This window comes from Amblyomma maculatum, chromosome 3, assembly GCF_055883805.1.
Source record: "Amblyomma maculatum isolate TAMU_Amacu chromosome 3, ASM5588380v1, whole genome shotgun sequence".
NCBI classification, from domain to species: domain Eukaryota; kingdom Metazoa; phylum Arthropoda; class Arachnida; order Ixodida; family Ixodidae; genus Amblyomma; species Amblyomma maculatum.
Window position 1 is genome coordinate 121,519,395 of NC_139346.1, and position 60,948 is coordinate 121,580,342.

Here is a 60,948-nt window from a genome sequence, read left to right on the forward strand (position 1 = left end):
TGGAGGCCCAGAAGAACCGCTCGAGCACTTCCTGCTCGATTCAGCAATGACGAACATGGCGGTAGCGACACAGGTATGGGCAAATTGCAGCATTGTAAAAACAAATCAATATAAAAAAGGCTCTCGCAACTCGAGCACGCCCACAAGCGGAAGTCGGTAGAGCTCCAGAATAGGAACCGCTCTCACGGATACCTTCAATAAATGCCGAATAAAGTTTTTTTATCTATATATTGCAGAGATACATCTTTACAACCAGGATCCCCTGGGCGATGCCACATTGCTCACTGGACTATTGTGTTCACTAGAGCTAGCACGGCGGACGTGAAAGCGTAACCACCGCGCCTAATGCAAAGCTCTAGAGGGGATGGTCGAAAAGTATCGGTGATGCAGGTCACCAGGCAACTAGCAATGTGTAGGTAATCCAGCTCCTTGAAGACATTATTTGTGTGCAGGTGTTCGGGTATAACAAGCAGACGTGTGAGGCCATGTGACTTAAGGTTGTTGTGGAATAAAATGTCATCTTGCAGCAAAGCCGGCCCATCTAAAGGTGAAGTGGAGCGCAGTTAAAAGGAGGTTGAAGCTCACGTTTAAAGCCGTGTTTAATAAATTTCATCTTCTGAATTCCATTATCGCATTGAACTCGCTCATAAATAGCACTAATGTGTAATAAACGAAAGGAAAGCAGAACAATATAATATGCGTTGTTACAAAGCTGCTGTTTCGGAGTTTGATACGCTTACCATTCCGGAGCGCAAGCTGCGCTTAAGATAGCAGCCCCCCGGATTCACACTCACGTATGAACTGTGCGCGATATGAATCGAATTCGAATTGAGCTTATTTAATTCATTTGGTTCAAATTCGGCTCTACTTCGAAGAGAACTCGCTGCGACTATAGTCATTTGCGGGCTACCTTAAGGCTAAGCTGTGACGTGACGCAGATCTCTCTGCCATTTCTATTTCGGGTTTAAAGAGCAACTAAAGCTCTTCTAGAATTAGCCAGGTTAAAGGCATTGATTTTGGAAAGGCTAAGGTTAAAGCATTACAAGGCGTTTTGCGCTAGCATTTTAATTCGCGACGTTATCGCTGAATACGGCCATTTCGGCAGGTAGGCTTCTCCTCAGCCTACGCTGACGAATAGGGACACCAGTGATGGGTCTTCTGTAGAGTTGATGCATTTCCAACGCAGAAACATTTGCTGTGGGGAGGAAGACCAACGCCAACAAAGGTAAATGCGGCGAGACGTTGTTCGGTGCCCTCGGGTGAGTCACAGAAAGAATTGAGCGAAAGCTGTTGAAATTTTAAACGTCCCACATAATGAGTTTCACCGCCCAGCTGCAGTGCTTTGAAGAGACGTCTGAAGATTATCGTGGTTTCAATAGTTGATTACGTCATAACTTTACACGCTAAAAGACTTCGTGAGCTTAGTCTGCGAGTTTCATAAATTCTAATGTGTTTATTACGTGAAGTTGACAAAAAGCTTTTCAGCTTCCCTTTAAAGCTGCAATTTCGAAAACCATACCTTTGCGTTGCGAAAAAAAAACGTAATTTAGACAATATTTACGACTCCAATTTGCTATTCAATAAATGGGATGAAACAATAGTGTCTCGAATGTGATGCGTATCTACCTTTAGAGTGAAGATAACGATATTTCTAAGATCACTTCCCACAGTCGGATAGGAAGTCGGGCGATTGGTAGGAATTAGTTTTACGCAGAAAACAACGCAAAAGTACGCAGAACACTGGAAAGAGGAAACAGCGCAATGAGCGCTGTATTTTGTAGACCGTGGTTTGAGGATGCTCGGTTCCATATATCATCTCCAGGTTCTCGCGTTTTTTTTTCCCTATTCACCTGTACCCAATGATATCGGAAGGGTTTTACGTTACGAGCCAGTGTTTTTCAGGGAAACACGTCAGAAAACAGTGTAACCACGTAACCACCTAATCACTATATTAATAGCAGGTATTCGTTATAGATCACACTGCGAATCAATAGTACGAGAGCTGTTGAATTTTAGAAACGTTAGCTCTGACTACCCGTACGGCTGCTGCCACAAACGCCGACTGCCTCCTTCGACCATGAATTTTATACAGGTTTCGATGCCCTAGAAACTTCCCTGTTCCTTCACATGCTCAGCGGCCAGCTTTGACGATGATGATGACGTACCCAGTCGTAATGGCATTCCAATTTCCACGGGTACATTGCAAATACAAACACAGTCATGGTCAAGGAGGAACGTATTTGTGTAGTTTTGTGTCTTAGACTAGTCATTGAACAAAAAAAATGAAAATAATATTGTCGTACACAATGCGTATCGGATGTCTTATCGGAAAACTTTGGTTGGTTCATAAGCTTTTCCACAGCACTATCTATCAAACACTTTACATTACATTACACATTACTCATTACTACGTATCCTATACCAAAATATATAATTAAGTCATTCAATCAGGCTAATGTCAGGTTGTATCAAATACTAAATAGTTATTAAAATCAGTCAATTAATGTGACGTAGAGGATGTGACGATACGCAACCGGAAGTAGAGACGAAAAAGTGCATAGGAAGAGATTGGTGCGCGAATTGAAAGTACCAAAGACGAAAATGGGTAACCAAGAAGTGAAATAATGTGACGTAAGGGATGTGACGTCACGCAACCGAAAGTAGAGCCAAAAAAGGGCATAGGAAGGGATTGGCGCACAATTTGAAAGTACCGAGGACTAAAATGGGTAAACAAGAAGAAAATTTAGCAACTAGAAGCAACCAGAAGCAACCAGAAGCAACCAGAAGCAACCAACAGCAGTATCCTTGCTTTCGCATTACTCCAATGCAGATTTTGCACTGCCCTTAAATTTTTTATTTACGCTTGATTCCGTATGCTGTTCAAATCAATTCTACGTGCAAACTATGCACGCTCAGGCAGCCGAAAATGTGAACAAGCGTTTACAACCTTCGCGCGTTCCTTCAGCAGCAAGGAAATTAATACGCCTATTGGGGAGAGGTACAACGGTGATTGCGTAGTGCACTTACTCAGCGAACCGCTACACCAGTCGGTTTCCTTCGCTCTTGCGTAGTAAATTAAAATGGTTGCCACAACAATCTTTACTCCGGCGCAGTGTTCCATTGTTGCAGCCCGATTCCGCAGTCTGCTGGCTTCCTCATACGCTATGGCAGCGCACGTTAGAATTTTCGCTCGTGATATGACGCTGCGAGTTAAGATGGATTAATTACAACCGCCCCGCTCCCAACAGCCCGTGAAAAGCAATTATTAGCATGGAGCCATGTTTCCGTCCTTGTCACGCAACGCATATTTCCCAGAATAACGAAAATTAAAGTACTGCAATCCGGTGTATTATCGCTCATATCCTTGAGACCCGTGCACATAGTTATTCTTTTGGCTATTTTTCTTTCCGGACGTCGGTATTCATATCACCAGTGTAGACCCATATGCATTCCGGAAAGCTAGGCCGAGAATGATCAATCAGCAAGTATTAATGCAGCCGCGTGTGTGTGCACACTTGTCCGCGTGCAAATATCGCCAGCAGCCTGCATTTTTTACCGCCATAGTCTCTGATTGGAAGGTGGATTGAGACATAGTCTTCATTAAATTAGGCAATATCGGCTTCCCATATTTCCTCCGACAAAATCGCGATAAAGTGGACAAATATTTAACGATGCAAAAGAAGATCGCGAAGCCTGCTGCTTTTGCTTTCACGCGCTCATAAACGAGCAAGCATGTATACTTATCTTATCAAAGGGACCAGAGTGAAAGGCTTTTCATTACTTTGTACACTCGTATACGCAAAGTAAAAGTGCGGCCGCCACGGTAGCTGAGTGGTTAGAGTAGTCTGCTACTGATATTAAAGGTGGAATTTCAGCCCGGTCACGGCGGCAGTGTTTACCAGGAAGCAAACGCATGGCGCCCGTGTATTCTGTCATGTTAGTGCGCTTTAAAAACCCAAGGTAGTAAAATTTTACGAAGCTCTCCAATAAGGCGTTCAGCCCAGCCCGAGCCGCTTTGGGACGTTAAACTCGCTTAATCAAACCAAATCAAACCAGCACAGTGGAACAGCCGCCAAGTCTTCGAGCCGCCTATTACCAATTTTCTCTCCTTTGGAGGCATTAAAAGTCATCCGGCAAATTAAACCTGAAGAGAGGGCTCATTAGGCTTCAGCCTTCAATTACTGATAGATAAAGTGTGTGTAATCAATGACTATCAATGAGACACACCTAGGTACCCGCCCCATGACAGGATAAGCGTAAAGAAAACTAGGCAAGAGTCGAAATCGAGGCGCTGAGCTGTTCCTTGTTTTGTTCTACAGTATGGAAGGTAGAATTCCTTGGGATTATTAACACCGCACGAGAATACTTTGTAAGCAGCGTCTTTCAGGCCCAAGTTATAAAGCGAGCCTTGCCGATTTCACGGAGGTTGGCAACCAGGGGCTGAGGAGTGCGGACGCGTTTTGCGTCGGCTCCACACTTTTTGTCTCGATGTGCCAGAAATTTTCACCGGAATTTGGTTTCAGTGGTGCCATTGTGCGTCGGAAGGCGTCGTGATCTTGTGGACACCGAATTTGTGACTGTGAGTGCAGCAGTTTGGTTTTTATTGTCGGTCTTGTGCGGACCACCTGCGAAACGCTAGCGCCCGTTTGGCCTAGCGCGGCTTCGGCCGAGGAGACCGGCCCGGAGGCCCCTTCACCGCTGGTCTACCGCCGCGTTTGTGGACCAAAAATGACGATGCACGTGACCGTAGAAGGTACTGACCTTGATCCAGAAGACTACGACAGCACCTGGATACAAACGCTCAGAAAAAAGGTTGAATCGAAAACCAAGCGGACGCTTCTGAATGATTCCAAGGAGGACAAGGTGGTGCAACACCGCGTTCCAAACGGGGAAGCCGCTCATGGCGCTGCTAAAGCAACTAGAAGAAAATTGGCTGAACGATCAATAGCTATGCATCTTCCGAGGTTCCCGGAAGAAGGTATCAAGGTGATTATTAGGCCTCGTGAAGGTCTAGCCGTCATTAAACGCACGTCGGGCCCGCTGCTTAGTCAGGCCCTCGCCATGGCTGCCGGAATCAGCTGGTCGGAGCTGGACTCATGGTGTGTCAACGGAAAGCAAGGTACGGTGCTCTTTCATTCCTTGGACTTTAGTCGAGGCGTGAAGGTAGCCGCAATCCGTAGCTTTAAACTCGATGACAAGGAGCATGAAGTGGTGGCCAATCTGATCGCACCGGAGGATTGCGGCCGAGGAGTCGTCCATGGGATCTGTGATACATTCACGGAAGAACAGTTGTTCAGAGCATTGAGGAAGGATCCACAGAACCCAGCGGTCGCTGGGGTGCGGCGAATGGGGAAGACTTCCACTATTATTATCACCTTTTTGGAACCTGAAGTCCCAAGATTTGTCACGATTGAAGGCATGCTTATGCCATGTCGATTGTTCAAAAAAAGATATGAAGCTTGCTTCACATGTGGGGAACTTGGTCATCGCTCAGATGTGTGCGATAGTGAAAAACCTAAGTGCAGTGGTTGTGGGGTGGTATCGCCGCCCGAAGATCACCAGTGCACTCCCCAATATCACCTATGTGGAAAGGGCTACCTAACGGGAGACAGGCGCTGCAAAGAACTCTTCTGTACACCCTACGTTATCAAGAAGAGAAAGTGGGAAGCAAAATTAGCCGCCGAGGAGGCAGCCAAACAGAAGCTAGCCGCCGAGGAGGAGGCCAAGAAGCTGCAACAGGTCCGCTTTAGTCGTCGCGATGGGCGTAGTGAGTCCCACAACCGGTCCCAGAGCCGTACAAGAACCCGTTCCTCTTCGTTCCCGCGACTGCAGCCGCCGTCGTCCAAGACGATAATGGAGGGCTCTCGACCAAAGCAACAGCCGCAGCAGCAGCAGCAGAAACCGCCGCAGACACCATCAAAAGGAGTGAGTAGTGACTCTCAGGACTCAGCTGAGGTTCAGGCTCTAAAAAAAACAGAATCAGTTGTTACAGGCGCAAGTTAAGGCACTGCAGGAACAAATCATTGCGATAGGCAAAATTTCACAACCAATGTAGACCGAAATGCCGGTAGCGGAGGCACCGCAGAAGGAACAGGAAAAGACCCCTAGGGACAGTCCTCCTGCAGCAAAAAAGAAAAGAGGTCCCGAGCCGGATCTCGAAACCCGCGTCCAAGGATTGGAAAAACGATTCGCTAAAAAAGAAGACGACGACAAAATTTTCCAACAACAAGTTATGACCGCGTTAGAACGCCTGAACAGTGCTATGGCAGAGATGCGGGTCGAAATGGCTAGGAGAGACGAGAGAATTCAGTTGGTTTACCAAGAGATTCATAACATTAAAAATGGCTCTGCATCACCGTAGAAATACCATTTTGCAGTAGAACTGTAGGGGCTTCAGTCGCAAACGCGCGGTACTGGAAACTTTTTTGACGAACATTGACAAACCCGAAGTAATCACATTGCAGGAGTGCAGTAAGCACGCTAAGCTAGCGAGTTACAAATCATACGCGGGACGAGATGACAACACGCGAGTGGTCACCCTTGTCAAAAGGAATATAACGGTGCTGCAGCATAATACCGGGACAACAAATGTTGACCATGTACTAATCGAGATAATCCCACAAAAAAGAAAATTCAAAAGTCTATTCATCCTCAATGTATATAGCCCGCCTCGACAAAAACGTCAATGCAACTTCAATGAGCTATTCGCCAAAGCGCGAGTGATCGCGAAAGGAGGACCCCTGTTGATAGTAGGGGACTTTAACGCGCATCACACGGCATGGGGGTATAGATACACGCAGGTAAAAGGACGCGAGCTATGGAACAGCATTCAGCAGAATGGCTTATTGCTTCTGACGGATCCCCTGAAACCAACCCGCCAGGGTAACAGCGTTTCGATAGACACATCTCCGGACTTAACTCTAACCGGAGGCTGCATTTACGCCACGTGGTGCAACACAAATGAAAACTTAGGCAGCGACCATAAAATTACAGAAATCGTAGTAGATAACGGCCCACCGGTCGTCCGCACCAAAAAGGCAACGTTGGTGAACTGGGAGGCTTTCCGAAATGGCCGCACAGGTGACGAGGAAGGCATAAGTAACATTGACGATTGGAATAAAAAGGTCATTCAGTCGGTCAACGAAGCAACGGAGGAGGTGGAGGTTGACGAGGACATTGAAGGAGTAGACCGTCACATGGTCAGGCTATGGCGTAAAAAGAAGGATCTAGAAACGAGACTCACACAGAAAAGAGGGAATAGGAACTTGCGCAGAGAATTGGCAGTGCTTAACAAAGAAATTGAAGAATATGCGCTTGTTTTAACGAGGCAAACCTTGGGCAGCATTTGTGAAAAACTGGACAGGAATATCGGGAATGCAAGTACGTGGCACTTCGGCATCTTCTAGATCCCGACAAATCTAAACTGGAGGCCAGGCAGCAAATTCACAGGCTAGTACATACCTTTGATGGGACCGCGGCTACTCTCATAGCCTAAGTCCGAGACCGGTATTTGAACTGTGCAGAGGGTATAGGCCAACAAATGCCTGATTACAAGGGCCAGGAAAACCCGGAGCTAGATAGCCCGATAACGGTTGCCGAAGTCCGGGCAGAAATAAATAGACTGAGAACAAAGACTGCTGCAGGTCCGGACAGAGTCAACAATCGAATGCTAAGAAACTTGGACGACGCGTCGATCCGACACCTCGCAGCATTCATGCAGGAGTGTTGGGAGGCCGGTCGGCTGCCGGCGACATGGAAGGCCGCAAACCTCGTATTCCTCCCGAAGCCGGGAAAGCGGCCGGGTTTCGAACACTTGCGTCCGATCTCGCTCACGTCATGCGTGGGGAAACTACTGGAGCATGTTGTTCAGGCCCGGCTGAACCGGTTTTTGGAGGACAACGATATCTATCCGAACACCATGATAGGATTTAGACCGCATTTGGCCGCATGCGATGTCATGCTGCAGCTAAAAGAACAGATCATACACAATTCGACAGTAGACACCAGGGTGATCGTTGGTCTAGACGTGTCAAAAGCTTTTGACAACGTGAAGCACTCGGCTATTCTGCAGAATCTCAGTGCATTAGATGTTGGAGTTCGCACGTACAACTACATACGCGACTTCCTCAGCGATAGAACGGCAACTATCAGTATGGGGGGACACACAGTAGAAGGTATTCGACTGGGAAACAAAGCCACACCACAGGGATCGGTGTTGTCCCCGACGCTGTTTAATATCGCCATGATTGGTCTCCCCCCAAAACTAGACGAAATCCAAGGGCTACACCATACATTATATCCAGATGACCTGACTCTGTGGATGTGCAGGGGCAGTGACGGTGAAATTGAACAGACACTCCAGCGGACAATCGAAGTTATAGAGATACTTAGAACCGATCGGGCTCAGATGTTCGACCGAGAAATCGGAAGCGCTCGTTCTCACGTCAATGCGATCGCCCCATCGTCGACGTATAAAGCAGGATAACCCAAAAATAACACTCAGGGTCAACGGTAACGTTATACCAACGGTGGAAACCATTAGAGTTCTGGGATTACGAATTCAGGCCAACGGCAGGAACTCGGAAACGATACAGAGGCTAGACGCTAGCACGAGTCAAACCTGTAGACTCCTGAAGCGGATCGCAAACAAACATGCGGGAATGAAAGAAGCTAACCTCCTTAGGCTAGTCCAGTCTTTTATAATCAGTAGGATAGTCTACGTGGCGCCGTATTTACGGCTTCACAAGGCAGAAAAGGAGAAACTTGACGTTCTCATTCGTAAAGGGATAAAAACGGCACTAGGTTTACCACCCAATACATCGACAAACAAGATTATGAGACTAGGGGTCTCCAATACCCTCGAAGAGCTCATTGAAGGTGCAAGGACTTCACAATACAGAGACTGCTGCGCAGTCGTACTGGTCGGAGCATTTTGGAAAAACTGGGGTATGAGCCGCAAGCATGCTCCAGACGTACAGAAAAAGTACCTAAACAGGTTAGAGACAAATTAAAAATACCTCCGGTCCCCAAAAACATGCACCCCGTTTACCATGAGAGCCGGAGGAGTGATAAGCAACAGCTCTGCAAGCCCGTTTTGAGGGAAGACAGGACGTCTTATATACAGATGCCGCACAATGCGCGAACGGTAGGGGACGTGTTTCAGTAGCAACTAGAGAAGACGGGGGCTCGGTAGTATGCTGCAGCACCAGAAATTCGACCACAACGGAGGCGGAAGAGGTGGCCATCGCGCTAGCTCTAACACAACAACAGGTCAAAATTTTAGTTACAGACTCGAAATCAGCGATTAGAAACTTTGACGCGGGCCGCATTTCGGCCATAGCGGCAAGAGTGTTGGCCAGCGGTTCACCACCGGCAGAGCAGGTCGCACTCATTTGGACACCGGCGCACCAGGGGTTGAGGGGGAACGAGAAAGCGCACGTACTGGCCCGAGGATTAGCTACATTCCGGGATCCCAGTGACGACTTATGCGCAACCCCGTACCCCTTGAGTAATGAGGAGCCCCTGCAGTTCGACGATGATCTTAACACCTACCAAGATATCCTAAATCATTACAAATTAGGCAGATCAGTACTACCAAAAGCGTGTAAGCAACTCAACAAAAGCGAGGAGAATATGTGGCGTAAGCTACAGACTGGAGTATTCCCGAATCCCAGCTTTACAGCAAGTGGCACCCGGAAATTTTTAGCCCCAGGTGCAAACGTTGCGATGGCATAGCGGACATGATCCATATGATATGGACGTGTCCTAGATTTGGGGAACCTGACCGAACAGATGAGTCCTGGGAGGCACTACTTCTCAAGCAGGACGAAAAAGGGCAACGAGAAGTCATCCGTCTTGCCTTGGCCGCTGCTAAGATCCAAGGGATCCAGGTCGACGGCTGAGGGGGAGGACATGGTTGGGACAGAGCTTCGTCTCGGATCCTCACCAACCTTTTGACGGGTGCAATAAATGTTATTTCTCTCTCTCTCTCTGCCGATTTCACGGACGCCTTTCAAGCAACACGAGCGGGCTCTCTGCGCTATTTTGTTTTTTCAGAAAAAACTTCCGCGCAAAGTCAGTGAGTGCTGTACTACAATCGCGAAGAATGTGTCGGCTAACGTTGGTGTGGTTAAACTCAGGTTCAAATATTTTACTGGTATTCAGCGGCTTCAAGCTGGAACCACCTGATAGGCAACTGGTTTCCGCAGTGGAACCAGCTGACCTCCAAAAGAAACCATTCGTCTGGAAATGAAATCAGAACAAGTCGATCTTAAAATGAAGCTGGCTCAAACCCGTCAGCCTGAAACAGCTGATCTGAGAATTGAACTAGCTGGATATTTGAACCATTTACTCTGATAATGAAACCAGCTCACCTGGAGCTTACTGGTTGGAAAACAGCACCAGCTACAGCCGAAACTAATACTCGAGCTTATCTTACCAAGTAAGGATTCAATTCCGATTTGATATTCATGCGCGGTGCGAGAGAGTTGATCCTGCAATTTTGGTTTCGTGGGTCCTACTTGGAATCCAATTCTGTTCAGCTGGTCTTGATTGAATGCAGAAGTCGGTAAATCAATTCTATAATACAAATTCCTAATTTTTGAGGCCACCATTCAGTAACAGACTTGGCAGTTGAAATGATAGGCTCACAGTCATAGTCCACGTAGATGTATTTACACTAAGGCCAACAACTTTCAACACTGCATAAGCACTACTTGCTTATTGCAATAGGTTTCACTACTAAGGAAACCTGTTCTATTATCCGGCCCGATATGCACGCTTTCACAATTTCATTGTTTATGCCCTCAAGGCAACACATGATACCATTAAGTTTGCTGATGCTACTCAGCTCCAACTGGCCTAAGCTACTGATATTAGTAACAGAAATCCAGAAGTTCTTACTGCCCATGCGTTGCGGTAAAGTACACAACTGGTGCACATTTACCTTAGTAAAACAATGCTTATAAGCCTGCAATTCTGTTTTTCCATGAAACAAATTAAAGTTTGCAGTGACTGCACATAAAGTTATGAATAGGATTTTACTTGGAGAGTGAGAAGCACAGGAAGTACTTAAATCAATACAGTTTTAATGAATGCATACAAATAACGGGAAGACTAAAGGCCGGCACTGTTGAAATTGGCATCAAGAACAATTCTTTGCAATTATTGTTCTGAGCAAATCGAATGTTATGCTACTTCCGTCTGGGTTAGTGTCTATCCTTCAGCAATCCATGCATTATATAAAAGAATGGAACCTCTTAAACTCAATTGCCATAGCTGATAAAGGGTCGATGATCATCCTTTGGACACGAACTATGGTGCAGCCTATCGCTCTGGGATTCCTGCTATCAAACTGTATTCGTGCATAGTGCTTTGCTTGCAAATAGGTACCTAATTGATGCACTCCCCTTGTTGGGTTTAACTGCTTACCTTCAGTTCAGTTCAGTTCAGTCATTCAGTCGTGTCCGACTCTTCGTGACCCAATGGACCATATCACGCCACGCTTTCCGGTCTCTCACTATCTTCCTAACATCACATAACTTCATCTGCAGCGCCTCGAGGACGCCATCTAACCATCGCGTTCGCTGCCTACCCCTTCTCCGGTGACCCTCAATCTTTCCCAACATCAAATCCTTCTCCAGCGACTCCTCCATTCTCAACAGATGACCAGAGTAGCTGAGCTTTAACTTTAGAATTTGACACACCAATGAGCAGTCAGGGTTTATGGTCGACAATACCGACTGATTTGATCTTCTGGCAGTCCAAGGAACTCTCAAGAGTCTCCACCAGCACCACAATTCAAACGCGTCAATTCTTCGGCGGTCAGCCTTCTTCACATTCCAACTCTCGCATCCATACATCACAACTGGAAAGACCATAGCACGGGTTATACGGATCTTGGTAGGCAGACTAATGTCTCTGCTCTTTACTATGCGGTCAAGGCTAGCCTTGGCTCTCTTTCCCAGAAGCAGGCGCCTCCTAATTCCATGGCTGCAGTCTCCTTCCGAGGTAATCTTGGAGCCCAAGAAGAGAAAATCTGTCACAGCTCCCACTTCTTGTCCTTTGATGCACCAGGACGTCATAGGGCAAGACGCCATGATCTTTGTCTTTTTAATGTTCAGTTTAGGCCAAAACTTTTCACTCTCTTCTTGTACGCGCATCAGGAGTCTCTTGAGTTCCACTTCACTTTCTAAAGTGGTATCATCCGCATATCCAAGGTTTTTGATACGTTTTCCAGCAATCTTCACTCCAGCTGAAGACTCGTCCAGACCGGCCTTCCTCATGATGCATTCTGCATATAGGTTAAATAGGCAGGGCGACAGTATGCAGCCTTGCCTCACTCCTTTCTCGATCGGAAACAAATCAGTAAGACCATGCCCAGTTCTGACTGTGACCTCTTGCCCTTCATACAGGTTCCTGAGGAGACAGATGAGATGAATTGGAACTTCCATCTCTCGGAAAGCTTGCCACAATCTACCGTGATCTACGCAGTCAAACGCTTTCGCATAATCAATAAAGCAGAAGTAAACTTGTTTCTGGAACTCTCTTGCCTTTTCCATGACCACTGAAGGTTGGCAATCTGGTCCCTAGTCCCTCTGTCCTTGCGAAACCTAGCTTGCACGTCCGGAAGCTCCCGATCCACATACTGCTGCAGCCTACCTAGGAGGATTTTCAACATCACCTTGCTAAAATGCGAAATGAGCGCCATCGTGCGGTAGTTGGAACAATCTTTGGTACTGCCTTTCTTTGGAATGGACATGTAAACGGTCCTCCTTCAATCCTGTGGCCACTGTAGGGTTGTTCAAATCTACTCACATAATGTATGCAGAATGTTAACAGCGTCATGGTTGAGGTTTTGAAGCAACTCAGCTGGAATGCCATCAATTCCGCTAGCTTTGTTTTTAGCAAGGCTAGCTAAGGCCCATTCAACTTCACTCTTCAGGATGCCCGGCTCGAAATCAGTAATCACAACCGTCTTATGTTGGGTTTGCACATCCGGGTCCTTCTTGTACAGTTCTTCTGTGTATTCGTGCCACCTCTTCTTAATCTCTGAGGCTTCAGTGAGGTCCCTGCCTCGTTTGTCCTTTATCACGCCCAGCTTAGCACAGAAGCTTCCTTTGATATCTTTGATTGTCTTATACAGAGCTCTTGTATTCCTCAATTGGCTGTTGTCCTGAACTGCTTGGCACTGTATATTCAGGAAGGCATTCTTATCTCTCCTTGCTATTTTCTGAAATTCTGCAAATCTGCATTGAGAACCTTGTGTCTATATCTTTCCCCATAACTTTTGCCATCTTCCTTTCCTCAGCTATTTGCAAAGCCCTCCTCAGATAACCAGTTTGCTTTCTTGCATTTCTTTTGCTTTGGAACTATCTTAGTAGCAACTTCTTGTATTACCTTATGAGAGCTAAAATTAAAATAAAATTATAATTCATACCAATGCACATTTACTACAACTAGTTGTATGTGCGAGCTTTATCGCCTTAAAATAACTTTCGTCAGTTTATTTTCTAGGGAAACGTCCGGATTCTGAAGCGCTTCTAACGTTAGACCGTTCTCTAACCTTCCGCAAGGAGCACTCCTTGCTCCCTAAACCTAAGGCGCCCCCATAAAGCAAATGCGTATTCCAGAAGGGTATTTCCCCTTCCCTGCCAAAAAAAAGCATCTCAGCAAAGGAGGCCGAATCGAAAATAGTGCTGTTTTCGTAATTATAAGCGTCTTACGGCTACATTTCCAAAGCCGACGCGCGTCGCTGTATTTTGTTGATTTTGATCATGTGGTTCGACTCTTGCTTGTGTCTGGTTGTTTGCCTAGCCGGGCAAAGCGTGTTTCACAAAGAAAAGGACTTGCTGACAGTTCGTCACGAAGTACAATGATGTAATTGAGAACAAAAAAGTGACGCTGTTTCGTTGACCGCGAAGGCGAAGGCGTGTGAGCGCCTCTGTGCGGAATGTAACAGCATGCCGCACGTATGAGCATGGAAAGTCAAACATCTCAAAAAGTATGGGACAATCTCAAGCAAAACCTAAAGAAGAAAAAACGCAAAACAAATTCGACCCGTGATGTTACAGGTACATTCTCGTCTTATTTTTTTACCCGACAAATTTTTATTTGATTTTCGTCGAAAAGTTGCAAATATATATTGCAATGTATTGCAGGTGGTGGAACACCACAAACAGGACAATAGGCTCGCCTGAATACAGGCGCTCGTGCCGCATGTGACATTACGCGTGCCAAATCCTTTTGATAGCGACAGGTAGTCGCAGTCGCCAGCGTCGCCAGCCAGTCCGTTGCGGACATTATTGGTAGCATGGCGACGGGAAACGAGCAGCCCGACGACAGCGACGACGGCAAGCGGAACGCGATTTCTACTTCCACCCCCATTGTTTCCCTAGTTCTGCGATCACCGTCGCGTATGTTACTGCTTGCGGTGCAGTAGTTGCTCGATTGCTGCTGACTGCACGCGTCCTCGCCCAAAGGAACTCTGGCCTCATTTCCTGACCTCTCTATTTTCAACCATTTGAGAATTTGTGGCTGGGCAATATATTCGTGTTGTTAATAAATTGGTCATTTTTGTTTCTGCTATCATTGTTGCGCATATTTTCCTTTTTCAGATGAATATTGTCGTAATTAACAAAGAGCAGAATATATAATAAAAATACCCTCTACCTGTAAACTGTAAAGCATTTGGCCACATTCCTCAATCATCCTGCGCACTCTCCCAATGCCGTATTGCTCATTTGCCATGAATGCAGACAACTGCTTGCTCGGTTCATGCAGAACTAGTGTGAAAATGTGGGCAAGCTAAAACCGTACGCCTGTTGTAAATTCATATACTCAAGCTCCCCCTGCAACACAGCTGCAGAAGCTTGCGCGTTCGGAGAACTTTGTAGAGTACAACATACATTTCGTATTTTGTTATGCTGAACATACAGCGGTCGTGCACTGAAATACTTGCTTAGACGTTATGTATGCTCTCCTTGAATGCCATGTGTTTTGTTTCCTATGCTTAATAACTTCTTGCAAACATTGTGATGAATATCAACATCAACGAGCATAAACCGGAATTTCCTGGAACTTCGCCGGCGCCTACCACAAGCAATGGCGAGGGGATGTCAGCAGAACCAAAAACTACGGCTTCCCGCACAGAGGAGGCAACACCGCAGCCACACGACTCGGGAGCTGAGCCGCCGTCGCCAGGGTGGTTGGCTTGCTGCTGTTGATACGGTGCTCTCAACAGAGCTGGAGGCTCGCCTTCGATGCGCTGAAAGATGAGAGCAGCCAAAGGCGCATCAAGCACGAGAGCAGGCTGAAAATGACAGCAAATGAAGGTGCTTTAAAACAAGAAGAGTATGCCGATGAGAGGAAAAACGAAACGTTCAGCACAAAAAAAAAATTCGCGTATTGCGGGGCAAACAGAAAGTGCAGAACCTCAAGGCAGCTATTCTGCTCAACACGTTTGAAGCCCTTGGAGCAAGCGGTATCAATGTAGCTGGCCACATGGCACAATAAAGTCACTTTTGTGCAGACTTTCTTTGTCATTTTAATTTATGCTAATGAATGAGCACTGTTTGCTTTGCTAACAACACTTGGCATTAATTATGCAGCATTAACCTCTGTTTACATCTACACAATGTCCATGTAGCTGACACTAGTGAAGCAACACCGGATTAGGTGCCTGCGATTCTGGGTGCCCAGAAGTGCGTCAGGTTCAGTCATCTCCTTCAATCCTTCAATCTCGTCTGGCAATTACATGTCGATTTCTTCAACATCAGAGCTGCAGAAAGCAATTGCAAGAGAAAATACTGGGAATCAAAAACACTAAAACTTGAAGGAGAAAGAGTAGTTGAAGATGCAAGCTCCTTCCTAGCAGAGATGTTGCGCAGAGCACAGAATATTTAGTGCACTTTCACCTGACATTTACGCCAGAATTAAACAGAAGAGCTATAGTTCTTTCCTTTAAACTCTCAAAGTGACGTTATTTGTGAGCTGGCAGGTAAAACACTGACGTATAATGCAATGCTAATCAGCCTTCTTGTATCGCTTCTCCAAGAGCTAAATATTTTCGCTTTGTTGTTGTACTTCACGTTCTGCTCTAATTTCATCTGTAATTCACTCTACAAAGTATGCTTTCTATGAACGAAATGTAATAAGTCTTAGTAAAAACTTTCATAATGTATAATTGCATAATTTTCAAAATATCGCAATTCTCTACGCAGTCACATAGGAGCTGCCTGGTGTAGGGAATGAAAACTGTGATGTGAGAGGTACAAAACAGCAACTCCTTGTTTGTGCCGTCTGAGCTCTTATTTTTTAAAGAACTCAGATGACACAAACGAGGAGTTGCTGTTTTGTACCTTCTCTTTATACCATACTGCGCCCTAGGAGATGAACACACAGACGAAGCAGCACATGCAACAAAACTTCACATTAATCTCTCTTTGGTGCACGCATAAAATTTGCATGGTAACTGTTGAGTTACAAGCTGCACGAGCAATGTGCTATGCGTCCATGCCTTTCCAACGTAATTTTGATAGTATTTGCCGCTTTCTAGTATGTACTTATTTCATGCTATTCCGTTTTGTTTTTATTTACTTACAAGATTAATAGTTCAACTGTGTTTGGACTGCGTGACTTTCTGTCAAATTTCAGTTCGCCTAACGAACAACACTGTAATACGCCGAATGATATAGTTCTTCAAATAGCTTCAACTTCACTATCCTGGAAATACTTTCCACAGTTGAGACAAACATGAAGCCTCTGGCTATTGTGCAGTAATTATTACACTCTGCCTTAACGTATGGAGTGACCAGGTCACTGAGAGGAAGAGGGAATGCAGGAAGGTTAACAAGAAGGATATTTCTGTGTGTCAACCTGCACTACAGCAGAATGATGTAAAAATAGAGAGGGGATGAGAAAAGCACAATCGCAACCTGCCACGCAGCCATGATGCGCTCGGTTAACAACCTTGAGCATGATACCTGAATAGGGCAGATCCTTGAATAAGCTTTGGTTGATGTGCACATGCCTCACCATTTATCATTTCACATATTTTATATCGATGGAGGCGAAAAGCAAGGTGTCCGTGTGCTGTGCGATGTCAGTGCACGTTAAAGAACCCCAGGTGGTCAAAATGTCCGGGGTCCTCCACTACGGCGTCTCTCATAGCCTGAGTCGCTTTGGGATGTTAAACCCCACAAACCATGTCATATATGAAAGTAGTACCAATTGCTTCATGCCTAAGAAGGAGGCTTAAAGAAAACCACGGAATTACTGAAAGCGACCTGCTGTAAACATCTTTCATTATTGTATTCCAGCAATGTGACTTCATGTTTAGACCCAGCACTACATACTTTTATATTACAGGCACCCCTGCACCAGTTCCTCCCGCCAAAGGACAATGTAGTGCGCCAATTTTGCAACCCTCGTGTAGTAACATTTCATGAACATTTGTCTAAAGTAGGCCACAGAGCCATGACCTAAAAATTCAACCTCATTATTAAATACAAAGAAGTTATCAGACATAACAATAACACTTTTATAAACCAATGTAATCTTAGAAGAACACTAGAAATATTTTACTCAATTAGAAGAAGAGAATTGTGGGTAATTTCCTATTCACATACAAATCATGGCCTACACAGACTACAGTACAACATGCCGAAATACATTATAATCTATTAGAGGAAAGCAGTATCGATATACATAACATCTACAAGAAAAATGGAAAGTCACCTCATATTAGAAAGCACGTAAACCTGACATTTTTTATTTTGTTTTACAGTGAATACCAAACAATCTGCATTTCAATGTCCTGTATTTTTCTTTTTCATTGCTTTTCTTAATCTGATTTTTCTGGCAAGTGCATAATTATGAGATGCTGTGTTTGAGTGTGTGTGATCTGAAAGCATTGTGAATTCTGTTTTGTGCATAAGTCCCTGTTTGTTTTTGTCTTCTATCCATGCCAAGACAGGGGCAGGAACCCCATCAAGCTACTAGTACAGTAGCTTTTTGTTCATGCCCTAGTATTTTTGTACAAAATACTGAATAAAGGAATACGAATACGAAATATAAAACTATCACAAAGTTTACTTCTCGTTTTCCGTACACTTATATCTCTATTAACCTGCCGCTATTGGAGTCTCCACTTTGTAACTTTATAGTGTTATTCTGTGCATTGTTAATGTCAGTCATGCAGAACGTCCTGTTATACTTATGTAGCGTAAAATTTCTGCCACCTGTTGCAACACACGTCATGAAAGCAAGCCTGCGCGTTTCATGACTCACAAGAGGGTAGCTGCATATAAAAGAACACCAGCTTTCGATGAAATCAGGTACTGGGTAAGATTTGCTACTCCACTGTAGCGCATTCCCATCAAGTGACCCATCAATCTGATTTTATCAGAATTAATGCAGGGGTTTAGCTGCGCTTAGTGGATGACTTGACAGGTTGAAGCTATATACGGTGTACTTTTTCAAATAAAAATATGTCGCAAGTCTGCGCTTGTGATGTTCACTTCTCGTCCTTGCTTTTTGTGCGCAGAACCCCCCTTTCATTTTTCTGTATTTATAGGACGGACCAAGTGGGCCTTTATCATGGCATGTTGAAGTGAATGTCATGAACGCAGCTTACATAATCCATGCATGCAACCTAGCATAGGTTGTGTGTTGGCTACAAGAAAATCGTTGGCCATGTTATAATTATTACCTTTTTGGGAATGTACACTTATATTATTGTGACACTTTAGTCCTTTGATTTGCGTACTGTTCTGGTTCACAATTTCACACCTAGCCAATGAATCGGTGGGTGTAGTTTTCATCTCTGAGTGCTTCCAGTAATTAAGTTTTTGGTAGAGCTATCATAGAAACCTGTGCATGTTGCGCATGATTTGCATAGGCCTACCTGTTAGCAGAAAGGTATATTGTATTTTGAAGATGCAAGCCATGTGCAGAATATAGCATTGAACAGGAACCTGCTGTTTTGTCGTTCAAACCAGCCACCTAATTTCATTTACTGCTGTCCTGAGTTATTCCACCAAAGTATGCTTTGAACCTCAGAATACGCAATTTACTAAACTATCCTATAGTTAAATATTCATTTTGGCTCTGATCATCTTGCTCAGTAATTATGAAGTCCCATTACACAAAACATAACTTCCACGGATTTCTCTTCCATCTTTTATTGTAGCTCCACATGTCAAAGGGGGTTGTCGTTTGTGAGGCGAACGGCCTGTAGATAATAAAAACAAACAAGCAATAGGCAACAGAAACTGCGCACGCCATCTGAACGAGTGAAGCTTTGGCAGCACGCAGCGTACCTGGGAATGTTGCCTCAACAAAGAATGGTGGGAGGGAGCCATCAGACACCCCCTCACACCTTGGAAAGTGGGCGTTGTTGCAGGTAAAGACGAGTGCTTATCTAATGGTTTGCTGTTTCGTTTGATTTGGTAATCTTACTTAATGTTTTTTCTCGACTGCCTATGATGCACTACCACAACTGCAATAAGGATATTCACTGTAACTACATTGCTTTGTTTTTTTTCATCATGCCGCAATTTTTTTATCTGCTACTGCTTGTGTTAGTACCTGCTGTAGATACGTAAATTCTTATATTTCCCTAGTTATTATCAAATGCAGATATTTTTTGCTTTGCTCAGTGATAATATGCTACTGGGAATGAAGCAAAAACATCGATGTGTGACAGGCAGCCGCTGCTGTGCCCAAGTTGCTCTATGAGATTTTCGCTTTGCGCAAAGCAATGAAAAGGCAACAGAAAATCAATTGGAATGTAAGTGCCGTACTGACGTATATTACCTTTATTATTCGACATATCCATGTGTTCAATTAAATGGCTTAAACATTTACGTATTGACCTTGCATAAGAAGCTGAAGTTAAAAGCTCCAACTAATGACAGTGAAAATAAGGAATGTCGCCGTACTAACTGGGACCAGAAGCGAGTGATTCCTGCTAAAACCAGATGCCGTTTGGAACCAGATGTCATGGAACCCCTCAGCACATGGTTCCAGTTGGGAATGGCCTCGTAACTCAGTTGAACTTCTTCCTGCTGGAACCAGCTATGACTGGATGCCAATTTTTCCCCTTGGACATGTGAGCGCGCACCTCTAGCCCTTTAGGGCTAGAGGTGCGCGATCTCCGCACCGGTGCAAACAAAAGTTGCAGAGCTAAGTTTAACCTATTAACCGTAAACGAGGGGGCCTTACCAATCGATACTTGTAAAATGGTAGGCCTGTTTTGGCCTTTCATGTAAGCTAATCTGCATACTCGGCATTGTTTTGCTTGAAATTTAAGGTGCGATTGCGCTCCCTGCAGGCGAGGCTATTCGGTCGGAAGCAAGACAAAGCGACATAACCACTGACACATGGATATTTACAGATATCTTATACACGCGACAAATCAACCAGACGCAGAAAATTCCTCGCTGTCGATATATTGAAAGTCAGGGCATCGCACGATGGTGTTCTCGCTTCTCTTCTGCTGCGACTTGTTTCAAGAAATGAACGTCATACTCTGGCGGCCCTGCGAATAATAAGTCCGCAGATGTGCTTGGTAGTTCTCTGCGAGTGTTTTAGCGGCACGTTCAAACGTCGTCCTCATGCTTTCTTTATGAAAATACTGGTGATTTCTACCATATCAACACCACACTGCTTTAAACGTTGTCCTTATAATGTATTTATGAAAATACTGGTGATTTTCGCTCTATTAACACCACGCTGCTGCAAACCCGCGGTCCTATCGACGGTGAACTTACAAGGCAAATTCGCGGTGCATGCTGCCGATACTACGTAGATGTTTCCATAGTCATGTTCTCTCCTCTTTTTCCGTGATTGCTTGTATGACATTTTTAATTATACGAATCTCTTTCTCAATTCTTACACGGCCGGGTTCAGAGGTCAATATCAATGTAATGAATGAAAAATAAAAATAGGACGTTTCAGTTGTTTCAGTTTCAGTACCGCGAACAAATTTGGTATTAAAAAATACGAAGGACAAAATTAATGCCATTTTTGTAAGACATTTGAACTGCGAGGATACAATGGTTTAGCTGGGAGAAGCATTCTGCAGCCCGACGGTAATTGTGTATAAGAAGCACACCCACCGAGACTGTTGAATGCCGAACCAAACAGACGTCTACCAGGTGCGCTACTCCCAGAGCACTCAGGCAAGCTAGGACCTACAGCTTGCTTAAAATTGAACTTAATGTGTACAGCGAGGGGTCATGCGCATGATGTGATAGCTTAAGATTATATGCTACTGTGGTAACAGAAACGCAGACGGAGTGAGCCAGACCAAGCCAATTGCAAAGCGCATGTTCACTTCAAGCTATATAACACGGTCACTGCTTTAAAAGCAACATTGCGCTCGACCCGGCCATGCATTGAAGCTAAATGGCAGGCCATGCGAAGCACCATCTCCGGGTCCCTCTGTGCTTGTATCGCTCTGCTTCGATGTTGACGTTGTTGTTGCGGCTGTAGGAAGCAGGAAAAGAAACTGCACGGGCCTGATACTGGCTCTGTAGCTGAGCCACCTCCGCTGCCTCGTGAGGACAGAGGATAAAATAAAGAAAGAAAAAGCAGAGGGGGAGAGAAAGACGCACGTTGCAACAGCCGTCCTCCACTAACGAAGCGGTGGCGGGTGCAATGACGGCCTACAACGTGGAAGATTCCCAATAAATAATAATAATAATTGGTTCACAGGAAGGGAAAGGCGCAGTATCTGTCACACTTATTTCTGTGGGTACCTGAACCGCGCCGTAGGAAAGGGAGGAAGGTGGAAATGAAAGTGGAAAGAGAGAAAGAAGAGTCGTAGTGGTGGGCTACTGAGTAATTTCTACCGCTCGGGATTCTGGGGTGCGTGTTGCGTGGGAGAGGCTTGATGAGGTCTCGATGGAGGGGGCGAGGTATGGGAAGGAGGGTAGCATTATTTGCTGGGATGTAAATGTCAAAAGCGCGGGCGCGACGCCGCCGGTCTCCGCTCCGTAGGAAAGCTCTGCTTCAAAAGTTATCCAACAGATGGTGCTACCAACTCAGGCCTGGTAAGGCCCGGTCGCTGTGTGGGCGAAGTAACGGTGCAAGAATAGGTGGGCCAAGTAAACAAGAAGCCAAATAAAATAGCATTACTTTACCACCTTCATGTTAGCCCCAGCGTTCGGTTTTATCTGCAGCGAAGGCGAAACAGCAAGTTGGGGGGCTGAGTCCCGTTCATCTGGTCGATGCCAGAGAATGCGTTAGGTAGTTTCTCTGATACCGACTATCGCATGAACAAACGTGTGCAATGTTTGCGCTTACCCCAGTCACCCGTCCTAAGTGGTCAAGCGTACCTACAGTTATACACCCAGTTTATATTCCACCACTCATGAGTGGCCCATTATAGCAATAACGTCGTAAGTTAGTAATAAGCGTGAAAGGAATGAATGAATGAAAACTTTATTGGTTATTTAAGAAGTAGTAGCGGTAGAGGACGGAGTCTTCGTCTTGAAGTCTGTGTCCTCCTTGGCCGTGGGTGGGCCCCTAGTCCAGGGCTCCACTGAGTCTGGCCACCTCGCTTGCGTGTGCTATGAGTGCCCTTTGAGCCTCTAGCTCGCAGCTGGTGAGCCGGCTCTCCATTTGCTCAGCATTTGGTGTTTTGTGTTTGTGAAATGCTTGATTCCTTCCACACTCCCATGTGACATGATATAATGTTGGTTTTGCTCCGCACCACGGACAGTTGGCGCTATACTGTGTTGGGAACATCTTATTTAATATGTATAAGTTTTGGAAGGAGCCTGTTTGCAGTCTTCGCCATCCTGTGGCTTTCTCCTTAGATAAATGTTTATTTGGTGGGGGGTACTGGAATCTTAGCACCTTATATAGGTTTAGTAATTCCAAATAGCTGTCCCCGCAGTTAATCTGGGGTTCCTCCAGGGTTAGTGACGTTCCTGCTCGGCTAGTCATTCCTCGAGCTAGGTTGTCTGCCTCTTCGTTGCCCCCGATCCCTGCGTGACTCGGTATCAAGATTATGTTGTGTATTGGTCGTTCCTGAGGGAGCGGACCTCCATTAAAGATCTTGAGTGCCTTACTGTTAATTCTGCCTCTAATATAATTCCGGCACGCCTCTTGTGAATCCGTTTCGATGTTAAGGGATCTCCCTGTCCTGTATCCTTCTTTCGCTGCAAGAGTGACAGCAATCTCCTCTGCCTCCGTTATGTTAGATGCTTGGCTGTGAGGCTTGTGATGTGTTCTCCGTGGTGGTTTACGACTACTGCTACTGCGCTATTTTTGTGTGTTTGGGGGTATAGGGAGGCATCCGTGTAGACGGTATTGTCCCGATGTCCCATGGTCCTCTCATAATGTTCTGCCCTAGCCTGTCTCCTGTGAGCATGGAGGTTTGGATCCATGTTTCGGGGGATTGGTTGTATGCATATTGTCTTTCTTAGCGGGTCTGGTATTGCGACCCTGCTGTTTTGTGGCTTTTCCATTTCCCGGCATAGCCTTGTCAGTAGCGCCTTTCCAGTCGTTGTGTTGCTAAGTCATCGTATTTGCGCCTTTAGCTGGCATTCTCCTAGTTCGAAAGTGTTGCTGATTCCGAGTTGCATGAGCTTGTCGTTGGATGTATTTCTTTGGAGAATAAGTGCTGTTTTATATGCCTTCCGAAGTATTGCCTCCGCTTAATTGCTCCCTTTCTGCTTTGATAATCACATGGTACGGCAATCAATATGTTACCCGGCTGACCACTAGGCTGTTGACTAGCCTGAGTGTGTCCTCCTCCTTCATACCATACCTCTTGTGCGCTACTCTGCTGATCATCCGGCCTGCTTGCCCTGCCGTTTTGCTTAGCAGGCTGAGTGTGTCACTGCTTTTCCGGCTTCCTTGTAGCCACATGCCGAAGATTCTGATCATCTTTTGTTCCGGGATGTTCTGGTCCTCTAGTTTTACTTCGAGTGGTGTGTCCGTAGGGTGCCTACCCACTCTGAGGAGCTCAGATTTTTCGGTGGAGCATCTGAGTCCTCTTTGTTGTGTGTATCTTTCAATGCAGGTGGCAGCCTCTTGTAGCGCCTCCTGCTTCTCCCCTAGTGAGCCTTCAGTGGTCCAAATGGTGATGTCGTCTGTGCACATTGCATGACGAATCCCCTGAACTTGGCTGAGTTTCTTGGCGAGGTTGATCATCGCTATGTTAAAGAGTATTGGCGAGATTACTGAGCCCTGCGGAGTGCTCTTGCATGGCATCTGAAAGGTGTCACTCTGCAGGTCTCCTAGGCCTACTGTCGCTGTTCTGTCCGTGAGGAAGCTTCGAACGTAGTCATGGATCTTCTTTCCGCAGTTGGTGGTGTTGAGTCCATCCATGATGGCGGCGTGGGATACGTTGTCAAAAGCCCCTTTAATGTCGATGGCCATGACGACGTTCTCCCCGTTCCTTGGCATTGTTTCGAGTGCCTCGTCTTTTAGTTGTAGCAATATGTCTAAACATGGTGTCGGGGTATCACTCTCCGTCTTCTAGATGCGTTTGACTTCATCGGGTAACTATCCTCTCGTACAGTTTGCCTAGGCAGATGTTAGCGAGATTGGTCTGATGTTTTCAATTTGGAGTTTCTTGCCGGGCTTGGGGATCATAACGACTACGGCGTGTTTCCACTCCGCTGGGACCGTCCCCTTTTCCCATTGTTTGTTTAGGTATAGGGTGAGGTGGTTGATTGCATTGTCGCTTAGGTTTAGGATTAACGAATTTTGGATCTTGCCCTCGCCTGCTGCCGTGATTTTCGTTGTTGCCCTTATGGCCTCGACGACCTCTTCTTTTGTGATGGGTCGGTCCGTGGTTGGGTTTTCTTCGCCCTGGTATTAGCCTTGGTGGCCCTCTGGCTGGTCTTTCCCGTAGCATTTCTCTCGTACTGCCTGAAGTAGCTGTTCTTCTGTACCTTCGTACTGATGGATGGATTTGTTGCTTTCCGACTTGCTTTTGCTCGGATCCATGAGTTTTCTGAGTATCTGCCACGTTCTAGCCGTGCCTAGGGTGCCATTCAGCGAGGTACTAAACTGCCATCCCTGTCTTGCCAGCTGTGTTGCATATTCCTCTGCTTGCCCAGTGATTTCGGCAATCTTCTTTAGCTTTCTGTTTAGCTTTTGCCGCTTCCATCGCTTTTTCAGGCCTCGTCTTGCCTCCCAGAGCCTGAGGAGTCGCTTGTCCACTTCTGGTGCTTGCGCTGTTCGAGTCGCTTCATTAGTGTAGAGGTCCGTGATTTGTCTAAGCTGTTGGCTTCAGTCTTCTACTGAAGTTATGTCGTCCTTTAGTTGTTTTCAGTGTGTGCGGAAGGCATCCCAGTCAGTTAGGTTTGCCTTGCCGATCTTCCTTTTGATGCTTTCTGCCTCTATGGTGACCCTGATGATATAGTGTCGCTGCCGAATTTGCTTGCAGGTTCTCCCACTCGACTTGCCATACGCCCCTGACAAAGGCCAGGTCGGGACATGTGTCCGCGCTTACACTATTACCCTGTCTTGTGGGCAGGCTTTCATCTGTGAGTAGCTCGCAGCCTATGTTCTCCGCTGCTGTGCAGATGCCGCGCCCCTTTTTATCGTCTATCTTGCTGCCCCATTGTGGGCTTTTCGTATTGAAATCCCCTGCTATTATTAGGGCGTTCTGCCCTGCAAGCTTTCGCAAAAAGCTAATGAAATCTCCTTTGTTTTTGGGCGGGCTGTACAGATTTACTATGAAAGTACTTTTATCTTTTCTTTTCCTCTTGAGAATTACTTCGGTTACTATGTAATCTAGCTGTGTGTCTTCAAACTCCTTGTGAGCTATGGTTGTGATTTCGTTGCTAATTAGCATATCAGGAGAACGGGAGAAGCGTGAAAGGAAAGAGAATTCAGAGGAAACAGTCGCAACATCCTAGCACAGAAAACGGCTAATAAACTGTGATAACCCTTGAAGCATTATTCTTCTGTGTCTAACAATGTGTCGGCGTTGCATTGGCAACTACAGATTCGGTACTGTTTGTATAATTTTGTATTTCTACCTTACAATGCATACAGTTTATAGTCTTGTTGATGAGAAGAATGCATACATTTGTGTGGATGACAATAAGGCATTGACCTCGTAAATTTCATTTATTCATAAAAGACAGAAACTGGTTTGGTTTGGTTTTTGGGGTTTAAAGTCCCAAAGCAACTCAGGCTATGAGAGACGCCGTAGTGGAGAACTCCGTAAATTTCGACCACCTGGGGTTCTTTAACGTGCACTGACATCGCACAGCACACGGGCGCCTTGCTTGTAGCCTCCATCGAAAAGCTGCCGCCGAGGCCGGGATCCGAAAGAGAGAAACTACATTGGTAAGTGTGACAGTGTGCATCGCACCACACACACACAAAACATAGTTTAAACATATATGCAGTACACAAAAGAACTATATTACACATTGCGCTCGTCTTGGATAAAGGACATCATACAAGTTTAGACGATTTACGCAAGTCTTGGCTTTTCTTTACACGCTTGTTCAACTGTCGGCAATACTGGTGCATTCGCAGGCACATATAATAGTGTAAGAGCTAGCAAGCATTTCTTCTTTATGAACAACACATGGAAATGTGAAGTTGTAGTTTTCTAGCACAGCGTCATTCGTGCGATCATATACATCCCTTTCGCCGGCATGTTTTGCTAAGTGCTCCTCAGCCTCTTTAAAAAGAAGAAACAGGTGCACATTCGGATGCATAGCCCTCCTTTCGTTTTACAATTTACCAAGTCAGCTTCAGGTAACTTTGAAATACCCTTCTGTTCGACCACAGGAGGAGGAGGAGGAAGATGAGGAGGAAAGGCAAGGAGGTTAACCAGTAAAAGCAACCGGTTTGCTACCCTTAACTGGGGGAAGGGGATGAGTAGATATAAAAGTTGTGAGAGAGGGATAGTTGACGTTAGTACAGCCGCATAAAAGACACGCCACATCACATCACGTCACAGTCATGTCATTGCAAAGTCAGTCTTTCGATTAGGCATGTGCTTCTCATAAAGCGAAGCAGTGCCTGGGAGGCCTTCACCGCAGACGATCGCCATGGCCAGGGACCTAAAATCTTAATTTCAGTCAATGGGCGTCCATCTAGATGCTCCAGCGTACGGCACAGACATCGCCTTTCCTCACTGTATATCGGACACTCACAAAGAATGTGGCCTATAGACTCGTCGCATCCACAGTTTGTACATTCAGGGCTGATTGCCATGCCTATCATAAAAGAATACGAGCTTGTGAATGCTACACCAAGTGTCTTCATGTGTCTTCAAGCAAAGTGTCTTCGCGTCGGGGTAGGCCAGGTGGAAGGCGGAGCTTCAGGTCAGGGTCCAGGGATTTTAAGCGGCAGTTCGCAAACTGGCCAGAATGTTCGACCAGAGCCTCCTTACAAACTCTACGGGATGTATGAGTACCAAGCTTTCGTGACACAAATCCTGTGACATAGTACATAAAGGAGTCAATAACTGCAGCAGCATTTGAATAGTCATGCTCAAACACATCATCGCACTCCCAGGTTTCCTCACTGATAAGGCCATCCAGCTTCTGCACGAGGTCATGCATTTTATTAGTATACAGAATCAGTTCAGTTCAGTTCAGTCGTTCAGTCGTGTCCGACTCTTCGTGACCCTATTGACCATGTCACGCCACGCTTTCCGGCCTCTCACTATCTTCCTAACATCACATAACTTCATCTGCAGTGCCTCGAGGATGCCATCTAACCATCGCGTTCGCTGCCTACCCCTTCTCCGGCAACCCTCAACCTTTCCCAACATCAAATCTTTCTCCAGCGACTCCTCTCTTCTCATCAGATGACCAAAGTAGCTGAGCTTTAAGTATACAGAATAGCTCGGATTTAAACACCTCTCTAAAGTCACTGAGCGTGAGAAAAGCAGATAGCTCTTTCTCAGAAGCTACACAGTTGCCGAACTGTGGTGGCCTCGATAATGAATAACGAAAAAGCATGAGGTAAAGCTGTAGGAATGTCGGGAATATGGGATGCTCATTTTGGCCAGCCGCTTGTCTTACAATACCGAAAAAACACTCCAAGGGGTCCTGATTCATTTTCGCTGTCAGGACATGCTTGAAGTCGCACTACTTCAGAAGAAACACTGACAGTTCCTGAACAGACTTAGGGTAACAAGCAAACCTTCGGCCGTAGGTGGTGTTAGAAAAAGATCTTTATGAATATCACCCCTCACAACTTCCTGCTCCCAGCTATCTAGCCACTTAGACGCAGACTCTAAAACATGGAAATCTTTGCATCTAATTGTGAGGCCTTCTGCGGGAAAGCCACGATTGAGGGCGTCAAAAAGGTCATTCATCAAGAGAATAAACTCCTCAGTAGGCTCGACATATTTAAGCCGAGGTGCGCCTCTCTGTGCATAGAAAGATATTCCCTTAGCAACTGAGTGGCTGAAAACTTGCGTGGCTAGCTTCACCCGCATTTTGAGCATATGTGAAGGATTCACATGACAATACGTCAGGTTTTGGCACACCCTAATTTCAGCGGCATTTTCGGTATCTGCCACAAAAAGCACATCGTAGCACGACCATTTAACTAGCCGCCCATTTACTTTCAAAATCTGTTTGTCATAGAGACGATTCCTGATGCATTTAAATAAATGCGGTGTGTCTGCCACGACATAGACTTTCCTTGAGGCATCTAGTGGATGTTCAAAACCATTAACAACATGTCCTAGAGTGCCACTTACTCCGAGCTCCTTCCACGTGGCCCTGTAAGTAGATGCACCACCGCAGACTACACCGTCAACAAATATTCCTGCCTGCTCTAAGTGCACAATGCACTGCAGCAACAGCTGGGTAAGAACTGTCCCCTTTGTTGCTCCTTTCGAACCAAATACTGCTACAGGTTGTACATAACTGTCAGCAAAAGGTGCAAACACTAGACCATGGTCTGCCAGCTAATTGATTTGCCCTCCTTAGTCTCCATAGTCAACAAGTCCAGAATATGTCATGGTCTTCGAGTTTACAGCCATCTCATTCCTGACCTGTATCTCGTCTAAAATCACCATCCCTCTGCGCTGAAAGGGCGTCTTCCTTGCCAGTTTGATACTGAGTGCTTTAAAAAAATTCTCGTCAAAACCACATTTGAGCCGAACCATGTTTATATACTTTCCTATGGTTGATATGCAAGGCATGGGCAGTATGTTATTACTCCGAAAGAATGAGTAAGTGGTGGGGCTCCTGATGTTCAGCAAGAGGCATAGGAGTAGCCAGTCGTCGGTGTAGCGCCTGTTATTCTTTGTTGTGCACTTAGCTGCAGACATACATTCCTGTACAAGGAGCTGTATTGGTGGAATGTTAAAAGCTTGCAGTTTCTTTTCCATGTCTTCCTCTTACAATTTCATTATTTCACGTTTGCTCTCTTCCAGTTGTTTAGTTATGAGTCGGTTGCGCTTCAGTTAGCCGTGCCCGTGACTTTTGCAAGACAGCCCTAGCACGACGCAAGGCGTCAATCCTGTTTTTTGGCAGGTGACAGAGACAGCCTGATGCGCTTCAGTGCTGGCCGCTGTTTTTCTCGAGCGCCTTGCCGGTCGGCATGGATTCTGAGAGTATCCGATAGGCTACTGCATGCACGACATATATCTCCCCCCGGTAACAGCAGTGGACATCGTTTATGCCTCCTTTACGCTGGCAGTCAACAAAAGCACATTCAGGAGCCACAGAAGGAAAGTCCTTTATATTAGGTCCTCCACTGCAAATATATAAGTTGTGAACGGCTTTTAGAACATCCTCAACATCGGATGTAGACACAGCAAAATTATTCATGCCTACAGCACTGCATTGAACCGGCTTGTCGAATATGTACCATTGCAAAGCCATGTAACTTTTCACATGCACAGACTTTCGGGTAAAAAGCACACATGCGCCGTCACGTGTGCGTAGCAGGGAGGCGTCGTGGAACACGAGGTTACGGAACCCTTCTGCGTCGATGCGATGCACCGCCCGGGACGGTGTCGGAAGGCAGAGAGCTGTGCTGAACATTTCTTCCAACGGCGATGAAGTGCAGAGGTCACTTGCCCCGACAACATCGCTGCTCTCGTTGACTTCGCCGTCTGTGCTTTGAGCAGATGGTGTTGCTGACAGGGTTTAAATTCCGGTACCTCCACTGTTGGGCCCGCGCGTACGCGCGGAGAAAAGTGCACGATAAGCCTGCCGCCTTGAATTCTTGCGAGGTCTCTTTACCTTCTTTGACAAGTAGCTCGGCGCTCCCTCGAAAATAGTTGGCAGAGCATCCTTGGCAAGTTCTGCTCTCCTGTTACACGACATCAGAACGCGGCCATCAATAGCAGAGGACCACGTTTTCAATATGAAGTGAGGAGCGAAATGTTTTTCACACACACTATCCGTGCGCTGCCGTACTCAGTCTTTGCGAGGGATCGCCCATCCCCATGCGTCGAGCTTGGCTTGGTCTTGCGGCGGCGTAAAAAGCGATAGCTTCTCTTTACAGGACTTATAACCCGTGTTGCAGTACGGTACAAAGCACTTCCCCATTGCGTAGCATACCAATACATAAAACAACAAAACAGATCGAAGCGCTAACACACGTGCCTGCGAGCACAAGAGCAGGCGCAGAGTGGAGAACCCGCATGAATGCGCGGGCGCTGAGGCTCCTTAGCGGGCACTAGTTTCGCGCGCCACAACTCGAGGGCTCTTCTAACTAAAGCTCAACTCTCTCCCCGGGAGCGTATTGCCAAACCATATCCCGTAGGCGCACTGGAGCAAACGACGCTCTCTGCGAGCTAAACGGATTGTTGCTGAACGGTCTCTCTGAACGCAACGTAAAGGTAACATACACGCACTGTAAATGGCGATTGTTGCTGAAAGATGTCTCTGAACGCAACCTAAAGGTAACATGCACTCAGTGAAGGCAGGAAATAATTACGTTGAAGGTAATTGCTAAGTGTAACTATTTTCATACTGCTTGTTACCGAAATGTGTCAGCGAACGCAACCTAAAGGTTACGTACACTCACTGAAGGCAGGAAATATTTACAGTCAAGGAAACTGAAAGAAAAAAAATTTTGGAAAAATATTACAACACAGAAGTCGAACAGATGTTTCAGTGGCATCAGTCCAGAGGTGGGTGGTGTTAATCCATTGCGCCACAAAAGCTTTTTTTTTCTTTATGGCCTAATTTATTATCAGATATTACACATATAGAACGTCACACACATACACACACAGAGAGATTGAATATTACGCGACAAATACACTACATGGGTTAAAACCACGCGATTTGGGCTGCGTGCTCCATTACAAATCAGTCATTTGCAGCAACACTTCCATTCTCGGAAGCCACTCAGATACTTCGTCTTGTGTCTTGAGAACTTCAACAACACTCGCAACGGCTTCGAGAAAATACTGCCGTATTTTCCTCGCATAAACATCTGCATGCCTGAAAGCCATTCTGGATAGCCAGATACTGTGCAGGCCCAATAACATGATCATGTCCAGCGGTAGCCCATCATCATCTTAAATAAGTAAAAACCGAATTCCGAAAGCATCCACGGGTAGGTCTTTTTTAATTGTTCGTTGTAGAATGTCCCAGAAGAAAAAGGCTTCTTAACAGTCTAAGAAGACGTGTTCGATTTTTTCCGGTTTGCGGCATATGAAGCAGTGATTTCCCCAAGGTACAAAAAAAACTTTCATTTCTAAATAAGTCTTAACTTCTAGTGCATTACTATGGAGTTTGAAAAAGAACGTTTTTGTTCCCCCTGGTACAGCCATATTTTTTACTCGTTTAAGCACTGACTTCCATGGACCTGCACAGTACAACGATCTGTACAATGGGATCGGGAGAAAGACATCGCACAAGTCCTTGTAAAGTTTCTTTCGCATCACAGTTGATAAATATTCAAACAAAAAACGGGCTTGCAATACACGACATGACATGTACACTTCTTTAAGGATTCCGAAAATCCTCCCTTGCATGCTCGCCGAACTTACAACAAAGTTTGGTAGTACTCTGTTCAATCTAACCTGACACACAGTTCGTAAAAATGGGTACTTTGTATCACAAAAGAACATAAAACGGTTAACCACTTGGCGCAAATACAAATGCGCCACACCAACTCCTCCCAAGCGGACGCGATGAAACAAGCTGTTCGGCGGGTGCGCTCCCAAGTACTTCCCCACACAAACATGGCGAACACACGGTGAAATCTCTGCACATTCACACGAGAACAATGCAGTACTTGTAACACGTACCGTATCTTGGTAACAAGAAATAAATTACAAATCGTAGCCCGTCCAAACATAGACCAACCGAATCCTTTTAGTCTGTCGACCTTCTCACGTACTTCTAAAACCTGCTGGTTCCAATATGACTCACTGTATTGGTAGTTTTCCAGTGGCACTCTTAAATAACAACCCCAGTGAAACATTGCGCCACAAAAGCGACGGGAACAGTGGCATTGAAATACGTTATTATTCGTTTAGACAATATATCCACAATTCATCGCCAGGTGGCATTCCTCAGAGGAATCGCGTCGTCTGCTCGAGTGCTCCTACGGGATATGGTTTGGTAATAGGCTCCCCGGGAAGTATCGCCTCCGCGCCGTCCTCTCACCTGTCAAAAGTCTCCAGGATATGGCGGCCAGTGAAGGTCTTGGTCAGACGCAAGTATTCGGCTTGGCGATGGGTCTCCACAAGCTCCCCAACTGTGCTATGGAGCCGCAGCTGTAGAAGGCGCTCTGAGGCAGTGTTTATTGGCAGGTGTAGGGCCGTCTTGAACGCCGTGCGTAACATGATGTCCAAGGCGTCTGTTTCCTGCCTGTTGAGTCGGAGATAAGAGATTGTGTATAAAAACAGCTTAGGACGAAGGCGTGAATGAAATGACATAAGTAGTTCTTCATTCCTTTGTGGTGGCCCGAAACAATGTGGGTGAGGTGCGATATCGCTCCTGTCACCTGCTTTAGTTTCTTGAGGGTTAGTGTTCTTGCCATTGTTCAGGATGTGAAGTCCCAGAACCCGCTGCGTATACACATCCGGTACGGGACAGCCATCGAGTTTAATGACAATGGCCGTGGTGTGGCATCCGCGGGTCATGGGGCGAAGTATAAGGAACTCAGACTTCTCTGGGGAGCGTGAGAGTCCGATGCTATGGCCCGGGCGCGTTCTTGTGTTAGTGCTGCGGCCTTTTATAAGGTACTCTCTATATCGCCCCCCTTCGTGGATCACTGCCTTGTCGTGGCGGAGGGGCTTGCGAAACTCGATGAAGTCGTGAGCTCTGCTGTGTAGGGCCACCCAAGATAGACAGGTCACGGCAGAGAGTTCTGACAAAATGTGATTCACTGGAGAAGGTAATGGCAACCCACTCCAGTATTTCCTGCCAAGAAAACCCTATGGCCAGTCACAATACCATTATCGATATGGCGCCGGAAGATGAGCCCCCCAGGTTGGAAGGCGTCCCACATGTTACTGGGGATGAACAAAGGGCGATTCCTAGTAGCTCCAGGACGAATGAAGCGGCTGGGCTAAAGCCAAAAGGACGCTCAGTTGTGGATGTGTCGAGAAGCGACCGGAAAGTCCGATGTTGCAAGGACATATATCACATAGCAACATGGAATGTAAGATCTATGACGCAAGGTAAACTGGATATCGTCAAGCGAGAAATGGACAGATTGAAGATTGATATCTTGGGTATCAGCGAGCTCAAGTGGACCGGAATGGGAGAATTTAACTCCGGCGACCATTATGTCTTTTATTGTGGGCACGAATCCAAGAGAAGGAATGAGGTCGCTCTCATAGTAAACAGAAGAATGGGCAAAGCAGTGCTAGGGTACAACCCCAAAAACGACCGAATGATTTCACTTCGGATCCAAGGTCACCCTTTCAACATAACAGTTATCCAAGTCTATGCACCGACCACTGCTGCTGAAGAAGCTGACGTTGAGAGATTTTATGCGGACCTACAATGCCTTTTAGACCGCACCCCATCATCAGACGTCGTTTTTCTCATAGGAGACTGGAATGCTAAGGTCGGGAGTGAAGAAATATCCGGAATTACAGGCAAGTTTGGTCTTGGTGAGCCAAATGAAGCTGGGCAGAGGCTAGTAGAGTTCTGTCAAGAAAACAACCTGACCATAGCGAATACTCATTTTCAACAGCACAAGAGGCGCCTGTACACATGGATTTCACCGGACGGTCTGTACAGGAATCAGATCGATTATATTATTTGCCGGCAGAGATGGAGAAGCGCTATACAAGCAGTAAAAACAAGGCCTGGGGCCGATTGTGGCACCGATCATCAGCTTCTTGTTGCCAAAATTAAGCTTCGATTGAGGAAAACGCAGAAAACTAGAAGGCCTTTCAGGTATGACCTGGATCGGATTCCATTAGAATATGCTGAGGAAGTGAGGAATCGATTTCAAGAATTAGATCTAGAAGACAAAGAGCCCGAAGAGATGTGGACTGATGTTCGTGATATAATACAAGAAGTTGCTACTAAGGTAGTTCCAAAGCAAAAGAAATGCAAAAAAGCAAACTGGTTATCTGAAGAGGCTTTGCAAATAGCTGAGGAAAGGAGGATGGCAAAAGGTATGGGGGAAAGAGAAAGATACAAGGTTCTCAATGCGGATTTTCAGAAAATAGCAAGGAGAGATAAGAATGCCTTCCTGAACATACAGTGTCAAGCAGTTGAGGACAACAGCCAATTAAGGAACACAAGAGCTCTGTATAAGACTATCAAAGATATCAAAGGAAGCTTCTGTGCTAAGATGGGCGTGATAAAGGACAAACGAGGCAAGGACCTCACTGAAGCCTCAGAGATAAAGAATAGGTGGCAGGAATACGCAGAAGAACTGTACAAGAAGGACCCGGATGTGCAAACCCAACATAGGACGGTTGTGATTACTGATCTCGAGCCGGGCATCCTGAAGAGTGAAGTTGAATGGGCCTTAGCCAGCCTTGCTAAGAACAAAGCTAGCGGAATTGATGGTATTCCAGCTGAGTTGCTTAAAAACCTCAACCACGACGCTGTTAACACACTGCATACATTATGTCAAAAGATTTGGACAACCCTGCAGTGGCCACAGGATTGGAGGAGGTCAGTTTACATCCCCATTCCAAAGAAAGGCAGTGCCAAAGATTGTTCCAACTACCGCACGATCGCGCTTATTTTGCATGCTAGCAAGGTGATGTTAAAAATCTTGCAAGATAGGCTGCAGCAGTATGTGGATTGGGAGCTTCCGGACGTGCAAGCTGGGTTTCGCAAGGGCAGAGGAACTAGAGACCAAATTGCCAACCTTCGCTGGATCATGGAAAAAGCAAGAGAGTTCCAGAAACCCATTTACTTCTGCTTTATTGATTATGCGAAAGCGTTTGACTGCGTAGATCACAGCAGATTGTGGCAAGCTCTCCAAGAGATGGGAGTTCCAATTCACCTCATCTGTCTCCTCAGGAACCTTTATGAAGGGCAAGAGGCCACAGTCAGAACTGGGCATGGTCTTACTGATTGGTTTCCGATTGAGAAAGGGGTGAGGCAAGGCTGCATACTGTCGCCCTGCCTATTTAACCTATATGCAGAGTGCATCATGAGGAAGGCCGGTCTGGACGAATCTTCAGCTGGAGTGAAGATCGCTGGAAAACGTATCAACAACCTTAGATATGCGGATGATACCACTTTAATGGCAGAAAGTGAAGTGGAACTCAAGAGACTTCTGACGCGCGTACAAGAAGAGAGTGAGAAGTTTGGGCTTAAACTGAACATTAAAAAGACGAAGATCATGGCGTCTTGCCCTATCAAGTCCTAGAGCATCAATGGACAAGAAGTGGAAGCTGTGACAGATTTTCTGTTCTTGGGCGCCAAGATTACCTCGGAAGGAGACTGCAGCCATGAAATTAGGAGACGCCTGCTTCTGGGAAAGAGAGCAATGGTTAGCCTTGACCGCCTAGTAAAGAGCAGAGACATTAGTCTGCCAACCGAGATCCGTATAAACCGTGCTATGGTCTTTCCAGTTGTGATGTATGGATGCGAGAGTTGGTCTGTGAAAAAGGCTGACCGCCGAAGAATTGACGCGTTTGCATTGTGGTGCTGGCGAAGACTCTTAAGAGTTCCTTGGACTGCCAGAAGATCAAATCAGTCGATATTGCCGACCATAAACCCTGACTGCTCATTGGTGTGTCAAATTCTAAAGTTAAGCTCAGCTACTTTGGTCATCTGATGAGAAGAGAGGAGTCGCTGGAGAAAGATTTAATGTTGGGAAAGGTTGAGGGTCGCCGGAGAAGGGGTAGGCAGCGAACGCGATGGTTAGATGGCATTCTCGAGGCATTGCAGATGAAGCTATGTGATGTTAAGAAGATAGTGAGAGACCGGAAAGCGTGGCGTGACATGGTCCCTAGGGTCACGAAGAGTCGGACACGACTGAACGCCTGAACTGAACTCTATATCGCCATCACTACCGTGGCTGCTTCATAGCGTGATGCCGTTCGCATAAAGGGTGTGTCTAAGATGTGGTATAGTAGACAGTTTTCGGGCGAGGGCAATAAAGGTGGTGTTGAATGGGAAAGGAGAGAGGGCGGACCCTTGTGGAGTTCCGGCGCTCCTGAGAGTGTAGGGCGGGGAGGCAAGGGGGCTAAAACGAACCTCATTCGTTCGGTCCATTAAAAAAAAACTGAATGCAAGTGTACATCCATACACCTATGTTCAGGAGAGAGAGGGCAGTCAAGAGGCTGCTACGGAGCGATGTAGGCTGCTACGGCATAGTCGGTGCCTTGGTGATGAATTTTGGTGTTTTGCACCAGCGTAAGTGCATCGGTCTGGTATAGCGTGCTCATTGTGCACGTGTTATGGGTAGGATGAACGCGTAGTGGGTGCGGGTTGGCTTCTGGAGTGAAGTTTCGGCGTTCAAGATCGAGACTCGGAGCTGTCTTAGCGGTATCGAGGTGAGGTGAAGTCCTCCAATAGAGCGGAAAATTACCTTGTAATTTTCAGTCGGTAGTGGCGGCTGCTGTCGTGACCTCTGTGCGGCAGCGCGGTGCGGCGCACAGCTTCTCAGATGCCTGGGCCTGGATAGCGTTCTGAGTCGCAGGTGATGCAGATCCAGCGTCTGTGGTAGGCTTGTTTGCCTCATTGGTCTGCATGGCGGAGCTTTGGTGATTCTGCTGCAGTGGACGCTCCTGGGTGCGGGCGGGAACGCTGAGGATGTGCGTCCAGTCACGCCGGTTGACGACCAGAAGGTCAACAGCTTAGCCCAGCACTTGCACCTTCATGATGATTATGTGTTTGGAGGTCGCATTCAGATTAGGCCTAGCCCCCAGTGGAGCGAAACCTAGCTCGAGCGACGCGGCGGCTCAAGACTAAATGGGCTATGGGTGCCCGTAAAATGGGCAGATCGGGCCAAAAAGTGGTCTGCGCGTGGCGCTCACCTTCATGGGGCTCTTGCTGGTGAAATATAAGCAACCGGTTCTCGCGACTGGCGAATTTCGCCGTCTTCGCACGGATCCGACATAAAGCGCGTCCACACTCCACGGAAGGCGGAACCGGAAGTCCTCTGAATCAGTTATAATTATATTATTATACTTGGTGGTCCTCGCTGTGGTTTTGCCTACCCTGTAAGCGCTTGCCAGTAATATGTTTAGCTGCCCTGTCCGCTACTTCTATTACGCGCTCCATGATAATATTGATAATGATCGGTTTATGAGGTTTAACATTCCAAAACGACTCAGTCTATGATAGACGCCATTATGGCGGGCTCCTGAAATTTAGACCACCTGCGGTTATTTAACGTGCACCGGTATTACAATGCGCACTAGCGCCCTGCTTTTCGCCTCCATCGTAAAGCGGCCGCTGCGGCAGGGATTCGATCCCACGTTTTTGGTGAAGCAATCGAGTGCTCTAACCAATGCACCAACGCCAGTGAGAATCATATTGGTAATATGTGTGCGGTTACCACGCATACCCTAACGACTAAGATCATTGTGCTTCGTTCAGCAGGATATTTTTTTGTGACGAAGAAGTTCGCAGTTCTTGTATTTTCTCTCTTACCGGTAAATCTTCAGTGCGCCATTTTCTTACTAATATTGTCAGTAACGTGATGTTGGGGTCCTTTATAATAAACCAAGCTCATATAAAATGATTGATTAGTTTGGTTTATATGGCTTAACGTCCTAAAGCGAGTGGGGCTAGGAGAGATGCTGCAATTGAGGGCTCCTGAAATTTCAAGCACGTGTCGTTTAAAGTGCACTGACATCGCACAGCACAGGGTGCGTTGCGTTTCACAAAGACAATTTGAGGAAACATGGCATCATAAAGTCGCTGCGTCCTACTATCACACTCAAATCTACAGCCTGCAAGATACGATTATGTGCGTAGAATACGGCGCCTCTTTTTTGTTTTAGCATTACCGTTCGGCCTCCTTCACGATCACTTCTGCCTTTATCCTTCGAGAGGAAAGTATTCACAACGCGTAAACATTTCACTCTGCAAGCTAATTACTATCTCTTGTTATTCCTAGAACCCATGCCAGTCATCTAATGCCCAACCCTCAAAAATCTTTTTGTCTTCACTATGCCATCAATAAAGTACACAAAATAATATACCAATGGCTTCCAGGACACAGCGGCATAGTGGGCGATCTCCGTGCGGAGGAGATCGCGTGAACCGCCCACCAAGACGGTGATTGCCCCTTTTCCCCCTTTTTTCCTAGCAGACGCAATGGGCAGGCTTCGCGCACTTGCGCGGGAGCTCGGCTTATGGAATTCTGGACAGTTTACGAACTCAAGCTTAAAATCCCTGGACTCTGACCTGAAGCTCCGGCTTCATCCTGGCCTACCCCGAAGTGAAGCAACTTTGCTGTGCCGCCTGTGGGTTGGTGTAGCGTTCACAAACTCTTGTTCGTTTGTAATAGGCATGGCTAATAGCCCTGCATGTGCAACCTGCGGGTGCGGCTGGACTATAGCTAGGCCACATTCTTTGTGAGTGCCTCATATACAGTGCGGAAAGACAGTGTCTCTGCCGCGCGCTGGAGCATCTAGATGGACACCTACTGACTATAATCAAAATTTTAGGACACTGGCCGCGGCGATCGTCGGCGCTGAAGGCCTCTCAGGCACTGCTCTGCTTCACAAAAGCCGCGAGCCTGATCGATAGACTGTGATTTTGCTGTGATGTGACGTGATATGACTGTGACGTGATATGGCTGTGATGTGACTATACTGACTTCACCCATCCCTCTCTAACCCACAACTTTAATATCCCATTGCTCCCTTCCCCCAGTGCAGGGTAGCAAACTGATTCATTCTTCCGGTTAAGCTCCCTGCCTTTCCTCTTACTCCTTTCTCCTCTCCTTTTTGTCTATCTCTCGTTCAAGAGGCATCACTTTTAAATACTTGTATTTATTTTACTCATAGCCGATTGCATGTCTTAAGACATTTTTTCGAATGATTTTGCCTTTATATAGTTTTAATGGCCCGAAATTCTTTCATCTAACTAGTTATATCCATATTGGCCAAAAATCCCACACATAGTTCTCTTTTTCCCATCAAAGCACGATAGCATTGCATGTGCTCGCCTCTAAGCCCTACCGTCCTACTTAATCTGCCCTAACATCGCTAAGACTTGCAACAGTGCCATTTCGCAATTGTTAGTTCCCCGAACAACACTGTTAGACTATGATAAATACATAAAATTAAAGCATTAAATGTTACCAGGTCAAGTTTCCAAGGGAAGCCGATCCGGACTCAAATTCTTCATTACATCACAGTATTATTACAACACAACCATGAAGTTTGGTTCACTTACCAAGTCAAAAAATGAAAATGACGTTTCGGGCCCCATACGGGCCCTTGCTCACAACAGGGCTGTCGCGGTAGAAGGGAAAGCTTATATATGATTAAGTATGATATGATATGATATGATATGATATGATATGATATGATATGATATGATATATGATTAAAAGGGGGAAATCAGCTGGAGAGGATCAGATAACTACAAATTTGCTGAAGGACGGGGGGGATATCGTGCTAGAAAAACTGGCCACCCTGTATACGCAGTGCCTGGTGTCATCGACGGTACCGGAACCATGGAAGAACGCAAACATTATCCTCATTCACAAGAAAGGGGACTCTAAGGACCTTAAAAATTACAGACCAATCAGCTTACTGTCCGTTACGTATAAGGTATTTACTAAGGTAATCACTAATAGAATCAGGACAACCTTAGACTGCAATCAAGCAAAGGATCAAGCAGGGTTTCGGAAACGGTACTCTACTATCGATCATATCCATACCATCAATCAGGTGATAGAAAAATGCTCGGAATATAACCAGCCCTTATACATAGCATTCATTTATTACGAAGAGGCATTTGACTCAGTTGAAACCTCGGCGGTGATGCAGGCATTGCGAAATCAGGGGGTAGACGAGCTGTACGGGAAAGTGCTGGAAGATATATATAGTGGCTGCACAGCAACCATAGTTCTGCATAAAGAAAGTAACAAAATTCCCATAAAGAAAGGTGTTAGGCAAGGAGACACAGTCTCCCCAGTACTATTCACAGCTTGTTTAGAGAAAGTATTCAGAGACATGGAATGGGTGCAGTTAGGGATAAGGGTAGATGGAGAACACCTCAGTAATCTGCGATTTGCTGATGACATTGCCTTGCTAAGCAACTCGGGGGATGAACTGCAAATAATGATTGATGACCTAGACAGAAAAAGTAGAAAGGTAGGCTTGAAAATCAATATGCAGAAGACTAAGGTAATGTTCAACAGCCTCGGGAAGGAACAGCAGTTTACATTAGGTAGCGAAATACTGGAAGTAGTAGGCGAATATGTCTACTTAGGACAGGTAGTAACCGCAGATCCGGACCATGAAAAGGAAATAACAAGAAGAATAAGATTGGGATGGAGCGCATTTGGCAAGCACTCGCAGATTATGACTAGGAGCTTACCGGTATCGCTCAAGAGGAAAGTATACAACAGTTGCATCTTGCCTGTACTCACCTATGGGGCTGAAACGTGGAGGCTAACCAAGAGAGTTCTACTTAAGTTGAGGACAACCCAGAGGGCTATGGAACGAAAAATGATAGGGGTAACATTAAGAGATAGAAAGCGTGCAGAGTGGGTCAGAGAAATAACTCAAGTTACCGACATTCTTGTGGAAATTAAGAAGAAATGGACATGGGCAGGACATGTAATGCGAAGAGAGGATAACCGATGGTCGCTGAGGGTAACAAACTGGGTTCCAAGGGAAGGAAAGCGTAGCAGGGGGCGGCAGAAAGTTAGGTGGGCGGATGAGATTAAGAAGTTTGCAGGGGTCAAGTGTATGCAGCTAGCACAAAACCGGATTAAGTGAAGAAATATGGGAGAGGCCTTCGCCCTGCAGTGGGTATAATCAGGCTGATGATAAAAAAGTATGCTCCGTAATCATTTTCCGTAGATATTATGAAGCATGCCCTGATTCTTGTTCAGCGTGTTGGCTGTCGTGTGGATGATTAGGGATTCCAAATGTACTCTTGCCGATGTGCTTTTTCGGTTTCTAAGATTGTCGCTTCACCCCAGCCAATATCGTGGCAGGTGGACAGCACGTGCTCCGCAACTGCATTTTTGCTGCGCGCTTTTTGCTCACATTGGCTTAGTGGTCCTTTATGCGTCGCTGATAGTTTCCAGTTTCCCCAATGTAGACGCAGGGGCAGCCGCTGCATGGTGTTCGGTAATCAACCCCATGGAACTTGGCACGTGGTAGCGGATCCTTCACATTAACAACTTCGGCTTGCAGCTTACTTGGCACATGTGCAATGTGCACTACGTGTTTTCTGAAGATCTGAGAGAGGACTTCGCTTATTTGAGACACGTAAAGAATCGCAGTGCGTTACATTTGGAATCCCTAATCATCAAGACGACAACATCAGGACAAGAACATCAGAACAAGAATCAGGACACGCATCATAATATCCACAGAAAACAATTACGGAGCATACTGAAGCATATATAAGCTTTCCCTTCTTCCGTGACAGCCCTGTTGTGAACAAGGGCCCCGTATGGGACCGGGAACGTCTTCTGTCGAATGTCCCGCAGCCACTGGGGACCGATGGCAGTAGCTTAATTGGTCTGGTCAGGTAATTGAGGTTGGCTGAATTTTTTCCGAAAAAAAAAGGGTTATTTTCGGCTCCGGTCACTAAAAACAGGCCGCGCCTTAGAAATAGTAACACAATTCCATCTACACTCGGATATTTGTGTCCGGTGGAGACCTGGGAGGCCCTAGAATTCCAACCACGGTCGCCTGACATCAAAGGCGGATGCTCCACTTCTACGATATCGCTGTTGTCTGGTTAGCATTCATTTCTCTTGAATTATCTTGCTTTATGCACTGATATGCCGGCAGCTGTACACCGCTAATCATTTGGAAGCATAATAAGAATCGTTGAAAGGTCACAAAGAGTACATACTGATACCGGAAGGACCATCGTTTAGAACACACAGCGCAATAGGACAGGGACGCGACTGCACGGTCAAAGGCAGAGAATCGCGCCAGTTCGAAGCGCCTACGTGGCTAAAATTTTTATCTCTACACGCTAGCTCTGATGGAGAGATAAGACAAATTTTCAGAAACATTCAGCTTCTTCTCGTCAGGTTTACCGTGGTTTGGAATTTTCTTCCCGGAATTGGAGCGGATTGAAACCGTTATGGATAAGCTGCACAGCCAACAGTAATGCACCGGTAAAAACTGCACACGGATTTATTCTTCACAAAAAAAAAAAAGCTTTCTAAATACGCGCCTGATGAATTGAAGCAATGCACAGGTTTTATAAAATCGGCACAAAAACGTCTACCAGTACACCATGACCTGGGAGGTTGTCGGATGCATCCATGATTCTCACTGTGCTCTTAAATACAACTGCGTAAAGGTAACAGCCCGCAATAATGGCGCAGCAGCTGCTGCAAGGCGCAGATATCTCTAGAACCTGAAATCATTTTGCGCCCGGAAATAAACAAAGCGCGCATCACCCGTAATTGATCGCTCAAACTTTGGTGTAACATGGAGGGGTCCACGCTTGTTTAGAGCCATGAAACTGAACACCGCGCTGTGCTCTGGTCTCACTTGGGAGTGGCTTAAAGCTAGAGACACCTTACCTGGCTGGCGTATTTTTGTATTAGCTGGTTTTTCTTCGCTTAAAGAAAAAGGGACCAATCCGGGGGGGGGGGGGGGGGGGGGGCAAATGAATATGTTATAAACCCATAACGAAGGAATCTGCTCATGTGTGCTAAACAAGTGGGTGAATTTCCGCAATTCGTTTCTGCCATGAGTACCTCACAAGAAGTATTGTGAAACGTACCTTGGACACATGAACAATAGCCGCGACAGCCCGCTGGACAACCAAAGCACTCAGAAAAACCGCTGACCAAAGCATAGCTTCAGCGAGTTTCCATGCTTTCTTGCTCAAATGGTGCTGAGCTGTCAGAGTGAATGTATATTTATACGATTAATTGCCATGCCATCGTTCTAAAACGCTTCCACTTGCATGCTGAGGTTGCACTGAACGATACGTCAATCCTGAAACCGGGCACGCATTTAACGATGTCGTACGCCATACGATACTGCTTTGTAGCAACTTTATTTTCAGGTCGAACTTGTTAGGTCCAACACGTTTTGTGTTACTGCCTCCTTCTTTGGGCACAGCACGCACACCCAAAAGAAAACAGTCATCGAAATTTGTTTACTTTCACCATGCCTTCTATACATGGGCGGTTTTTGTACTGCCCTATTTTAAGCAGATCCCTTAATGAGCGCAGGAACGCGTTTCAACCGGATATAAAGTATCGAAAGTAATCAATGCATTTCAGGCCGTAGATAACACCCCTGGGAAGGTGCGGAAGCGCGCATCTCTGCAATTAAAAAACAAAAAGATGAATTAGGAGAGCGAGAACGACGAGCTTTTAATCAGGCTTAGCATACCAACCTTTACTGCATCGCAGAAAGCAGTGGCATCAAAGTTGTACTTCTCCTTCCATGCCTGAGGACAACGTGCAATCACGTAAGCGCACAGGACAAAAAAAATGTAACTGTCTCTGGACCAAACAATTTCTTCTTCACAAAATCTGAATAAATGCTAAACTATCTTGTTGAATACACAACCCTTATTGTATGCAGGAACGTATACATTCATCGTCATTTTAACGCAGCGTTCCGGTTTAAACTTTTTTCTATTCGCAGACTCGCGGCCGTGAATGTTGCTCCGGCCGATAAACTGGTCCCAAGGGGCATACGTTTATGGCACTTTTAGCGCAGTTCAGTTATTTCCATAGCCCCGCTGGGGTGGCGCAGTGGTTAGGGCGCTTGACTACTGTGCCCAAGAATGCAGGATCGGATTCCGGCCTAGGCGGCTGCTTTCCGATAACTGCGAAAAGCTAGCCGTCCATGTGCTGTGTCATGTCAGCGCACGTTAAGAAGGCCCTCCACTACGGAATCCGTACAGGCTAATTCTTTCCATATTTCTGAATATGAATTAGCACTAGTCAGCGTGTAAAAAATACAACTGGGTAGCCGATATATAATCAATATGGTTAACTTTCTGCTTTTACATAACTTTGCGCAGCGTATGAATGGCAAGCCAAAATTTCTGGAAACAATAACCTAAATACTTGCCACACCATTTTATCACGTCCTTAAGGAATGCTTTATAGTACGAGTGCTCTTTCTGAATCAGAAGCTTCACTACCAAAACATGGTAGTGCAATTCCACATTGCCGAAAAGAAGTACATTTGCTGCCTCCCTGAAGTTAAAATTGGACAGTTCGTCCAGTCTGTTACATTTATTAATGAGTACTTACCGGGAATACAACTGAAGCCGCCAGACCAAATTTGTAGCCACAATCGGCGGCCGCTAACGTCAATTCTCTGTCGCCCTGGACATCAAAACGGCAACCGCAAATTTCAAAAGGCTCCATATTAAACGAAAGAGGCGTCTAATTATTTGTATAACACTATTAGCAGTAATTACGAGATTGATTTAAACTGTCAGTAAGGCAATGTATAGAGCGAGAGCGACACAATTTTTCGCCCTCCGTATGCCAAGACCGCGGCGACGTTTCCTTCTTAAAGAAGATTAGTCGAGAGTTATGCGGATAGGATAAGAGAGTGCGCTCCAGGGGGAAAGGATAAAAGCACAGAAGGACGCCGATAGAAAAGAGATCAATTAACTAGTCTCTCAAAAGTTCCTCAATTGTTATATGAAGAGTATACATAGCACTGAATTCGTATGGACCAAAGAAATTACTAATGGCATGCTGGTATTAGCATTCTTCAGTGAACTATGTGATACTGTGCAAAACATCTGCGCATGGTGTCTTTTGCAGCTGCGAGCATGAGCACTGAAACCATCCTATGAGGTTCATAAATTCCTCATATTTCGAAGATAGTACGTTCAGCTAAATTGACCTTAAGAAATTAATTTAAATCAAGTAGCATACCGAAGATCAACAAGAAACATAAAATACAAAGCAAGGACGAGGGCAGCCAGGGACATGGCCAGAGCTCCTCTGCCTTCTTTATTTATCTTTAATGGCCTCTGCTTTCGATTCACAGCGATCTTTTAGCAGCGACGATAACTCTCTTTTTATTGCGATAATACTATTCAACTGTTTGCTTTAATAATTTTAAATTAAAAGAAACATACCATGTAAGAATCTTCCGCCAAGGCATAGCACATTCGCCATACCGCACAAAGTCTGTTTGCTTCCTTGGGGATAAAAAGCAGCAAAATGTCGTTAAAGAAACAAAACCTGTTCACGCACTAATGCCCTGGCTAAAACACACATCCTCGCCATCGTCCCCAGACCCTTGTGACCTAAATCCTGTTGGGCCTGGAAGAGGCGCAGCAGCATTAAAGTTGCGTGCGCAGCCACAAAGAGCCAGGATAAAAGATGGGCGTCAAATTACCATGATACATGTAAAAGGTACTGCGCACAAATAAAACAGGACGTTAAGGGAACACAACTAGCGCTATGGCGAGAGATTATATTTGAAAAAGGGCACACCTTCTATAGCCTCCGGCCGGGATATCCCATACTACGCACAGTTCAAAAACATGCCTTTATTCAGATGCAGTTTTAATGGTGGGTTGCTTAAGAAATCTCCCCCCATCCTTTTAATTAGGAATGTCTCGATCGGCTCACGGCTCCTCTTGGCAAACTTTTGTCTCTGTTGCGAATCAGGTATGGCTTATCGCGTGTACCATCTGGGCATGCGCTGCCGTGCAGGGGTCACGTATTTCACCTCCTTGTCTCTTTATGCACAGTGCCCTGTAAATGTATCGTGCTTGAACAATCTGCCAACAAAGCACTCTCTTAGGGAAAATGAGCATGATCTGAACTGTTCACTGCTGACAGAGAAAGACAACCATGGCAGACCATGTTGGAGGGCTGATTCCTGCATTTCATTGCATTTGCCTGTCAAATATTGCAGACGTCTCAGGCCCTACTTTCATTTTTCAGCAGGCGCATCTGCCTCCTTTTTTGAATGATATGGACTCTTGTCTGTCTTTATATGTGCACATTGTTCTAAAATAGCCGGGTCGTAAAGACCCGGCTTAACTCTTTACTTTTAGTTTCTCTGCTTCAGTTGGTTTCATGCGATATTTTCAAACGCTATTGCATTCCGAAATTCTTCCCATAACATGCGATATGCTTTCATTCGTATTCGGTACGTCTGGCTTCTCTTCATTTCTGGTGTCGTGAGCAATGCTTTGATCATGAGCTATTTCACTTTACACACCACTTTTTCTCTCTATTCAATTTGTGTTCCCTTATTGGCGTTTGAGTTGTATCAAGTCTTCGTTTTTTGTTTGTTTGTTTTTGGAGTTTTATTTCTTACACCGCACTCCCTTGCACTCATTTGGGTGTTATATAATTTCTCTAAGGTGCTTTCATTCAAAGTCATTATTTTCAAATTTTTTCTCGACTCTCTGTTTATCACTTTTCATATTGTTCAGCGTGAGAACAAACGCGATATTTTCAGTCGAAGTTGTCGGCTCTGGTCCGGCCGGCTAACAAGCTATCATCATCCTGAGCTGCAATAAAGCTCTATCGAATTCAGTGCTAGTTACTTTGTCTTTGCAATGCACGACGAACGTTGTATTCTACTACAATGTAATGTGCACCTAACTAAAGTTTTTCTTATGAACGCTGCAACAAAATTAGCAACTGCAGATTGGAACCAATAAAGGAAAGCATTTACAAAGACAGGAATAGTGTGAACTGCAATTCTGATATTCTTCGTTGTTCTAACAACTTCCTACAGCTATTCCTCAGATATACTCGCAGTAATTAAGTTATAGAAGCTGCGTTAAGGCATAGCCTCCTTAATACACTCTGCGCCTGGCAACTCCGCGCTCCGCGGCCGTCACCGCCACTCCTCCTCCGTTCACAAGTTACGCCACTGGCTACCGAGAGATGGCGACAGCGACGTAGGGTCACCCTCGCCAGGCGAGTGCCGGATGCGCCGTGTTGCAAAGCGGTCCGGATAGTCAAGCGCTGCCGCTTTCTTGCTGTTTCGTGACTGTTTTGCAGTGTGCAAGGTCATGCTTCTACTTTTCTCTGCCTTCGGGGGATGCAGGAATACAGCATTGCAGAAACTGGTAAGTGCCAGCTTTGCTTTGTCCTTCCAGCGATCGCTGCGTAGTGTTCACCTGCTTTGAGGCTTGTAAAAAATAGTGACATACAGCACCAAACACTGTTTTTATTAAGCGTCAATACTGCAATAGGAATGTTGGATGTGCGCATGTGCTTTCTGGACTGCAATGCTAATTGCTTCCCTGCCTAGCTCGTCTGCGTAGTGTGTTAGATGTGCTCCTGCGAAGATTTTTTTTTTTTTGCAGTATACGCTAAATACGAAATTTTGTGATAAAATAAAAACACGGGATTTACCTATTGTGAAGATGACTACTTTAAATTGAGTTAAACCGAATCGTGTAAAGTCTATATTAATTATCCTTGTCAACTAAATCGCTGTCCCTCTCTAGCATCGGAAACCGCAAAACTCGTACTCAACCGCATTAAGGCCTGTGAAAAATAATGACAGCACCAGAAGTGTGTTTATTACGCGTCAGTAAGGTAATAATGATATTAAACGTGCACGTGTATTTTCTGGACTGCGATGCTGACTTCCTCCCTGGTTAGCTCGTCTGTGTGGTATGTTACATGTGCTCTAGCGCAGTATTTTTTGTTTCGCTAACTGCGCAATTCTGTGAAAAATAAAAACACGAGCTTTGCTTATTGTGACGATTATTTTGGAGTGATCAAAACAGAAAGATGGAACGCGTATATTTGTCTTTCTTGTTTTTAAAGTAAAAACGTTTGTGCGACGCGCTGAATCATTGAAAGTAACAGCTGATACCAAAATTGTTCTCCTTACAGATCTCAATGGCATACTGCGATGCAGTTGTTCCAATCATCTGTAAATCAAGCTGGCTTCTGTGCTATCAGTGACAGAAGTCACCGTGAACGTTTTTCCCTACTTGTGGCAACTATTAATCACACCACTTCTACATGGTACTCTTGTAGCACAATTTCCGTTGTGAAATGTGTAAATAAATGCTGGTGCCTTTCTTCTTAAATTCTGTTTTATTGCAGCGTAGACTAGCATTGTAATTTTTCTATTACCATTGGCGCTATCGTAGCAGTCATGCAGTTTTTCGAGCCATATGCACAATTTCTTGAAACTGCCTGACATAAAATGTCATATAGCGTTGGTGTTATTGCCTAATAAGTATCATGATCACTTTTTATGTTTATTGGATGTCGGCCTTACAAGTAAATATGCTGAATATGCATGATTCATGCTTTGGAACCGTTATCCCGCTAGAGAATAACAGCGCTCCCGACCCGCGACGACGTTCGTACCCGTGCGACCCGTGCGCCTCGACCCCTACGTCAGTGGCGCCCTCAGCGAGGGGAGTGGCAGCACCGCGCAACTTTACCCGACGGCGCCACTCTATTGATTGTTCGCGTAGCGCGTTGACAGGCACAGAGAGTATAAAGGAGGCTGTGGTTACGGAAACACAGCACAACTCGGTGACTGCAATGCAGAGAAGACAGCAGGGTCTGTTGGGTAAAAACCCGCGGGGCAAGACGTTCATGGAAAAAGAAGGGAATATAAACTATGCGTGTGACGCGAAGGGTTGATAACGAATGGTCACTTATAGGATAATGTACCGGAAGGAAGACAAACGTAGCAGCAGTTGTGACAAAGTCAATGCAGCTGATGAAGTTATGCCGATTGCGAGGTTAATGCAGCCGCAGCAGTGGCAATAGAATATTCATTGAAGAAGTATAGCAGAGGTATACGTCCTCCAATGCAATGAGTTTGATGATAATGCTGGTGCCTCTGCACATCGGGATTTTACTATAAGTAAGGTCTGGGTATCAGTCCGAAGCCTAACATCTGGTGTTGTTGTTATTTATGAGGATACAGAATGACTTCGTGTTTCCAAACCATCGTTGTTGTTTTTTGCAGAAAATGTACTGCTACATGGAACAGAAGTGTGATAATACCTTGATGAAGCTTGGAGAAATGTTGAGCCGCAAGGTTTCATTCTTGCATGCCAAAAACACGGCGGTTGTCACTCGAGCCGTCTTTGCAACATCTAATGCGTCTACACCAAAGAAAAACATCAGTTTCGCAGCAAAGTAATAGACCTGTGTTGAGGAGCACGTGGTAATTACTGCTGGCAGAAATTTTGAAGTGATTCGCGTAAAAGTCGATGTAAAAGCACAGGTCGAATTCTTTCCTTTAATCAACCCACTCGAAACTGCTGCATATGTTCAGAAACAACGCGATCATTTGATGCAAAGTTAAGTATCGGGCAAACCAACAGCAAATGACAGAATAGTTGTGAAGATACAACCTCAAATAAATATATATTGGTGAAAGTTAAATTTCGCAAATTTAATGTAAACCCATAATGGAAAAATAATATTGCCATGGCAAAAATATTGGCAACACAAAGGGTGCCATTTAGAGCCACGCACATATATGGGCACGTCCTCACAGAGTGGTAAGTGGTGCGGGGGAAGATCTATACGGAAAATAAAAAAAATACCTTGCATCTCCCCTTTTTCGTGCGGCTCTAGTTAAGAAATGCAATCTCCACTTTTTACCTTATACTTAAAAAAATAAATGTGACCTTTTTTTTTATTTAATAAAGAGAGAAAATACTTAGTGAAACCCAAATGATATTTCTCACTACATCCCCCGGCCTGCATTTTGCTACTTTTAAGCCATCCGCCCACAAAACGAAATCATTTATCTCACTAAAGTAGGTCATACTGCAACTCTGCACCTAAAGTCGTATTGCTTATACTTTCAAACAGATTCATTTTTGAGATACATGGTAATCAAAAACAGACTGGAAAAGAAGTCTCGTGAATAACGTGAAAGTTTTCACGTGTATCCAGGTATAACATAAAACCTCTGCATACTGCTTCACAGCGTTCACAGCCTGGCCGTGTCCGCTAACAAAATTTCCACCCAAATGCCATGATCAACAATAGCGTATTGTTACATTTTACAAATATACTTCGACTTCCTAAAGCAGAGATTATGCTTCTGTGATCTGAAGCACATCTAATTAGATGGTCTCTGCTTCACTTCAGCCCGCCGGTGCTGCATACCTCTCGGCGAAATCAGAGCACGCGAGCGTTTCACTTTTGCCCACCGTCGAAATGCAAGCTATGTGCAGAGAATGGCACCTTGACTATGTGCGCGGCGGCAAAACGCTGCACTAGCCGAACTATGAAAGCAAGTGCCGCTGAAAAAGTAGTTTTCATTCATTAGCTCGGCATTCTTGCGCTCAGCAGCAAAATAAGAATTAATACATTTTTCTTTTTGTTTTTGTTTTCATTCTTATTAGAAGTATCACGGCAGGTTAACTACTAGGCAAACATCTGCATTCAATAAAGTGCATACTCTTCTCTCGGGATCGAAGTATGTAATAGGTCATAGCCGATAGGTATATAAAGACCCATATATATTGGCCGACTCTTGTCCAGCCTATCAAAAAATGTAGTGTGTACATGGGTGGTTCTTATTTATCAATCGCGTCATTTTCAGTTAAGAGTTTAATTCCTGAATTCCGATATTTGTTTATTGACCGAAAGACGTTTTGGTAGGGCCAATTTTTATAATCAAATAAACAAATGATGATAGCGCAACGAACCTCTTTTTCCTCGGGAGCTACATATTCCTCCTAAACAATTTGCGTAATTTTCAATCAACCTCAATTATTCACAAATAACAAAAAGAATACAAATATAGGATTCCACAGTTAATAGAACTCAATGTCCCAACAGACAAAAAGCTAACCAAACGCGATAAAACACCAGCTCGATTTCAAAGAAAGTTCTGGAGTTTTGTTTTTCATACAGCAATCTACGAAGACTACAGCAGCATCTACTAATATTACACCTGACTTAATATCACTGCTTCTCCCACTACTGAGGTAAACGCAATGGCTGCCTCGGCTTGTCATGCACTGCTGGCGGGTGCAAGAATGGCCCTCAATATAATGCCACCTCCTTTTATCAACGCCCTGCCATTACCTAAAAGTTTAGGTGCAATTCAGATTAATTTTTCATCTTCCTTTTGAAGCAGGAAAAAGAAACTAAGAAATGTTGCTGCAGCTGTAAAACAAATCACGCATATTTAACTTTTCCGACATTGCGGTTATCTTTTTGCATAGTATTTTCTCGCTTCAAATTATCTGTTATTTTCCCGCTGTGCAGTGAGTTAACAGTGGTCGCGTACTCTCCTTACTCTGTGTGCCGCCGCACCAGTTGATTGCTGTCACTGTTACGTTGTGCATTAAAATGGCTGTCGCAAAAACCATCGATCTAATGGAGTAGTATTCCATTATCCCAGCCGGATTTCGGAATGTGCTGCCCTGCTAGTAATGTAGGGCAATGAACGTCGAGGTCCGCACATCAGATACGAAGTTGCGAATCTTTTTCGAAAAGCATACGACAGCGATTGATCAATATCATGAAGTCATGATTCTGTCCTCAGTAGCTGCGCACTGTGTCCAAGAATAGAAATGGAATGATCACTGTCCTTGATCATCGCTCATGAATGACTGTTCGACCTTCTCATGCAGGATTTCTTTTTTTGTCATGCTGCTTTCTCTCAGCCTTGACAAAATTGATGAGATGGCAGATACGCATGTATATGCCCAAAACAGATGCTTTTTTCAGAACAGTGACCGGACTGCTGTGCACACTTTAGCAGCTGTTTACTCGGCCAAAATTGCTTAAAAATGAAAATTTCTGCTTTATAAAAAAAATATATATATAAAATCCCTTGTACACTTTATGGTGTCTGCTTGGGTTCGGGCAGTAATGCTTAATCTACCTATCTACCTTGTATGGGTAAGACATTTCAAAAATATTCTTTCACTAGTATGTCCAAGTATAGAGCTATAAAGTGATATCTAACCTGTCATCATCATAATCATCAGCCTGATTATACCCACTGCAGGGCGAAGGCCTCTCCCATATTTCTGCACTTAACCCGGTTCTGTGCTAGCTGCATCCACTTGACCCCTGCGAACTTCTTAATCTCATCCGCCCACCTAACTTTCTGCCGCCCCCTGCTACGCTTTCCTTCCCTTGGAATCCAGTTTGTTACCCTCAGCGACCATCGGTTATCCTCTCTTCGCACTACATGTCCTGCCCATGTCCATTTCTTCTTCTTAATTTCCACTAGAATGTCGGTAATTTACCAGTAAGTTACCGATCTAACCTGTATCGCTTCCAAAATATTTTTGCCACTGATTACCAGAACGTAAAGTTCTCCTTGTGAATGGCAAAATGGGAAGTGTCGAACAGTCACGGGCATGTTCATGAAATGCTGGTTCAAAGAAAAAAAAACACCTTAGTGTGATCGGATAGAGCACGTGAGTGGAAAGCTAAGAAACTTGTGAAGGCATACCTGCTCTATTTGCTGGAGTGAATACAAGGTCTCTTCTGGACAGGCAAAGCAGATGTGCTATTTTTTCTCTATTCCCTTTCCTGTAAGCATTTGTCTGTGACTGCACTTTTGCAAAGGGCACATGATACGTAACATTCAGCAAAGGCGGCCACTTCCAATTGAGAAGATCATCTCCTAATTGTCGCCGCTATTGCGAGACAATCACAGTACACTGGATGAATCAGTTCTGTGCCCTTGGTGTGTATTGTGCTGCTTCACAGATACTCTCACTTGAGGGGTATTATCGGATCAAGAATGGCGCAGAAATTCAGAATTTTAAAGTCCAGAAATAACACGTAGGACACGTGGCCCTGACGAAGATAAGTCCACTTGTCGAAGCGTTAGCTCGGCTTCCGAACTGAGGCTCCCCCTCTACCCTTGTTAAGTGCTCTTCCATACTGTGTAGCCATCTTTCTCTCGTTCTACGCGTGCTACGAGGAACGCCGTAGGGAAGGACTTCGAAGAGCAGAGTATGTAAGACCGGTTACTAACTGATGCTGTTGTATCCAGACATCTGAGCAGAGAACCAGTGCTTATTTACGAAGTGCCCATTGGCAGCCTTAAACCAACACAAGCACGTACATTCGTAAGCAAAAGTGGTATACAACACTTAGCCGATGGCGGAACTTGCGAAAACTGCATGCCAACTTCATCTAGCAACAGCTACCTAAGATCGAGATAATAGTGGCGGTGCCCAATTTTATCCATATGCATGTGCCAATGTCACTGTCCCTGTCGTTAGATGGCATTTCGGTGCAGTTTTCCCGAGCTCGGTCACTGGTTGAGTGGTGTATACTACTTTTGTTCACGACTTTACCTGTTATCAGGCCGCGGTTAAAGAACTTCTTGAACTGGCCGCTCATGCGCATCCAAGCGCAGTAGTGGAGCAGACATCACAGTAACCTTTACAGCGGAACCGGAAAAACATTCCAGTTCGAAACCTTGATTGAGGATGGAACCACAACATAGTGCTTAGAGCTCGCTGCCAACGTAGGCCCTAGGCCCTTGGTAATAAGATCGAGAGAAGCTTTGAAGACGGACCAAGGTCAATGTAACTCTTTCTACCATAGAGAAACCGCGGCGAGCTCCTTTACGCTTTCGGGGCTTCTGTTTGCTACTTATCTTTTTTTGCGAAGAGAATCACGGAGAGTCTCCGGACTTATTTTTTCCTGGTTGTGTATTGCCAACATGTAGAAATAATTTCTTCTTGAAGTTGGGGCTGCCCGCCCCGATTGTTCTTTCTTGGCTGTGGCTAAAGGTACGTCGGACGGACCCGATCAATGGTCTTAAAGGTACGTCTGACGGACCCAGTGCGTTTTTCTTCGGGATACGGCGGACGGATCCAGGAAATATTTTTAAGAGGTACGGCAAATGGACCCGATCGGGTGTTTACGTCGTCGGCAAAGCCGGACGGATCCGAGAGGGGTACGGCGGACGGACCCGACCGGTGGGGTTCGTCCGACGGACCCAACGCATTTTTCTCCGATATGGGCCTTGGGATTCATCGGGAAAACCGGACGAATCCGAGGTAGATAGATTATGGTGCGGTTGTAGCAACAACTTGGTAGCCATATGTAGCCAAATCGAAGTTGGTACGAAGTGTGCGAGGTAAAAACTATATATAGTAACGCTGGCAAGAAGTACGTACTACATACTGCATGCGTGAAATGTGAAATTACAAAGAATAATACAGTGGCAAGAATAGTGCCTAGAATGGGTGATAGACTACGTGATGGCATGATGATAGCTAGGTTTACGTGAGTTGCACCGCGGCAGGGTGGCAAGCACGACCTGAGCGCAAGCGTATGTAATCGCGGTGTTGACGGCCAGCCCGCGGCCCGCACGCCCGCTCATTTAATTGGTCCTGTTTATCATGTGGATTAACGTCTACGACGGTCCTTATGTAGTTATTATTCTTCAAAATTTCCTCACTTCCATCTGTGATGAGATGCGTCAAGTAACGCATCGCTTTCTGCTCGCATTGAGGTTTGGTGATGCAAGTTCATGCATATAGCGGCGCTGAAAATGCTGGGTACCGCCGGCGTGTCTCTATAGCCCAAGCATCGCGTCATTCGTGTTTGTTGTACAACTGGAGGTGTGGTTTCTGCTTACCATGAGATGCTGTGATGTCCGGATTACGTTCTACGAGAGTGCTGTGTTGAGTGCGCCGATGTCCGGACGGACATGATCCGTTTATGATCGATGATCTTCCACGTGCATGTCAGTATATATTAGGTGCAGCGGTAAGTCAAAAAAAAAAGGCTGTGAAAAAAGGTCTGTGAAAAAGGCTGACCGCCGAAGAATTGACGCGTTTGAATTGTGGTGCTGGCGAAGACTCTTGAGAGTTCCTTGGACTGCAAGAAGATCAAATCAGTCGATATTGTCGACCTAAACCCTGACTGCTCATTGGAGGGTCAAATTCTAAAGTTAAGCTCAGCTACTTTGGTCATCTGATGAGAAGAGAGGAGTCGCTGGAGAAATATTTGATGTTGGGAAAGGTTGAGGGTTGCCGGAGAAGGGATAGACAGCGAACGCGATGGTTAGATGGCATCCTCGAGGCACTGCAGATGAAGTTATGTGATGTTAGGAAGATAGTGAGAGACCGGGAAGCGTAGCGTGACATGGTCCATAGGGTCCCGAAGAGTCGGACACGACTGAACGACTGAACTGAACTAAGTCCAAAAACGTCGCGTAAAGAGAGCATCGTGGAAATTTATTCACACGCGCTGTGCAACAGTCAGACGAAAATAAGTCATCGACAATTTGTTATCAGACTGCACTACAGCGCCCAAAACTCGAAAAATGGGAATGCACATGATACACTTTTCGCATATTGGAATGGACAGAAAAATAAGGGCCCAGCCTACACCGCCAAGATGCGCATTACTGCAGGTGAAATGGTTCAGGTTTCTGTAAAATAGCTGCCTGGCACAGCACCTCCCTAAATGTTCAGGCTTTGTACTTTTATTGAAGGCCACTTTATCATTAATAAAGGAACGAATATGCTTTATGTATTAATGACTAGCGCTTTTTCAAATTATGTTCATTTTTCTTTGTTTTTCATGCTAGACAAACACAAATGGTACACTTTTAAACTTGACATTCCAAAGTTGAACATGAATATCTGCTATGCATGTGACGGCTTTACTGTTGGAAAAGTTGACGTGTATAGCATGTTAGTATACGCTGCGACACCTCAACGGCACGTTCGGCTACTTGCCCCAAAGTCGTGATGTTTAATGCTAGTGATGGCAGAATTGCACTTTGGTGCAGGTGAAATGCAAGTGCATCTTTTTCCTGGAAGATGTCACCACAAAGTACAAATTCCGGGTAGTCAAATTAGTCTGGAGCTCTCCATTACAGTATTCTTCATAGCTACATATGTAACTTTAGGATGTGAAACCCTGTATGCCACAGGTAGGATGGGTTGTTTTTTAGATTTTGTAACCTCTCAGCTATGTTTTGCTACATTTGGCTAATTTTAGTTCTCAAACAGTTGTTAAAGATGAAACCGAAACAGTTTTTGGCATGGTTTCCTGCTTGGATTAATTCGCTAATTGCAGTTCTTTGAAACTTGCATCAATGCTGGACAGTTCAAATGGCAGGCAGTTGAATTACAGGAATGATGTGGATCATGCATTTCAGTTCTGACAAAGGGCAAGTAACGATTCCCTCCATGCATGCATAGGTGCCCTTAGACAAATACATACTCAGGTGTGTGATTGTGACACATATCAAGGGTCGACAGAAGGCCATGTGGAGCCAGTGTAATATTCTTCATGAAGGCTAAAATAAAATTGTACAACAGCTGCTGTACCAGGCAGAAAAAAATTTGTCATTTAGTGTATGATTAACTGACCATAAATAGCATCCAAATCAACTACAGCTATGAGGAACACAATAGTTGAAGGCTCTGGTATAATTTCGACCACCTGGGGTTCTTTTACATGCACTGACACCGCACGGTGCATGACGGCCTATTGTTTCGCCTCTATTGAAATGTCCCTGCTGTGGCTGGAACCAAATCTGCATCTATGGATTCAGCAGCCAAGCACTCTGAGCCAGCACAACGGGGCCAAGTAACAAAATGCATGCCATTACATTTCCTTCTAGCCTGTGGTTTCCTTCACAGAACTAATGTATGCAAGAAAACGTAAATAGCAAGAAAATACTAGTTTTATTGCGCATTGTATTCACATTTCAACAAACATTCTCTAGGAAGAAATTTCTCATAATGTTTGCATGGAAACCATGAACATCTCACAAAAACAAAACAATGCACTTACTGCACTCTAATTGGTAATGGGCAAGGTTGCATTTATGCTACTACACTGCACTTATCACTATACCACAAGCCCCATCTGCTTTGGCCAATCACTTGATGAAACTAACGGAGACAGATGTCACACACCATAAACTGGTCATCTCGCAACGTATCTCTGCATACGTTGCATTTCAATTTCATGCCTTTCCACTTAGCTTCAACTGTTGCCAGCATTACTAGTCACCAAACTTTTCTAAAATTCCTTTTTATGCTGTTGGGATCAGCATCCTTGTTAATCATGGTCTCTGGAATTTTCGATGCTATCATTTTCACATCTTCCTCATCTGGAAGAACGAAGGAAATGACAAGCTTTGAGCAGAAAAAAAAATTAGGGAGACTCCTAATCTCCACCTGTAAGGGTATGGTGTGCCAGCGTTAATGGTTCTTGTCTGCAGATCCCACTGTGGATTTCTGTTAATTTACATGCCCTTGCTACAAACTTAATTACTAAATCCTTAATTCATGCCTCTATTATCTGAAACATACTCATTAGCATACGGTTGTAGGATGTCCTGTTATGTGATCGACAACCTGGCATAGACCTCTGTAAGCCTCACGTTAACCAAACTGTATACAAACATGCCTCCATGGCCTAGGAGTAACCTTTCTTAATCGGAGCTGGAACATTCCAGAACTTATTTCAAATATAACTTTGTAAGCTTCAGTTAACAGCTCCTGCTATGTCGTGTGGCTTCGTGACATTTGGCTCGTGGCACTTTCGGCTTGTGCACAGGGTCCATCTGTTAAATACTGGTTAACATGCATGAAAAATATATTTTCACACAAACTGGTCGCAAATGGTCAAGTGGTGCACTGCAGATTCTGAAATGTATACCTATATGCCTGCAAGAATGGCATCATCACATAACATGATCAAGAGTTCTGTCAGTACCTGCAGTTACATGGCACATTAAAGGACCACCTCAGACAATGGTTGTTGTTACCACAAGACCAACAGCATACTGACACCATTCCACTGAGTAATGGACATGTATATGCATACCCTAGATAGCTCAAGATTGTGGATCTCATTGATTTCTATGACTTCCAAGGAGTTCCTGTCATCAGAAACCCTACACTTTATGAAATCGGGACAGCTGTCTTGAAGGGTGATGAAAAGAAATAACCAGGTTACCTTGCCGCAATGCTAAATTACTGAGGGTGAATATGCTGCATGAAGATACCAAGAAGCTTGTACTAAGAAACGTGAGAGTGAAATAGCAGGAGTTTTGAATTGAAATAAACTACTAACTATACCTTGTCAAACCTGTCATCCAGGAATGGAAATCATGCAGTCATCAAAAATACAACATGGAGGACATTTTAGGTCATCTTCACAAAACACATACCTACACCTGACACACAGCTTCATACTTATGAGAGAGGTCAAACCAGTATGCAAGGAGTGTGGAGATGAACTAATAATAAACCATATCTTGCTTACACGTGCGCCAGAGTCAAGAAACTAAGAGGAAAACATTTTGTACAATTTTGCAACAGATTCCTTTCCATCCCAGCATGATCATAGGAGAGAGGTGCAAATTTCCTGCATTTTTTGTTTCTTAAAATGTTATTAAACAAGCTACATCCTAAAGAACAATTTAATCATTACAAACAAAATAAATACATCAAACCTTGTTCTTGGTGCAAGGCAGCATTAGTTGCACCATAAAAATCAACACAACGCTGTAAGGTATACCTTGGTTAGCTATGTTATATGAGACAAGCTTTCGGTCTGGTGTGGTCCTTATTGACGTGACAGCGCTGTTATGAGGATCTATGTCCCAGCGATCGGAAAGTGACCTATTCCAATATTTTTAAAAACTGAAGGCGATTTTACAGATCTCTAAAGACGCGCGGAAGTTTGGTTTCGACTGGAGTACTCAACTGCTTTATCAGCGTCCACCTGCTTTGACAGCCTGGAGTGAAACTGTAAAAAAGAACACATTTTTGAACATTTAACGCGTTTCTGAAGGCGTTGCATTCAATTACAGGGCCCACAAAAAGCAGCTGAATGTCAAACGCCGCCTAGGTAGGCTTTCTAGCAAGACAGTGGTGTAGCGTGAAAAATCGCTCCGCCGGTCCATCGCTGGCGCCGCTGGCGAACTGTTCAAACTTATATATCTACTGACCACACCTGAAACACTGAATTGTGCATGGTCAAGGCAGAATTTCTCTAACACTGAGCACTGGTAGCTATCGATTTCGCGCCCAATGTTATGAAAATCCGTCCTCTCTTCGAATTTATACGTCCACAGTTGAACATTTATGCGCCTCGGGGTAGGCCAGCCGTGAGAACATGGATGCGTGGTTATAGCAACAATCACTTGCATGGCACACTCTGAAAAATTCGAAGAGTCAGCTTTTGCAACGAAATGTGCAGCGCGCATTTTCTACCGCTTACCTGTAAGTCCGGCGACGCATGCATATCTTCCGCTCGTAGCTGCGCGGCCGTTAAGTCGGGTCACACTAACCTCGAGCATGCAGGGGTTTAAACTACATGTACACAAAATTCAACGACGAGAAAAAGACGCAGTCTGAGCACTTTAGTCTTGCCATAAATACCAAAGAACGTTGTTTGTAGGGAATCCGGATCATTCGCGCTTCCGGCTTTGTGGTTGTGCACTCATGTATTGCGGTGCAGTAGGTATTCGCCTCGACGAGTCGATGCGCAGCTCGCCGCAGTAGCAGCGTAGGCCTATAGTAGATTCGGCATGTCTTCTGCCACGGCTCTGAGGTAGAAATTAAACGAAGAATTTAACTAGAAACATCCTGTTTCCTCTGTCTGCATGTGAGCAACGAGCATAATGCCATTTCACGTACAGCGTATATACATACTTTGGACTGCCGAATGTTATGCACGGCGAGATGTTTGTGTTGTTCCGGCAATATTTCTTCGGAGGTCAATGCAGGACCTAAGACATCGTAAATTTTAGGAATAGCTCCCTTGCATTAGGGGCAGAACGAGGTGATGGTTTAGTGCGAAGCGAAAGCTGCTCATGAATGTGCGTATCTCAATGCCAGCTGCATGGTGGAGGTGCCGTACGCCGCACGATGCTTGCCGTGCACAATCCTGAGTGAAGACCGTGATCTATGTTAGAACGGATGAACTCTTCGTAGCACCTTATCAAGAGTCGCAGCTAGCTGGTATCATAGAGGATAAGATTAATTCACGCGTAGCAAGCGGAATGTGGCTATACGCGTTCGACTTGCGTATAACCATGAGCCTGTGTATCGACGTCCGCCGTATCTTTACGAGAATCGAATGGGTACGTCGGACGTACTCTTAGACACTTCGATTCGTTCTTTCTTTAGTGCATTTTCATCGAAGCTACGTCCCCTCTTCCCCCTCTTCCGATATTATTAACATTTCGTTCCTCGCACTACCATTCCTTACCTTTGATCGTGCCCTAGCTGAAAAGGAAAACCATTGTCATATGCAAGACAGACCCACTGAAGTGTAAGCTCGAGCGGAGGAGTTCATGGATGATATCGCCAACCGGAAACGTGAAATGACCTAGTAGATGAAATGAATACAAGATAAAAATGCACTCACCACCCTCTGCGCGTCTCTTCTCAAGTCACTTCCATCCAGATCAGTCTTGTCCTAACTGCCCTTCAACTTATGTTTATATTGATGTTAAGAGTT

The 60,948-nt window shown here is 45.3% G+C and overlaps 1 protein-coding gene across 1 annotated transcript; it reads right to left on the bottom strand.

Annotated features, from left to right (window-relative positions):
- Positions 1–43,758: 43,758 nt before the first annotated feature.
- On the bottom strand, positions 43,759–53,844 carry LOC146195841 (uncharacterized). The gene is made up of 6 exons (XM_084596875.1): positions 53,793–53,844; positions 49,507–49,607; positions 45,633–45,695; positions 44,788–44,862; positions 43,917–43,970; positions 43,759–43,842 (listed from the first exon to the last, which is right to left on the bottom strand). Exons 1-6 carry the CDS (start codon positions 53,842–53,844, stop codon positions 43,759–43,761), a joined length of 429 nt encoding a protein of 142 aa, XP_084453001.1.
- Between the last annotated feature and the right edge of the window lie 7,104 nt (positions 53,845–60,948).

Bases quoted from the DNA above. Each gene is read 5' to 3' on its own strand.
- LOC146195841 (XM_084596875.1), bottom strand. From the start codon at position 53,844: ATGCGCATGAGCGGCCAGTTCAAGAAGTTCTTTAACCGCGGCCTGATA. The intron at 49,608-53,792 runs GTAAAGTCGTGA...TCTTTGGTGTAG, and splicing joins TAACCGCGGCCTGATAACAG to ACGCATTAGATGTTGCAAAG. The intron at 45,696-49,506 runs GTATTATCACAC...TTTATCCCCAAG, and splicing joins TTTCTCCAAGCTTCATCAAG to GAAGCAAACAGACTTTGTGC.